This window comes from Podarcis cretensis (genome assembly GCF_951804945.1).
Source record: "Podarcis cretensis genome assembly, chromosome: 12".
In the NCBI taxonomy this organism is placed as follows: Eukaryota; Metazoa; Chordata; class Lepidosauria; order Squamata; family Lacertidae; genus Podarcis; species Podarcis cretensis.
This window is the reverse complement of record NC_137181.1, coordinates 6,030,733-6,102,821: the sequence shown is the minus strand read 5'-3', so window position 1 is coordinate 6,102,821 and position 72,089 is coordinate 6,030,733.

Sequence of the window (72,089 nt, the reverse complement as noted above, 5' to 3'; positions counted from 1 at the left end):
TTGTCACGCTGGCCACGTGACCCGGAAGTGTCTCCGGACAGCGCTGGCCCCCGGCCTCTTGAGTGAGATGGGCGCACAACCCCAGAGTCTGTCAAGACTGGCCCGTACGGGCAGGGGTACCTTTACCTTTATATTAGGGTTAATTATAATTATTATTTTTATTATTATTCTTAAAATGTATTGGTTGCTTCTTCTTTTTTTTTACCAAGATTACACAAAGCTACTTACAATATGGAACGCGGGTGGTGCTGTGGTCTAAACATTCTACTCATGTAAAAACACTCTGATTCCCGGACCGTCCGCGGGCTGGATTGAGAAGACGATTGGGCCGCATCCAGCCCCCAGGCCTTAGTTTGCCTACCCATAAGCTAGAGTTTGAAGCGTGAGCCCACCTTTCCACATGCCCCCTTGGTTGCCGTAGGAACAGGTCTCACCGTAGCACAGCTATGGGGGGGGGAGACATCTGGAGTGCCTACAGATTGCTCCCCCCTCCCTTTATGGCGACACAAAACACTTTCCCCCCCCCCCCAATTCGTTTTGGGCCCACTTACAGGCTAGCAAAATGGGACCCTCACAAACGGGTGGTCTTTGGCCATCTCCCCACCCCTCCACCCCCATCCCAGGTGCATTTTTGATTAAAAATAAACATAGAGAACCATAAGGAATAACTATAAAGGTGAAGAGGGAGATCAGCGAAGAAACTTGCCTTTATGGCCAGGGCTTACAGAATCAGGACAACGGGGAATTTGGGGCAGGAGGTGTTTGCAGTCGGCGAGGGAATCGCTGTGAGCATTTGCCACGGGGGATATAGAGACTCCCTCGGGCGAAAAGGAAAAGGAAAAGGAAAAGATTGCATTGTTTTGGTTTCTGCAAAACGCCCCCCCCCTTTTTTATTAAACTGAAGTTCATGTGGGGGGCATTTTGCAGAAACAAAAACAATTGTTCTCTCTCTCTCTCTCTCAGGAGCTGAGAAAATGGCAATGATGGTGATAATTGTACCTTTGATATACATCTCTGTGACACGAAGAAATCCCGATAAAGGAGGAATGTCATGTAAAGCTATTTGAATATATTGAGCTGGCTAAAACGACAGAGGCAATTAGGAACAGAAGAAGCCAAAAGGTCAATAAGGAATGGGAGTGTTATAAAAATTACCTAGAAAAACGTTGTTCTCAGTTAAAACTTTTATTATGCCTTGATTAATTTTTGCAAAGGACAAAACAGTTATCATAATTAAATAAAACACTACCAAGAAATGGGAAACATTCAAAGAAGGCAGTTAAGGAAAGAAAAGAATGACTCAAATTGAGGTGGTGGATGGAAGACAATCCAAAAGATTGGAATATTAAGGTTTGACAATTTTAAAGTTATGTTTTATTATCGCATTTTCGTATTGCATTAGATCATTTTAAGATGTACATTTTTTGATTCTTCAGCTTGTAAACTGCCTCAAGTATTGTAAGATAGAAAGACAGTATACAAATTAAAAATGATGATGATGATGATGATGATGATGATGATAACACTCAAACTTGTGGTCAAGTGGGAAGATTCAGGAAATAGAAACAGAGATCCTTCTTCATGCAGCGCAGAGATAAATTATGGAACTTCTTGCAACAAGAGGAAGTGGTCTCCATCAACCTAGATGGCTTCAAAACAGGATTAGACAAATTTGAGGATGAGAAGGCTACCAATGACTACTGGCCAGGGTTGGAGACAGCAATGCTTCTGAAAGTCAGATGATGGAATTCGCAGGAGAGGAGAGTGGCCTTTTGTGCTTGAATCAGTTCAACACGATTCAAAGTGTTGGTGTTGACCTTTAAAGCCTTCAACGGCCTTCAGTATACCTGAAGGAGCGTCTCCACCCCCATCGTTCTGCCCGGACACTGAGATCCAGCACCGAGGGCCTTCTGACGGTTCCCTCACTGCGAGAAGCAAAGTTACAGGGAACCAGGCAGAGGGCCTTCTTGGTAGTGGCACCCGCCCTGTGGAACACCCTCCCATCAGATGTCAAAGAGATAAACAATTACCTGACATTTAGAAGGCATCTGAAGGCAGCCCTGTTCAGGGAAGTTTTTAATGTGGATGTATTTTTAATCCTTGTTGGAAGCTGCCCAGTGTGGCTGGGGAAACCCAGCCAGATGGGCGGGGTACAAATAAAAAAATATTATTATTGTTATTGTTATTGAATCCTGCTTGCCAGATTTGATGTCCCATTGGCCCTGATCCAGCAGACTCTCCTGATGTTCTCATGCACTTGCATTTAAGCCCAAGGCCTGGGCTAGCTGGCCTTGAACCTGTCACCGCTAACAAACAGTTAACGCTCAATCCATTCCCTTTCCAGGGTTTGGATGGTGGGGAGGTGTTTTTTTTTTTGGGTGGGGGGGAGGGAGAGGAACCGAGTGACTGGGACTGCAAGCCAAGATCGGGAGCCACAGCCAGTTCCAAAAAAAATCCACCGGCCGTCTAGGATTTCAGAGTCTTGTCCGCAAGGATCCACAATTAAAATTTCTACTGCTAAAGTTTCACGGGGGAAACAAAAGCTCTGATATTCCCTGCCTTCTCCCCCCCCCCACAACCTCGCTGTGTGACCCCCTCCCTCCCCAGCCACTCAGTTAAATGGAAGCAATGGGAAGCCTCCTGTTTCTTGGCAGACGCATCTGCCCTGTTTTGTATAGCTCAGTTCCATCCTATAGCAACCTCCTCCTTCTCTGTTTCTTTGCGTCCCCACCCTAGAGTTCGGTTAGCAGCGTAATTGCTGCCATCATCTCACTCTGCCTCTCTGGCCTTGGCGGATGCCAATGGGACAATTCGGGGTGGGGATTGCGGCTGCTTCTTCTAGTTAGAGCCGCGCGGATTTATTTAGCTGACCTTCCCCCATCCCCTCAGTTCCTCTGGTTATGGTCTAGCACAACCTGCAGATGTTTGGGACAACAGCTTCCATCAGCTTCTGCCAGCCAGGTTAAGAACAGTCGAAGGGCCTGCAGGATCAGGCCAATGGCCCATCTAGTCCAGCATCCTGTTCTCCCAGGGGCTGGCCAGATGTCTGTGGGAAACTCGCAAGCAGGATTCGAACACCCCTCTTGTGGTTTCCAGCAGTTTAGAAGCATTCAGTTGAACTCGGTGCTGTACTTTGTTTTCTGATGGGGACTGTGACATTAACATATGAGAGTGCTGGAGGTGAAATAGTTAAACATGTTACCCAATCAGAACACAGGGGGTGGAGTCAGAGGGACTATAAAACCAGCTCTGGGAGGGGCGAAGGGGGGAGTTCGTTGGGAGTTGGGTGTTTGGTTGGAGTGGGAGTGGATTGGGACAGAGTCTGTGGGTAGGTTGAGTTAGTGTAGCGAAACAGGCTGAGTCAGGAACAGTTAGGAGATAGGAAGACAAGTAAATATCTGAGAGGTGGTTTAGTGAGTGAGAGCAGGTAGCGGAAGTTATAGGTCTGGATAGGCACCCCATGATTGTAATTGACCGATACTGTTTATGAAACCACACGCTTGTTAAACTGCACTGAATAAACAGAAGTTTATGTTCCAAATTAACCCTGACTGGACTCAGTATTGTACCAGGTAGGGCCTGGGTGGTGGCAGCGAGAAATAAAGTGGTGGCACAGGGATCAATAGACGGTGAAATGTCCGGGGACCCTGTGTGATCGCCACAGGGACTTGCATTTGCTTCTCCTAGTTAGAGTCATGCTGATTTATTTAGCTGCCCTTCCCTGCCCTTCTGTGGTGTATGCTCCAACTCAGCACCCTGCAGAGATTTTATATATATACAGTGGTGCCTCGCAAGACGAAATTAATCCGTTCCGCGAGTCTCTTCGTCTAGCGGTTTTTTCGTCTTGCGAAGCAAGCCCATTGATGGTTTAGCGGATTAGCGCTATTAGCAGCTTAGCGGCTTTTAGTGGCTTAGCGGCTTAGCGGATCAGCTGATAAGCGGCTTAGCGGCTTAGAAAAAGGGGGGGGAGGAAAAAAACCCCGCAGGAACTCGCAAGACATTTTCGTCTTGCGAAGCAAGCCCATAGGGAAATTCGTTTTGCGAAGCGCCTCCAAAACGGAAAACCCTTTCGTCTAGCGGGTTTTCCGTCTTGTCCGTCTTGCGAGGCGTTCGTCTTGCGGGGCACCACTGTATATGCAAAGCACAAACAGAAAAAGAAGAAAGAAAGAAAGAAAGAAAGAAAGAAAGAAAGAAAGAAAGAAAGAAAATTGGTTGATGTCTCACCCATCCTTCCATGGTTTCCTTAAGTTAATGGCTAGTGCTGCCTATTCTATTCTAACCAAATCAATCTTACATCTATATTTCCCTCCACAGAATTATAAACAGCTGCGCTTACTCCAAACTGACTAGTGTCTTAACATTTTTACAATCATTTTTCAGATCACCCACAAATGGTTTCCAGTCTTCTTTAAACCTCGTCTCTTCTTGGTGTCTAATTTTGCTTGTTAGATTTGCTAATTCTGCACACTCCATTTGCCATTCCTCCTTTGCGGGGACATTTTCTTGCCATCTTTGGGCGTCTAATATTCTCGCAGTGGTAGCTGCATGAAGAATGAGTTCTGGTGATGGCTGAGCCAGCTGTTCTTACTCAGCATATGATAAAAGTGGACACCAGACCAAGAAAGCTTCTGCCATCATAAATCTCTTGGGATGCTCCCAGGCCTGTTTTCGTTTTCAAACTGAGAATTTGTCCTGATTTGTTTGCAGGGAGGTTAGACTGTGTCGCATCAAGGATCTTTCCAGTGCATCATTCTTTTTGTTGCAAAATGTCTGATCTTTTGCAGAAGTTGGTTTGTTGTGTGACAGCTCCCAATCAATTGTAATAGTGCAACGTATTTATTTATTTCATGAAATTTATATACCGCTTGATTAAAAAAAAAAAAACCCAAAATGTCAAAGTGGTTTACAAAAAAGAAGAAAAAATAAAATTTGTTAGTAAAATAAAATAATTTAGCAAAATCAAAAAATTAAAACCAGCAATAAACTAGAAACACACCAACATTCTAGATATCTGGGTAGGTTTATTTGAACAAAAATGCTTTTAGCGGATACAGTGAAGGCACATGCCTGATATCAATAGCCAAAGTGGCGCACTAAAAGATTGAGTTCTTACCACTGTGGAATGGGAATTACACGTAATAGTGCCAATTTCGGGATAAATTTTCTGGTATGTGATTGACTCTCACTTGAAAACAGCAGCATTCTGGAAGCAAGCAGAGTGCGTCTCCTCATATGAACCAACCCGGACCCGGCAATCATCATCTAAGGCCCTTCTTCATGTACCCCCTCCACGAGAAAATCAGAGAGTGGCAGCACAGGGGCAGGGCCTTTTCTGTAGTGGCTCCCTGCTTGTGGAATGCTCTTTCCCAGGTGAGAACAAATCTATGGGACCGCCTCTCCTGGTATGCCCTACAGAGGACCTTAAGGTCCACAAATGACAACATTTTGGAGGTCCCAAGTCGCAAGGTGGTTAGATTGGTCTCAGCTAGGGCCAGGGCCTTTTCAGTATTGGCCCCGACTTGGTGGAACACTTTGTCACAAGAGACCAGGACCCTGCAGGACTTGAAATCTTTCCGCAGGGCCTGCAAGACAGAGCTGTTCTGCCTGGCCTTTGGTTTGGACTCAGTCTGACCCTTACGTTTCCCTCCACTTACGGTCTTGATCTATGGGCTACTTTTAAAATGAGGCTGCATTTTAAATTGCATTTTAACCTGCATTTTAAATTGGTTCCCCCCCATTATGTTTTTACTGTAATTTTACTGGTGTTAGCTGTCCTGAGCCCAGCTCTAGCCGGGGAGGGTGGGGTATAAATAAAACTATTATTATTATTATTATTATTATTATTATTATTATTATTATCCCAATCCCTTCAGCGAAATAAACAATCTATGGCACTTTAAACTCTTGAGGGTGGGCACTGCTTTTGTTTATTATGGCATGTTCTTTGTGTTTTTATACTGCAAACCACCCCGTGGTCCTTGAATGAAGGGTGGTATAAAGGTAAAGGTAAAGGGATCCCTGACCATTAGGTCCAGTCGTGGCCAACTCTGGGGTTGCAGCGCTCATCTCGCTTTATTGGCCAAGGGAGCTGGCGTACAGCTTCTGGGTCATGTGGCCAGCATGACTAAGCCACTTCTGGCAAACCACAGCAGCACACGGAAATGCCGTTTACCTTCCCGCCGGAGCAGTACCTATTTATCTACTTGCCCTTTGACGTGCTTTCGAACTGCTAGGTTGGCAGGAGCTGGGACCGAGCAACGGGAGCTCACCCCGTCGAGGGGATTCGAACTGCCAACCTTCTGTTTGGCAAGTCCTAGGCTCTGTGGTTTAACCCACAGCGCCACCCGCGTCCCAGAAGGGTGGTATATAAATTTAATAAATAAAATAATAATAATTTGGTAACATTGATGCATCAAAAGTGGTACAAAAAGTAAAGCAGAACATTTGTGGGATATAAAGCTACAGGATTCCATCGGGAGGTTTCAGGGCCACACTCTGACTGGAAACGAAGCAGGATATTCTCCCCGAAACCTTCGCAGGCTTAAATGGTATTGAAAGCAGGACTGTGCATCGCTGTCCCAATACCATTGCAGGACATCTGGAGGGCGAAAGCTAGCGAGATTGCAAAGGAAAATATGAAAGTGAGTGGTAAACCAGCGGAGGGCGAAGGTCTAACCCACGGGGAGATGGGGAGGGAAGTAGTCATAGAGCGGATATTAATTTTTAGTGTGGCGGAGGCGATGAAGTAATATATTCTCAGCTCTCTGGGACGTGCCAATGCCCTACTGTGGAAAAAAAAAAAGCATGAGGCAGCTTTCTCTGCACAGGGCAGTTATCCGAAGTGTTGGCGGTAAAGGAATCGGCTGCTTAGATCCCTCAGGTAAAGCCAGAGCGAACATTGAAGGTTCAATGGAGTATGCCATGAGTGCATGAATTGGAGACCGTATAACCAAGACCACATAACACCGGTCCTGAAAGACCTAGATTGGCTCCCAGTACATTTCCAAGCACAATTCAAAGTGTTGGTGCTGACCTTTAAAGCCCTAAAGTGTTGGTGCTGACCTTTAAAACCTCGGCCCTGTATACCTGAAGGAGCGTCTCCACCCCCATTGCTCAGCCCAGACACTGAGGTCCAGCTCTCGGAGCCTTCTGGGAGTTCCCTGACTGTGAGATGTGAAGCTACAGGGAACCAGACAGAGGGCCTTCTCGGTGGTGGCGCCTGCCCTGTGGAACACCCTCCCACCAGATGTCAAAGAGAACAACAACTACCTGACTTTTAGAAGACATCTGAAGGCAGCCCTGTTTAGGGAAGTTTTTAATGTTTGATGTTTTATCATGGTTTTATTATTTTGTTGGGAGATACCCAGAGTGGCTGGGGAAACCCAGCCAGATGGGTGGGATATAAATAATGAATTATTATTATTATTATTATTATTATTATTATTATTATTATTATTAATCCCAAGAGAGAATCTGGTCCCCTCTCACCCTACAATGACCACCCAAGCAGAGCACCTCTTTCTCAGATGCTGTTGTCATTGCGTGATCTTGGATTCTCAGGGCTTTCCAACATGGTGCCCACCACGCAGAGGACAATTTGGGGAGCAACCTGAAAACTCCTGCTTTTGTGAACGAGTTTCTAAGAAACACTACAACAGAGGCTCTTCTCTCTAAGAAAGAAGGCTCTGCTTGAAGCTTGCAAGGGTACATGTCCAACTGCAGGTTGTTGTTGTTTAGTCGTTTAGTCGTGTCTGACTCTTCGTGACCCCATGGACCAAAGCACACCAGGCACTCCTTTTTTAAAAAAAAAAAAAAATTATTATACATTTTATAAATTTCCATCCAATTATTCATTTAATCCCACATATAACAAATTATAACTGTTTTTGACTTCCTTCAGCGTCTCTGACAATCATCCATATTTATACCTTTAATACACATTCCCTTCTTTCGTATTGCCATTGTTCCTCCTTACTCCCATTGTTTGTAATAAACAATACTTATTTTTTTTTTACAGTGCCTCTTTAAATCCCACTAGCGTTGTATTTACGCCACATATATTTTTCAGATAATCCACAAATTTTCCCCAGTCCTTGATGAACTTTTGGTCTTTAGTGTATCTGATTTTCCCAGTTAGTTTATCCAGTTCTGCATAGTCTATCAATTTTGATCTGCATTCTTCTATCGTCGGTATCTCCTCTTGTTTCCACTTCTGGGCCAACAGGATTCTGGCTGCCGTTACTGCATATTGGAAAAGCTTACAGTCCTTTCTTCCTATGTCCTTTCCTACAATGCCTAAAAGAAAAGCTTCGGGTTTTTTCACAAAAGTATATCTTAACATTTTTTTCAACTCATTATATATCATTTCCCAAAAACTTTTCACTTTCTTACATTCCCACCACTGATGAAAGAATGTCCCTTCCTTATCTTTGCATTTCCAACATTTGTTATCAACCTTATACATCTTTGCTAATTTTACAGGTGTCATATACCATCTGTAAAACATTTTCATCACATTCTCTTTCAGTGATGTACATGCCGTAAATTTTATATGCTCTTTCCACAATTTTTCCCAATCTTCAAATTGAATATTGTACCCAAAATCCTTTGCTCACTGTATCATTACCGACTTAACCTCTTCATCTTTCGTATACCATTCCAGCAATATCTTATACATTTTTGACGGGGTTTTATACTCATTATTTATTATGTCTTTTTGGAAACTTGATTCTTTTTCTACATAACCTTTTCCCTTCAAATCTTTTTTAAATATTTCGTTTACTTGGAAGTAGTGCAACCAATCATAAACTTGCTCTTTAACTTGTTCATATGGCTTCAGTTTCCATTTCCCTCCCTCGTTGATTACCAATTCACCATAAGTAGCCCATTTATCTCTCATATTAGTCTTCTTCACACTTATTACCTCTAACGGAGACAGCCAGTGTGGGACTTTTGGTTCCAATATATTTTTATATCTTTCCCAGACCTCTATTAAAGAACCCCTGAAGATGTGGTTTCCAAATCCTTTATGAACCCTCTTTTTATCACACCAAAGGTACGCGTGCCACCCAAATCTGTTATCAAATCCCTCAAGGTCTAGTAATTCATTGTTTTCCAACTTTATCCATTCTTTTAACCAGCATAGACAAGCTGCTTCATAATACAGTCTCATATCTGGCAGGGCGAAGCCTCCTCTTTCTTTTACATCCGTCAATAGCTTAAATTTTATTCTAGGCTTCTTCCCCTGCCAGATATACCTTGAAATCACTTTTTGCCATTCTTTAAATATTCCTATACCCTTTAGTATGGGTATGGTCTGAAATAAAAATAACATATTTGGTAGCACCGTCATTTTTATCGTGGAAATTCTTCCCCATAATGATAATTTCATTCTGGCCCACACCTCCAGATTTTGAAGCTTGCAAGGGTACATGTCCAACTGCAGGTTGTTGTTGTTTAGTCGTTTAGTTGTGTCTGACTCTTCGTGACCCTATGGACCAGAGCACGCCAGGCACTCCTGTCTTCCACTGCCTCCCACAGTTTGGTCAAACTCATGCTGGTAGCTTCGAGAACACTGTCCAACCATCTCGTCCTCTGTCGTCTCCTTCTCTTTGTGTCCTCCATCTTTCTCAACATCAGGGTCTTTTCCAGAGAGTCTTCTCTTCTCCTGAGGTGGCCAAAGTCTTGGAGCCTCAGCTTCAGGATATGCCCTTCCAGTGAGCACTCAGGGCTGATTTCCTTCAGAATGGAGAGGTTTGATCGTCTTGCAGTCCATGGGACTCTCAAGAGTCTCCTCCAGCACCAGAATTCGAAAGCATCAATTCTTCAGTGATCAGCCTTCTTTATGGTCCAGCTCTCACTTCCATACATCACTACTGGGAAAAACATAGCTTTAACTATACAGTGGTACCTCGGGTTAAGAACTTAATTCGTTCCAGAGGTCTGTTCTTAACCTGAAACTGTTCTTAACCTGAAGCACCACTTTAGCCAATGGGGCCTCCCGCTGCCACCGTGCCTCCGCCGCGTGATTTCTGTTCTCATCCTGAAGCAAAGTTCTTAACCTGAAGCACTATTTCTGGGTTAGCGGAGTCTGTAACCTGAAGCGTATGTAACCTGAAGCGTATGTAACCTGAGGTACCACTGTACAGACCTTTGTTGGCAAGGTGATGTCTCTGCTTTTTAAGATGCTGTCTAGACCGCAGGTAGAATTCACCAAAGGCACAACTATAGCGTTCAAGAATGACATTGGGGTCCAAGAATGCACAAAAGCTATGAACAAGTGATCATGCATCTCCTGCCAGCTCCTGAAGACGAGGTGCATTGGAAAAGCCAGATACAAATATTAAATCAAATCAGTATCATCCAGTTCCTCACATAATTGCTCGGCTGGTGCCTGGAGTTGTGGGCTGGAGTGATCGTTCCCAGGTTGCTAATGCTAGGAGAAGCGAGAATGTGTTTGCATGCTGCAGGCAGGAGTTCAAGGCATCAGGCAACTGGTTCTATCAAATGCACTCACCTAACAACCTTCAGGCTCCAGCCAATGCCACCCAGGCCACCCAGCCGGGAACTGGCATGGGCAGTCAATAGCGCTGTGGAGCAGAATAGCGTAGCCGGCACCCGTGGGGGCTGCTGGGGTCATTTGCTGCACAGTGGTGTCTCTTCACGCCTGCAGAAGTCTTTTGAAAAGGAGGTTGAGAAAGGGGAGGGGAAATTGGCCTTCTGCTCACCTCCTGCGAGGAGAACACACACATGCACAGGGCCTCACTGGCAAGGCCGTTCAGACTGTGGTGCCTCCACACACACACACACACACACACACACACACAGAGAGAGAGAGAGAGAGAGAGAGACTTGCATTCATTCAGCATTGCCCCAAACCGCTTGGTGTTGCCTTTGCAACGCTGAGGAACGAAGACCAAACCCAGCAAGAGACTTAAGAGAATGTTGCCTTTCATGGAAGCCACCTTAGAAACGGCTGGGTGTTGCTTTACGCTGGACAATCCTGCTTACCTTATACTTTCTTCCCATCTTTCACTGCTCTGCTGGTCTAGCTGCAGACCCATAAATAGAGGTGGATTGAGGACAGCCTGACTGGTTGTCCTGCACAGGGCACTGAGCAGAGAGGGTGCCTTCCCATCTCCTTCCCAAAGCCTAGTAAGGTGGCATGAGGTTTCTGACAGGGCCCTAGAGTCCTCCTTCCTCCTTCCCAAAGCCTAGTGTCTGCCCAGGGTTTGGAAGGAGACAGGAGGGCTCTAAGACAGGCATAGACAAACTTGGCCCTCCAGATGTTTTGGGACTACAACTCCCATCATCCCTAGCTAACAGGCCCAGTGATGAAGAGTCTCACGCTGTACTGAAAAGCAAGTGATGGTCATGCTTTCTTCCAAGAAAAGCCACATTTAAGCTCTATAAATTGGACATGGATATTGTTGAACTTCAGCTGGAACATCAGATAAGGGAAGAAGAGGCGAGGAACTTTCAAGGTCCACACAAGGACCATTGGAAGTCAGTAGAAGACCAATGCAGGTTTCATGAAGCTTTGCCTGCCTGTTTTAGTAGAGTCACAGAATTATCCTTGGAAGGAACCCCAAGGAGCAATTCTTGCCTTTCATACTCTCTTGCCTTAAATACTTGTCTCCACAACCATAACTCATACACTCTCCATGTGCTGCCTTTGTGGAGTCCTCAGAAACCTTAATTGGTCTAAAAAACGCTATATCCAGACTTCTATCTGGACGTGTTACATGGAACACATCAGTCCAATTTTCTACCCAACGCAACATGCTTCTGAAGCTAGTGGACTACAACTCCCATCATTCCCAGCCTCTCCTGCCTTCTCCTTACAGCTGAAGATATTTGTGCAACAGTGAGCGACAGGAAGGGAGCAGGTCCAAGAGGAACCTCCCCAAACCTAGCAGAGGCTTGGCACACCCACTCTTGCATGTGCCAAGGTCTTCCTCTTAGACCAATATGCTGAAGAACCAGCCTCAAACATTGACCAAGGTCTATGAGCAGTGCTTGGAATGTGAAGGGTCATTAGGTCGCTGAATCTACTGGACTGTCCGGTAACCACAGCTGTGTGGCTCAGATCCTGATCTTGCCAACGAAGCTGAGGAGCTGTCCAGTAGGTCAGGAGCCAGGGTTTTCAAGGCAGCAGGGGAGCTGTCCAGCTAAGAAATGACAGAGGGATGAGCAGGGTGAGGTCTTGCATCAGCAACTGCTAGGTACCACCTAGCAACCAGCTAAGCATTCACTTCGGTGATTAGAGTGTCAGACTGGGACCTGGAAGACCAGTGTTCGAATCCCTACTTGCCCATGAAGCTCACTGGGCAAACTTTTTTTTAAAAAAAAAAATAATTTCCAGTTTTCAGTTTTATATGAATCATCCATTAGGATGAATAAAATAAACATTGAACAAAACAAAGTTATATTGACTTCCCTTCCCCCCCAGTTTGTGGTTTCTCTTGCATTCATTTTCAAAACTGCATCTCCCCCGCAATTTCTTTCCATTAGTTACTCTCTAATTCTTCTATAAGTTATCTCCTTAACTGCTTGATTTTAAGTTAATCCTGCTAATGCGGTTAAATGTTTACATTATTTTTTCATACAGTCCATGTATTTCCCCCACTCTTTATTAAAAGTTCTGTCTTCTTGATTTCTTCCTGTATGTTTTGCCATTTCTGCAATAATCCATTTGTTTTAACTGCCACTCCTTTTAGGTTGGGGCTAAGTTTTCTTTCCATCCCTGTACAAAAAGCATTCTGGCAGTCATGGTTGCATACATAAACAATCCCCCCCTCAGTCTTTAGGTATCTCCTGTCCTATTATCACTAAAAGAAAGGCTTCTGGGTTTTGTTTTGTTTTTTTGGTAAAAGTTACCTTCAACATTTTTTCCAATTCATTATACATCATCTCCCAGAAGTCTTTTGCTATCTTACAAGACCACCTTGCTGGGCAATCTTGAGCCACCCAGTGCCTCCCAGCCTAACCTGTGGGATGTGATCCATGAGAGGCAGTCAAGTACAAAGTTCGTTGAAATGCTAGAGAAGACATGCGAGGGAATGTTTGGTCCAGCCAGTTGAAACTTTCTGTTCCTCCTGGCTGGAGCATCCTTCCTTTTGCATGTGATAGAAGGTGGGCGTGACCTAACCTGTCCAGGTAACAAAAGGATGAATCACGCAGCACCCTCCCTTTCTTTTTGACTTCCTTCTTCATTTGACCAGCTTTTAACTAGGACTGCTCTGCTAGCTCTCAGCTAGCAGAAGCACTGGGATTATTGCCCATATGGGGTAGATCCACACGTACATACTTGTAACTAAGTCTGCCTTCAGGAATCCAACTGTGAACTGATGTGAGTAAACTTCTTTTACTGACTTTGAATAAGATTGTGGCGTCTTTATTCTTTTAAGAGGGATTCAAGGGAACTTACCAGGAACGTACAATTCAGTCTGAGACAGACTGAATTGTATAATAGTGAGAGGCTGACACGAGCCTGCAACCAGCTAGCTGCTGTGCATGTAAGAAAAGGGGAACGTAACTCTGCTAAGTAAATGAATTTCCTAACACAAGTTAGGAAGGATATTAATAAACAATATATCCTCTCCTGCCACCCTGAACATTCCCACATAACCTACCTTTCAGGGTTGTTGTGGGGATTGAATGAGGAGAGGCATGGGAGGTCTCCTTCATTAGAGGTCAGATGGCCATTTGTCGGGGATTCTCGGGCTGGTATTCCTGCATTGCAAGGGATTGGACTAGATGACCATTGGGTCAACTCTGCAATTCTATGACTCTCCATTCTACCTTCCCAGCTTGCGCTCACATACTGGAGGGAAATGGATATCTGAGGAGCAGGATGCAGACCTCATTCAAATGGACAGCCACCCCCTCAAATTCATCTCAGGAACCCATTTTCTGATCCTCAGCCCAATCAACTGGGCTGAGGACAGGCTATGGAGAATTCCGCAGGCTCGTCGCAGTCCATGCCAAGCTCTGAAAACAATTCACGCTTATGAATGCTGAAGCGAGACCCAGGCAACACAAGGAAGAATGTCGATGCAGAACAGCCACCCTCCTCCCCCTCCAGCCATGGAAACAGCCAACTTCCATCCAGATCGAATTAATTGCAGAGCCCAACTTTGGTCTTCCACCTCCTGGACCTATCCGTAAGTTCTTCCTTTGGTAGCCGCTGAAAGTCAGATCCTTTTGCTGATGTGATACGACTGATCCCTCTCTAATGAGGAAGTAGGGTAGCTGAGATGAAAGGCCAGACCCCCGCCGGGTAAAGATACGAACTAATAAACCGAGCTCAAGGAATATGGAGAGCCTCATATTTTTCTTTTCTTTTCCCAGAGAGGATTTGGGCTTTGGGTGTTTTTGATCAAGCTCCTTGCCAGGAACTTGTTATTAAAGGTTTCAGGAAATAAAGCAGTACCTCCAGCCTGTCGCCTCCCGGCTTCGAGAATTACCCCCTACCACTCCACTTGCCTGCTAGTTTAGTTCATTCATAATTGTATTAACAATTTTGGCCAGAGTAAAACAACCAGCATGGCAGTGGAGAGAAAAAAAAGTGGGCTACGAAAAGGCGGACAGTATGCCAGACATTATTAAGGTCTAAGGCAGTGATGGCCAAACTTGGCCCTCCAAATACATTTTTTAAAAAAGTTATTAGTCCTCATAGTGGCTTTGTGTGTGTGTGTGTGTTTTGGGATTCAATTCCCATCATCCCTGACCACTGGTCCTGTTAGCTAGGGAGGATGGGAGTTGTAGTCCCAAAACAGCTGGAGGGCCAAGTTTGGCCATCACTGCTCTAAGGGGTTTAAGGGGTTACTTTCCCCACTCACACATGAAAACAAAGATCACCACAGCCAATCACAAATGAACAGCCACACCCTAGGCCAACCCCAACCTTTCTCATCACCAGAGGAACACAAGTGAATAGCAGAGAACCTGCACATGTGATGCTGACACAAAACCCCACATAAATAAATAGAAACATCGCCACCCGATCCCACCCCCACTCACCTTTCCCCCCTCCACCTCTTTCCCCCTTTTCTTCCTAATGCCTTGACAAATGAAACTGATCTGTAAAAAATGTTACTTGAAAAAAAGAGACATTGCACATACTTTTGTAAACCAAGAAAAATACATTTTAAAAAACTGAGTGGCTTAGAATGTGTGTGTGTGTTTGTGTGTGTATTCTGTGTGTATTCGCAGGGAAACCAAAATGCTTGTTTACAAAGCTATTGTACCACCAACCTTACTATATGCTTGTGAAACATGGACCACTTATAAACGCCATCTCCAACTCCTCGAAAAGATTCCATCAACAGTGTCTCCGAAAAAATTTACACATCACTTTGGAAGACAGGCGAACTAATATCAGTGTACTGGAAGAAGCAAAGATCACCAGTGTGGAAGCAATGATTCTTCAACATCAGCTTTGTTGGACTGGTCATGTTGTGCGGATGCCTAATGATTGTCTTCCAAAGCAAACACTCTATTATGAAATTAAAAATGGAAAGCGTAATGCTGGTGGTCAACAAAAGAGGTTTAAAGACTCTCTCAAGGCAAATCTTAAAAAATGTAGTATAAACACCGACAATTGGGAAACATTGGCCAGCGAGTGCTCCAGTTGGAGAACAGCCTTTACCAAAGGTGTCATGGACTTTGAAGACACTCAAACTCAGGACGCAAGGGAGAAACGTGCTAAGAGGAAGGCACGCTTGGCAAACCCTCACCATGATGAACTCCTGCCCGGAAACCAATGTCCCCACTGTGGAAGGACGTGTGGAACCAGAATTGGCCTCCACAATCATTTATGGACTCACTGTTAAAACTGTGTTTATGGAAGACAATCTTATTCGGCTACGAGGAATTGCCAAAGAAGAAGAAGAAGTATTCTGTGCACTCCTGTCTTTACATCATCTACATTTGTTTGGTCATGTCCAAAGAATAGAAGATGTTAGGATCACCAAAGATGTGCTCCACAGGGAACTGGCTTCAGGCACCAGAAGACCAACTCAAGTGTTACAAAGGTATCTGCAAATGCTACATGAAGGCTGGCAACATCAACCCGCCCCTGTGGGAATCCCTTGCAGACAACCGCAGTGCCTTGAGACAGGCAGACAGGTCATGCATCCAGAGCGGTGACCAGAAGAGGAATGACCACTGGGAGGAGCATAGAGAGAAGAAACGCCATGGTGCATCTGCAGCAGAACAACTGGACACCTTCATCTGCCCAAGCTGCAACGAAACATGTCTCTCTTGCATTGGTCTCTACAACCACAGCAGGCGCTGTGCAATCTGCCAACAGTTTGACTTCCTGGCAGACCACCTAATGATTTTTCTTCCTGTTGTTTAATGTAAATATGCTGGGCTAGATGCAGACCACCTGAATGAAGCTCATGGACCCCTGGTGGCCAAGGGACCACACCAGGGTACTAGAGATCATGATATCTAGGGCTTGGTTTCCACCACAGAATGTTGCTGAGGATATTCATGACCAAGGGAAGATTTCACTGGCAACTTCTAGGAACGTAAGAATGGATTAGAGCAGGACCCATCTAGTCCATCATCCTGTTGTCACAATGGCCAATCAAATGCCCCAATGGGAAACCTGCAAGCAAGACCTCAGTAGAAGAGAAGAAGTAGAGTTTGGATTTGTTATCCCACTTTATCACTACCCAAAGGAGTCTCAAAGCGACTAACATTCTGGGATTGGCAGAAATGACCGGCAGAATCCGCGACCAAGAGAAAGAGACTGTGGAAGAAGATTGGAAGAAGTTTAAAATATATCTTAAGAGTTACTATAAAATTGAGGAGTGCTAAAATGCTGAGGGAGAGGAAGACGTAGAATTGCAGCGGTAAATTGTGTTTAATTTAGGGTGAAATTGAAAAGGAGAATGAATTTATATTTAATTGGCTAAGAAGGGTTGCTGAACAATTGTTAAAATAAAGGATGCAAAAAGGGGAAGGCATGGGGAAGTCCGGGAAAAGAGGTTTATGGAAATAAGGTAAAGAAATTATGATTTTTTGTGTTTGTTTTTATGTTGTTTTTGTGTTTGTGAAAAATTGGAAATTAATAAAAATTTTATTTAAAAAAAAAAACAAACAAAGCGGCTAACATTCTCCTTTCCCTTCCTCCCCCACAACAAACACTCTGTGAGTTGCGTGGGGCTGAGAGACTTCAAAGAAGTGTGACTAGCCCAAGGTCACCCAGCAGCTGCATGTGGAGGAGCAAAGACGCAAACTCGGTTCACCAGATTACGAGTCCACTGCTCTTAACCACTACACCACACTGGTTCTCTGTGTACAATGGCACACTCTCCAACTGCAATTCCCCGCCACAGATACCCTGAAACATGCTGTCTCCCTACAGCAGAAGCAGAACATAGCCATTGTGGATAGGGGCCACTGACAGCCTGACCCACTATGAATTTGCCTTCTCCTCTGTCAATGCCATCAGTGCTGGTAGTCATCACTACCTCTTGTTCCACAGTGAACCTCCAACATTCAGCTTCTGTCTACAACTTTGTGACCCATATACTTAGTCTCACCAAATGTTTTCATATGTAGTAGCAGCAATTCCTTTGGGGAAAGCTGTCGTTATTGTGGAATATTTGGTTTGGAAGCAACTTCTACCTTGAACCCGTTCCCCACCCCTTTAAAAAAATTGCATATTACAGGGGAAAGTCGCTTCACAGTGATTTTCCACCTAAGATATGAACCCGTGAGCCGGCCCTGAACACTTCCGCACCTCAGTGTGGTTAAGAAGATTATAAATGGTGACCACTAAAGGCCCATTGGTTCATCTCTTGGCTGTTTCCCAGCATGCCTAGGTGAGGTCTGTGGAGGCTGCAGTACATTGGCTGCCCACTAGAGGTCTCTGGTTGCTCTCTGAACTCTCAGTCAGGACTATGGCTCTGGGTCACCAAGAAAGAGCAAGATGGAAACCTAGATATATAAATCACAGAGCTGGGCACTATCATCAATATATTGTCTTCAGCCACAGTCAAATATAGCCAGTTCTTCACAATGCTGGATATTGGTTCTCTAGATATCCTTTTAAAAAAATTGCATCCATGGTGATTTCCCTTCCTTCATTTGGGAACTTTCCTGCTTGGACTATGTTGATTTGGTTAATTGGCTCAATCTGGTTATTTGGCTTCTGTAACAACAACAACAACAACAACAACAACAACAACAACAACAACAACAACAACAACAACAACAACTTATTTCTTGCACCCTGCCCATCTGACTGGGTTGTCCCAGCCACTCTGGGCAGCTTCCAACATAATATAAAAGAATACAATGGAACATCAAACATTAAAAACTTCCAGTTACAGGGCAGAAGCAATTTTAGTCCAATGTTTGGGTCTATTAGGTCCAACCTGAGTCACACAACTTGCTGTTTAATCAACCACCACTTCCCCCCTTGCTACTAGGGAGGGTCTCTGCCATCAGGCCCATACAATTTCTTTCCTGGGGGGCTCCTGCAGGCATTTGGGTGTGGGGGAAGTTCCGTAGCACCAAGAGACCCCCCCCTTGGCTTCTGCACATTGTTTCCAAAACAAGCCCTGACTTTAATATTCTGTTTATTAACTTGTGATTAAATGTGGGGATTTTGTTCTGATCCGGGGCTTAGAATGTAAGGCAGGGCTCAAGCCGGGAGCCTGCTCTGAATGCCTCTGCTTGGGCCCTGAATATGTGAAGGATTCATTAAGCAGGAGAAGAAAACCCTCCCTCTGGCTGCATGGACAGCGCAGACACCGCATGCCCCCTCCTGCCCGCAATATTTGGAATTGGGGGAGATGCTTCTGTGTGTGGGTGATCTTCAAGCAAGGTTGCTTCCAAACTGACCTGTTGTGGGACAGCCTTGTTGTTGTTTAGTCATTTAGTCGTGTCCGACTCTTCATGACTGAAGAATTTTTTAACAGAAAAATTTTAACAGGGAGAAATGTAAAGTATTGCACTTGGGCAAAAAAAATGAGAGGCACAAATACAAGATGGGTGACACCTGGCTTGAGAGCAGTACATGTGAAAAGGATCTAGGAGTCTTGGTTGACCACAAACTTGACATGAGCCAACAGTGTGACGCGGCAGCTAAAAAAGCCAATGCAATTCTGGGCTGCATCAATAGGAGTATAGCATCTAGATCAAGGGAAGTAATAGTGCCACTGTATTCTGCTCTGGTCAGACCTCACCTGGAGTACTGTGTCCAGTTCTGGTCACCACAGTTCAAGAAGGACACTGACAAACTGGAATGTGTCCAGAGGAGGGCAGCCAAAATGGTCAAAGGCCTGGAAACGATGCCTTATGAGGAACGGCTAAGGGAGCTGGGCATGTTTAGCCTGGAGAAGAGGAGGTTAAGGGGTGATATGATAGCCATGTTCAAATATATAAAAGGATGTCACATAGAGGAGGGAGAAGGATTGTTTTCTGCTGCTCCAGAGAAGCGGACACGGAGCAATGGATCCAAACTACAAGAAAGAAGGTTCCACCTAAACATTAGGAAGAACTTCCTGACAGTAAGAGCTGTTCGACAGTGGAATTTGCTGCCAAGGAGTGTGGTGGAGTCTCCTTCTTTGGAGGTCTTTAAGCAGAGGCTTGACAACCATATGTCAGGAGTGCTCTGATGGTGTTTCCTGCTTGGCAGGGGGTTGGACTCGATGGCCCTTGTGGTCTCTTCCAACTCTATGATTCTATGATTCTATGATTCTATGACCCCATGGACCAGAGCACACCAGGCACTCCTGTCTTCCACTGCCTCCCGCAGTTTGGTCAAACTCATGCTGGTAGCTTCGAGAACACTGTCCAACCATCTCGTCCTCTGTCGTCCCCTTCTCCTTGTGCCCTCCATCTTTCCCAACATCAGGGTCTTTTCCAAGGAGTCTTCTCTTCTCATGAGGCGGCCAAAGTATTGGAGCCTCAGCTTCAGGATCTGTCCTTCCAGTGAGCACTCAGGGCTGATTTCCTTCGGAATGGATACGTTTGATCTTCTTGCAGTCCATGGGTCTCTCAAGAGTCTCCTCCAGCACCATAATTTAAAAGCATCAATTCTTCGGCGATCAGCTTTCTTTATGGTCCAGCTCTCACTTCCATACATCACTACTGGGAAAACCATAGCTTGAACTATATGGACCTTTGTCAGCAAGGTGATGTCTCTGCTTTTTAAGATGCTGTCTTAGGAACCCCCATTCCAGTCCTGATCCTGCTTGCCAGGTCTCCATGGGTTTGGATGACCACCTTGTAGATCAGCCTTGCAGGAGAAGGTCCTTGCTGCTTGCTAGAGCACCACGATTGCACACAAATTATCCCCCTTCCAGTTCCTTGCATTGCACCTGAAGATGGGAAAGACCCCTGTCTTAAGACTCTGGAGAGCTGCTGCTGCAAGTCAACGTAGACGACACAACTGAGCCAGCAGTAAATCACACTGAGGAAGTGGACTTAACTCTTTATTAGCAAAACCAGGATCTGTGCAGGAGTGTCAGACCTAATGAGCACAGCAAGTCACATCCCAAGCAGCCAGCTGAGTCTGAATGCAGGAGAGAAATGGTGCAGGATTGATTGCAATGCCCTATCTGGTGTGAGGCCTGTCTGATATTCCAGTTGCCTGCTCTTTAATCTGAATATTATTATTTTTTGTCTGTGTTGGTGAGTTTTAAAATTATTTTTGCTGTTATTGTTTTATGGCGTACTACTTTATGGGGAGGGACGCAGGTGGCGCTGTGGCTTGCCGATCGAAAGGTCGGCAGTTCGAATCCCTGTGGCGGGGTGCGCTCCCGCTGCTCGGTCCCAGCGCCTGCCAACCTAGCAGTTCGAAAGCACCTCCGGGTGCAAGTAGATAAATAGGGACCGCTTACCAGCGGGAAGGTAAACGGCGTTTCCGTGTGCGGCTCTGGCTCGCCAGAGCAGCGATGTCACGCTGGCCACGTGACCCGGAAGTGTCTCCGGACAGCGCTGGCCCCTGGCCTCTTAAGTGAGATGGGCGCACAATCCCAGAGTCTGTCAAGACTGGCCCGTACGGGCAGGGGTACCTTTACCTTTACCTTTTACTTTATGGGGAAACAGATTAAGTCAAATGGTATATGATCTCAACTAGGATAAGCCAGATATTAACTCCCTGCCCTTTCATACCTGAGATGTCGCTTGAACTGCAAAGCCTTATCTTTCGTGCCTTTTTTTACAGCCTTGAATGGCAAGGCAGTCATAACAGCTGCAGGAAGATTGACAGGTGCTTGGAAGATTCTGTGTGTGATTGTGCCTGGGAACTCCCTCAATATTCTAGAACCAAAGGACAGCAATGCAGTTCATAGAAACCCACAATGGCAGCAGGCAGAGCTGTCTCTTGGTGGGGTGGGGTGCTGGCTTGATATCCTGGATTCCTAAGTGTAGGGCATTTTGTAGCTGAAAATGCACTGAAACGCTCAGAAAGGAATATGCATGCCTGGATATGCATGCCTGGGCCCGGTTCTGTCTTCTAATTTGCTATTCTTTTGATATTATTTATCTGGCATTGCTATTGCTTTCTGTCTGCCACTTTGATGTTCCTGTACATACTGTACTTTTCTGTGTATAACACCCCCCCTTGTATAAGACAAGTCCCCTATTTTGGGGGACTCAGAATTCAGAAAATGTTCCTCTTTTGGGGGGTGAGGATTGGAGTTTTGGGGGGAGGATGACCCAAAGTTGCTGAGCTTTTTTCGGGGGGGATTGTGTAGAGTTGCCGAACTTTTTTGGGCGGGGATTGACAAAGGTTTTTTGGGGGTTTGGGTTTTTTTGGGGGGGAAATGTAGTAAATCACTGATCTGACCATTACAATCACTCACGTCGCTCACTAACAATCACTCGTGACGGCAAAAAGCACCTGCCCGATTGCCAGCAGTGGAAGGAAAATGAAAGCCCGATTGCCACAGTGGCAGCAAATCAACAACTGCCCTTGACACAGCAACCAATCACACAAACATTGAACGCAGCATCCGCCAATACAAAGCAGCCTTTGCCGCAGCCACCAGACAAACACCAAATCTCAAATTACAATCTGCAGCTCAAGGCTGCAACCAATCACCCGTCACCACTACTCACTACCTGTGTATAAGACACCCCCAGTTTTTTGACACTATTTTCCAGTAAAAACAACAACATTGTCTTATATATGGAAAATATGCTATGTGTGTGTGTACTACTTTTTACTTTTTACCCTAAATCATCTTGAAGCCGTTTGGTGATTGTGGTAGTATACTTATAATTATCTCAAGGCAAATCTAAAAAAATGTAGTATAAACACTGACAACTGGAAAACACTGGCCTGCGAGCGCTCCAGTTGGAGAACAGCCTTTACCAAAAGTGTTGTGGGCTTTGAAGACACTTGAACTCAGGACGCAAGGGAGAAACATGCTAGGAGGAAGGCACGCTTGGCAAATCCACACCGTGATCAACTCCCATCCAGAAACCAGTGTCCCCACTGTGGAAGGACGTGTGGATCCAGAACTGGCCTCCACAGTCACTTACGGACTCATTGTTAAAACCGTGTTTATGGAAGACAATCTTACTTGGCTACGAGGGATGACCGAAAAAGAAGAAGAAGAAGAAGAAGAAGAAGAAGGAGGAGGAGGAGGAGGAGGAGGAGGAGGAGGAGGAGGAGGAGGAGATACTTATAACATTTATCAGAAGGGAAGGGGACTGAAGGGCCACGTAATACAAATGAGGTTCGAATCCTGTGCCTACTTACCAGGAAAAAAGCCCCACCAATCTCAGTGGAACTTTCCTTCTGAGTCAACCTTTGCAGGTTTGTGGTGCTATCCTGCTTTTGCTAAAAATAGGAAGAGGGTTCTCTAAAGGGCCCTGACTTCTAAACACTAGAAATCTTGCTTGTGCACAGTGGCGTAGCGTGGGGGGTGCAGGGGGGGCCGGCCACACCGGGCGCAACATCTGGGGGGGGGGCGCGCTCGCACTCGCAGCTCTCTGCCCCTACCTGGCTCACTCACTCTCTCTCACTACAGTGCTGGCTGTGCGAATCCGATCCGAGCCGCTGGGTCGCCACCCACTGTGGAGGGGGGGGTGTGCCAGGTATGCGGTGCGGGTTAGGGGGCGCAAATCCACGGGTTAGGGGGCGCAAATTACTTGCCTTGCCCCGGGTGCTGACAACCCACGCTACGCCACTGCTTGTGCACACCTTTGGCTTCCACAATTTCCGCTGGAGTGGCCCACACATGTTGAAGCATATCCTTACGTCAATGAGATCTAGAAGCTTGTTTCTTATTCCCCAAAGCAAAGATCCTTGGGGAACAGAACTCTGCATCCAGCTTCACATCCTGTTCTTCCTGTAGAAAAAGCAGCATAAAGGAAATATTGCTTACATCACGTCGCTCCTGTTATTTTCTCTTCATTTCTTCGCACAGCACACGATCGGCTTCCAAGGTGTTCATAAGAGGCCATAAAAATGAAAAATTAGAGTTCTCTTCACGGTCCCAACACAACCGTAATAAATTTGATTGTCTGTGTTCCAGTGGTGGGTCCTTTGGCCTTCTCTCTGAACAGCCTACGTACATTAACAGGCTGGATTTCTGCATCTGAGCTTCGCACAGAAGTTACGCAACGTCCCCGGGCAGTGCTTAAAGCTGGAAGAATGAGGTGATGATAAATGTCGGGAATGACAGGATGGGGAGGGAAATGGTGCTTTGGTGTGGGAGCCATCGGAACGTCCACAGGCTAATTACATTTAGGACACAATCCTCTCCTGAAGAACTGCACGGCCGAAAGGGGCTCTGGGACTCATCAGTAGCCACAGATCTCATGCTACACCGCAGGAGGGGGCCAGTGGACATTGAAATACTTCATTGTCACTTGTACAACTTGCATACAGTGAGATTACATGAGCACCCCCCCACTCAGCTCTCTTAGTCTTAATTCCCCTCGTTTACTGACGCACACCCACCAAACCCGAAAGTCAGTTGCCCTGTTGTTATCTTTTCATTCAGCAGCCTTACAGCCCACGGATAGAAGCTGTTCTTTACCCTGTTGGTGCGACTAATCCTGCTTCTATATCTTCTGCCCAAGGACAGGAGATCAAGAAAGTGCCGGCCAGGGTGTGAATCATCCCTGGGGCACTCTCCTGGGGCAATGTTCTTCCGCGGATTCATGGGACAGCCCATAATATCTTGTGCTGTATTTACCACCCTCTGTAGGCACTCCCTATCAGATGATTTCAAACCAGCATCCCACACTGTGATGCTGTATGACAGGACACTTTCTATTGTGGACCGGTAGAAGGAGATCATCAGATGTTGATTGACATCGTTCTTCCGCAATAATCTGAGGAGAGGGAGTCTCTGTTGGGCTTTGTTAACCACCTGGGTTGTATTGATTTTCCAAGTAAGGTCTTCACTGAGATAAACTCCTAGGAATTTAGAGGAAGAGACTCTCCCCACACAGCCCCCTCCCCGATGTACAACGGGGCTAGTTCTCCTCTCTTCCTCCGAAAGTCCAACACCATCTCCTGTGTCTTGCTGATATTAAGGTGCAAGTTGTTCCCTAGGCACCATGTAGATATTTTTTGGACCTCCCCTCTAGACGCTAATTCGTTTCCACCTTGACATGACACAGATTTCAGCAGAAGTCTTCCGATAAGCCGATACTCCCCTTTGGTGGGGCCATTCGTCAGATAAAAATATGAACCCCGATTTGCGGGGTGTGGAGGTACTTCCAGGGATACTGTGGGAGCACCAGGCATTTGGGCCTGAGTTTCTGTACTTTCTGTGACTTTCCTCATTCACCTCCCAGACTATGATTGCCAGGCCATAAGCATCCCTCACCCTTTCAGGGCCTGAAACTGTGACTTAGGGGTGGCCCCTGTTGAGGTCATGGGAGAGGTGCTGGGGTTGGGCCCTAGAGACGGAGGCTAATGTCAGGAGCAGGCATCAGGCACAGGTCAGCAATAAAACAATAAAGCATTCGACGCCAGTGAAGTTAACTCTTTATTCAAGGAAACAAAACAACGTAGTCCTCGTGGTCGCAGAAACCCTTCCTAGTTCAGTGGTAACTTGGTTCTCAAATGCCTTGGTACTCAAATGCCAAAGACCCGGAAGTAAGTGTTCCGGTTTTCGAATATTTTTTCGGAAGCTGAACGTCCAATGCGGCTGTCAGCTATTGTTTCCAGGGCGCCTGCACCAATCAGAAGCTGCACCTTGGTTTTTGAACATTTTGGAAGTCAAACAGGCTTCTGGAACAGATTAAGTTTGGCGCTTTTGTTTTTGCTATTTATTTTGCGTTTTTGCGTTTCCCCCCAGTTAATTTGTTTCTGTGATTGTGTGGAACCCAGTTCAGCTACTGATCGATTGATTGTGTGACTGCGGAAATGGATAAAAGCCCCCCATCCAAACAAGGACTATCATCAGAGCAGGTAAGAAAAAATAATAATTTTATTTTTTATCATCTACAATACTGTCTTATTTATTTTCTAGTACAGCCCATTGATTATTGCTTTCATTTTATGGATCAATGGTCTCGTTAGATAGTAAAATTCATGTTAACCTGCTGTTTTGGGGGTTGTTTTTAAAAATCTGGAACGGATTAATCTGTTTTGCATTACTTTCTATGGGAAAGCATGCCTTGGTTTTGAAACACTTTGGTTTCGGAACGGACTTCTGGAATGGATTAAGTCTGAGAACTGAGGTACCACTGTAAGTCTTTCCCTAAGGAGGTACTTGCAAGGACTGACGGTTTCCACCTTCCCACCGCTCTCTAAGGCTCCTCCTCGGTTCCTTCCCCAGCAGCCTAAGGTTTCATCATCTTGTCTCTCATTGCTCCACCCTCTTCATACCTCTTCTGGTCCTGGGAGACCATGGTGGAAAGGAGCTGGTTGCAGCAGGAGGGGAGATTCCCTGGACTCTCCATCAGCCTGCCTCCTTTCCTGCCTCTGGTTCTGAATTGCCCTCTGCCACAGCCTCTTCCTGCTCACTAAACCCTGTTGCCTCTTCAGCTTCCAATACCTCCTCCTTCCAGTTTGCTCCCACTTCTCCCTCTGACCACTCACTCTCATCCCACCACCACTCCCCTGGCTCTGAGACTTCTTACACTGGGGGTTCCCTAGGGGTTTCCCCAGCTGGTGCCTCCCACCATTCCTCTGCATCCAGCCTGTCCATGATAGTTAATTGAGAGAGGGCGAGCGGAGGGTTCCCTGCTGTGTCTGGGCTATACTTTGCAACCAGCTCCTGCTGTGATGAAGCTTGCAAGCTGCATGCACAGTCTTCTTAAGAATGTTTTCTATTCGAGGCACTGCTGCCCACCTTCAGCTGCCACCTGGAGGGGGGCAGGCAAACCAGGAGACTTCTGGCCAGACCTGGAAGGCTGGCAACCCTATCCCAGACCACTCACAATTTGGATATGGCAGCTGTTCTGCCAGGGTAGGAACTAGTGGAGGCTAGTCCATTGCGGCAAATGGAGTCATCATCCCAGCAACCTTGCTCTGCCCTCATCTGTCTGTCTCCGCTGCTGGTTCTCCCCTACTGTGGGTCTCCTTGCACTGAGCATCGCAAGCAGCAACAACATCTCTCAGACACTGGTGGGCTGCAGGTACAGGATTTCTCTGCCCAGGGAGAAGCGAAGTGCGCAAAAAAAAAATAAGGTCCATTGCATAACGAATGATGATTTTGCAGCTTGTCGAAGTACATCCCAGGTCTTTTGGAGGCAAAGGGGGTGGGGAGATGAAGTGAAAAACAAAAATTATTGCTGACATCCACTCGAAATATGTGAGATACCAAACTAATTGTGGCCAGATGTTGCATGGGAGAGAACAAGAATATGGGAGAGAGCAAGAGAGAGAGTGGGGGGGGTATTTTCTCTTCCAAAAGCTTCCAAAAGCTTCCAATGATGGGAGAAGACCATAGCTCAGTGGTAGAGCATCTGTCTTGCATGTAGAATGTCTTGGGTTCAAATAATAATAATAATAATAATAATAATAATAATTTTATTATTTATACCCCACCCATCTGGCTGGGCTTCCCCACCCAGCAACTCTGGGCAGCTTCCAAAAAAATATTAAAATACTGTAATACATCAAACATTAAAAGCTTCCTTAAACAGGGCTGCCTTCAGATGTCTTCTAAAAGTCTGGTAGTTGTTGTTCTCTTTGACATCTGGTGGGAGGGCGTTCCACAGGGCGGGTGCCACTACCGAGAAGGCCCTCTGCCTGGTTCCCTGTAACTTGGCTTCTCGCAGTGAGGGAACCACCAGAAGGCCCTCGGAGCTGGACCTCAGTGTCCGGGCGGAACGATGGGGGTGGAGACGCTCCTTCAGATATACTGGACCGAGGCCGTTTAGGGCTTTAAAGGTCAGCACCAACACTTTGAATTCCGAGCATCTCCAGGTTGGCTGAGGAAAGACTTCTTGTTTGAAACCCTAGGGGTGTCAGTGTAGACCAGGGTCCCCAACCTTTTCGGGCCAATGGGCACATTTGGATTTTTGAACAAGTGTTGTGGCCACACACACCCCAATCATTTCTCTCTCTCCTGGATCAGCCACCTCCTTCCCCGAGACACAGAAAGTGCGCATGCACAGACATCATTTGTCGAAGGAATACGGGTATACTTCAGATCTAGCAGAATTATTCAACATCTTTATCAACAACTTGGATGATGGACTCAAGGGCATCCTGATCAAATTTGCAGATGACACCAAACTGGGAGGGGTGGCTAACACCCCAGAGGACAGGATCACACTTCAAAACGACCTTGACAGATTAGAGAACTGGGCCAAAAGAAACAAGATGAATTTTAACAGGGAGAAATGTAAAGTATTGCACGTGGGCAAAAAAAAAATGAGAGGCACAAATACAAGATGGGTGACACCTGGCTTGAGAGCAGTACATGTGAAAAGGATCTAGGAGTCTTGGTTGACCACAAACTTGACATGAGCCAACAGTGTGACGCGGCAGCTAAAAAAGCCAATGCAATTCTGGGCTGCATCAATAGGAGTATAGCATCTAGATCAAGGGAAGTAATAGTGCCACTGTATTCTGCTCTGGTCAGACCTCACCTGGAGTACTGTGTCCAGTTCTGGGCACCACAGTTCAAGAAGGACACTGACAAACTGGAACGTGTCCAGAGGAGGGCAACCAAAATGGTCAAAGGCCTGGAAACGATGCCTTAGGAGGAACAGCTAAGGGAGCTGGGCATGTTTAGCCTGGAGAAGAGGAGGTTAAGGGGTGATATGATAGCCATGTTTAAATATATAAAAGGATGTCACATAGAGGAGGGAGAAAGGTTGTTTCCTGCTGCTCCAGAGAAGCGGACACGGAGCAATGGTTCCAAACTACAAGAAAGAAGATTCCACCTAAACATTAGGAAGAACTGCCTGACAGTAAGAGCTGTTCAACAGTGGAATTTGCTGCCAAGGAGTGTGGTGGAGTCTCCTTCTTTGGAGGTCTTTAAGCAGAGGCTTGACAACCAGATGTCAGGAGTGCTCTGATGGTGTTTCCTGCTTGGCAGGGGGTTGGACTCGATGGCCCTTGTGGTCTCTTCCAACTCTATGATTCTATGATTCTATGAATTAACCTGAGACTCAAGAAGCACATAGAGATGGAAGAGGAAGTGGAAAGAAAGCGTCCCTTTTCTAACTTCCCCTTTCAGCTCCATGTGCTTTTCAAGGGAGACGTTCTCACCACCTCTTGACGAAGAGGGTAGTCAGTATGTGTTTGTGTGTAGGGAGGAATTCAGAGGTTTTGCAGGAGACCGTGGCAAGATCTCCCGGGCACCACTGAACCCATAGGTGCCAAGCTGGCCAAGCCTGGTACAGACATTACTGAACAGATGGAGGAACGGTCTGACTCAGTATAAGGCAACTGACTAATGGCAAAGTGGGCGAGGTGGTGTGGTTGCTTGCAGAATGCTCTGGAGGTGTTGCCGGGAATCTTTGTTCCCACTTGTGGGCTGCGTCGCCGTAAAAAGCTTCCTCCATCCTCTTTTCTTCTCCCCATTCAGCTTACTCATCTGCAGAGCTGGCACTTATTTTATTTGCTTATTTACTTTGATTTATAGGAGCGCTGAAACCAATTTGGGAACATAATACGCTCGGGCAAATCCTCCCCAAATTGAATTGGCTGGCAATGTTTCAAGCTTAGGTTCCTTCGAAAATCAGCTGAGGCCTGCGTTGGCTCTCTAGGACTCTACCAATTTAGGCAGCTGTCGAGGGGTTGTGGAATTGAATATATATTATCCCCACCTATAGAAACCTAGCACTTCAGGATTCCAGCATAGCCGTCTCTCTGATGCACTAGTGGCTATTTAAAAAAATATACAGAGGAGCTCTGTGATGTGCTATCTGTCACCATAAGTTTGAAATCAGTCCAGAACTGCGTATAAAATTCACAGCTTCAAGGTGTCAGTAGAAAGCCCAATACATTTATCCCTTCCTTCTGCTCGTCCTCTTCGTCCTCCTCCTCTTTAGACCCTTCATTTGCCCCAAGGAGTTCAAGGTGGTGTACCTGGTTTTCCCCACCTTCATTCTATCATCAGAACAACCCAGTGTGATAGGTTAGGCTGAGAGGCAGTGTCTGGTCCAAGGTCACTCAGAGAAGCTGCATGGCCAAGTAGGGATTCGAACCCTGGTCTCCCAACTGTTGCTCCAAAGCCACTTCCGCCCTACAGAGGAGGTGGGGTTTCGGGCTTCACGCCCCCACCATGTGCACGTGGCTGGAGCCCAGCCCCTGTGTGATTGGGGGAATCCCGGTCGCTTCACCCCCAGGGCCAGCCAATCAACTGGCTCTGGAAGCGTGGTCTGCCCTATTTAAGACAGGACGTGGCCGGGGATCTCCCTCTTTTGCCGCCTGCCAGCTGTTCCAGTTTTTCCCACCCTCCCGCCCTGTAAGGCTTTCGTTCCTTGACCTTGCTATGGACCTTGGTTGGTCACCATTGAGGGACCTGGTAGGAATTTTTCCACTTGGCAAATTGGCACCAGCCACTTAGTTTTTGCCTACCTCGTAGCAAATCGCCACAACTTCCTTGGTATTGGCAGTTAGGCATTGCTATTGTTTTGTAGATGGAAGAGGGGAGGTAGCACCATCACCTGCCCCGCATATTGAAGGGTAGTCCGATAAAGGATTCCAGGGGGCGTGGCCCTGTCCAAAGCCTATGGAGGTGAGGGCCTAAGGCACGCCCCCTATCAGTGACCCCGCGGGAGTTCCTAGTTGATGTGCATCAGCAGGACCCCCCCTACTGGTGGTTAACCCTTCCCGGACTTCAAGCAGACGGGCTGAAGCCAAATATAGTCGGTTAGGACCAATGCCTAAGCCAATACCGCTCATTACCTGTAACCGATAAAGTTGTGGCTTTACTTAACCTTAATAATTGTATCATGTGTACATGACACCAGTCAAGCTTGCAAAAATTTATCACTTGCCCGATAATAAATGTTGGAAATGTAAAGAGATTGAAGGTACATTTTTGCACCTTTGGTGGACGTGCCCAAAGATTAAGACCTTTTTGGGAGATGATCTATAATGAAATGAAAAAGGTATTTAAATATACCTTCCAGAAGAAACCAGAGGCCTTTCTCTTGGGCATGGTCGGCCAATTGGTGCTAAAGGAGGATAGAACTTTCTTTATGTACGCCACAACAGCAGCAAGAATACTTATCGCAAAGTATTGGAAAACACAAGACCTACCCACCAGGGAAGAATGGCAAACGAAGGTGATGGACTACATGGAACTGGCGGAGATGACTGGCAGAATCCGAGACCAAGGAGAAGAATCGGTGGAAGAAGATTGGAAAAAAATTAAAGTTTATCTTCAGAAATATTGTAAAATTAAGGAATGTTAAAATGATATTGGATTGAAAATAAGTGGTATTAGCAACAAAGTTAAAAAGAGTGTGCAAAAGTGAACTGATAACGGGTGAAAACATAGAGTTTTAACATGTTAAGTTATAGAGTTAAGGTAAATGAAAGAGGGTAAGGATTTGCTGATTTGATTATATTAATGGGAATACAAAAACGGGAGGTGTGAGGAGGTCAAAGAAATAAGCTTATGAGTTTAAAGTTACAAAAAAATGGATTTGTTTTAACTTCTCTTTTTTGTTCTTTTTTGTGTTGTTTTTTGTATTTTGTATCCTTTCCTTTTTTGTTTTATTATGTATTTATGATATTTGTGATTTTGTAAAATTTTAATAAATATTCTTAAAAAATATATATATAATTGTATCATGTGTCTTTATTTCCACAGGGGGGGGCAGGAACTCGCCATGCAACACTTTAATTGCTGCACCACACTCACTTATTTGGATAAGGTTAAGGCTATAGAGAGAGCCAGTGTGGTATAGTGGTTAAGAGCGGTAGTCTCATAATCTGGTGAACTGGGTTCGCGTCTCTTCTCCTCCACATGCAGCTGCTGGGTGACCTTGGGCTAGTCACACTTCTCTGAAGTCTCTCAGCCTCACTCACCTCACAGAGTGTTTGTTGTGGGGGAGGAAGGGAAAGGAGAATGTTAGCCGCTTTGAGACTCCTTAAAGGGAGTGAAAGGCGGGATATCAAATCCAAACTCCTCCTCCTTAGGGACGCAGGTGGCGCTGTGGGTTAAAGCCTCAGCGCCTAGGACTTGCCGATTGAAAGGTCGGCGGTTCGAATCCCTGCGGCGGGGTGCGCTCCCGCTGCTCGGTCCCAGCGCCTGCCAACCTAGCAGTTCGAAAGTACCTCCGGGTGCAAGTAGATAAATAGGGACCGCTTACCAGCGGGAAGGTAAACGGCGTTTCCGTGTGCGGCTCCGGCTCTGGCTCTGGCTCTGGCCAGAGCAGCGATGTCACGCTGGCCACGTGACCCGGAAGTGTCTCCGGACAGCGCTGGCCCCTGGCCTCTTAAGTGAGATGGGCGCACAACCCCAGAGTCTGTCAAGACTGGCCCGTACGGGCAGGGGTACCTTTACCTTTACCTTTAAGGCTATAGATGGTTACTAGGCATTGTGGCTATGTTCTGCCTCAACCGCTAGAGGCAGGGAATCACATGTGGGGAGAGGGCTGTTCATGTCCCACTTGTGAGCTTCCAATAGGCATCGGGTTCCTTGGAGGTTTTAAAACAGAGGTTGGAGGGCCATGTGCCATGGCTGCTTTAGCTGAGATTCCTGCATTGCAAGGGTTTGGACTAGATGACCCCTGGGGTCCCTTCCAACTTGACAATTCAATAATAATAATAATACTTTTTTATTTATACCCAGCTCTTCTCGGTTCAAAAACCGGGCTCAGGGTGGCTAACAACAAATTTAAAACACTTAATTATAAAAGCAGCATAAAATACAGTATAAAAACATGAATAACAATAAAATTCAAAAATCAGTTAGATAAGGAAAAATGGCTTCCAGGTGGAAAAATCGAAGTTGGAAACAGAATTACTAGAACCCAGGGTTAAGGTATTGTCGAGAATGTATAACTTGCTGCTGAAATGGAATACCGAGGATGAAACGGTCAAATCTGCTATGATAAAATGGGCACAAGATATTGGTCATAATATTATGTTCGCTGACTGGGAACGGTTGTGGACCACCGGTTTGAAATTTACGGCATGTAATGCCTTAAGAGAGAATATTATGAAAATGATGTATAGGTGGTACATGACCCCAGTCAAGCTTGCAAAAATCTATCATTTGCCCGATAATAAATGTTGGAAATGTAAAGAGGTTGAAGGTACATTCTTTCACCTTTGGTGGACGTGCCCAAGGATCAAGGCTTTCTGGGAGATGATTTATAACGAAATGAAAAAGGTATTTAAATACACTTTTCTAAAGAAACCAGAGGCCTTTCTCCTGGGCATGGTCGGCCAATTGGTGTTAAAGAAGGATAGAACCTTTTTTATGTATGCTACTGCAGCAGCAAGAATACTCATCGCAAAACACTGGAAGACACAAGTTCTACCCACCTTGGAAGAATGGCAGACACAAGTAATAGACTATATGGAATTGGCAGAAATGACCGGCAGAATCCGAGATCAAGGAGAAGAGTTGGTGGAAGAAGACTGGAAGAAGTTCAAAGTTTATCTACAAAATCATTGTAAAATCTATGAGTGCTAAGGGCAGTGTAAATGAAATGATGGGGTTCCAGTGACTAGGATAAGGAAGAGTATAAAGGGAAAGATAAAGGATAAAACGAATTTGAACGAGCTTGCTGAAAAAACTTTTAAAGTGGAATACAAGAAGGGAGGCGGGAGGAAGTAAGGAAAATAAGGTTTTGAAGACTATTAGAATGAACCAGAGTTTTCTTTTAATGTTTCTGTTATTATTATGTTGAATCTTTTGTATGTTTTTGTTTTTTATGTTTTTTGATATTGTTTGTATTTCTGATGTTTGTTATTTGTTGTTTCGAAGTTTGTTATATTTTGTGAAACTTAATAAATATCATTAAAAAAAAAAAAAAAAACAAAAATCAGTTAGATAATCCCCAGGGCTAGCTGGCTGAATTGGTTCTACTTGGGCCAGTGAGGAGGCTAGGGGAGAATTAGCTGTGGGATCCCAGAGCGGGTGATCTTCATAAAAGGGGAGGGGGAGGGAAGGGAAGGGAAGGGAAATAAAAGATCAGGCTGAATTCAAATTAAAGGCCAGGCGGAATAGCTCTGTCTTACAGGCCTGATGGAAGGAGGTTAAATCCTGCAGGGCCCTGGTCTCATGGGACAGAGCATTCCACCAGGTCGGAGCCATCACTGAAAAGGCCCTGGCCCTGGTGGAGGATAGTCTGACTTCCTTAGGGCCCGGGACCTCTAAACTATGGTTGTTCATGGACCTTAAGGTCCTCTGCGGGGCAGACCAGGAGAGGCGATCCCGTAAATACGTGGGCCTCTGTGGGAACAGGATGCTGGACTAGACGGCCCCCTTTTCGCCTGATCCAGAACGGATTTTCTTCTGATGAACTAGGACCTGGGAGACCACGGTAGAAATGCCTACTTGGCCATGGAGCTCTCTAGGTGCTCTGGTGCCTTGAAATAAGCTGGAGGAAAAGTTGCAATAAATGCAATGCAATGGATGGATGAAAGCGGAATGGAAAATTCTCCATCAGATTCCTCTCCACATTAATGCAGATGCTTACAGGGTTACAGTTGGAAATAATCAAGGACAAATTAATAACGATCAAGGAAACGTTCCAGGATTTTCCAAGGTTTTCAAGGAAGATTTTATTATTATTATTATTGTCCCCCACCCTCCTTGGCAAAGTCGCACAGATATGCACAGACCCCAAATAAAAACAGAAGTTGTGGGAAAATGTGAATCGCTGACAGGCACGACTCAGCTATCAGTACCCGACCTAATCATGTCCTTGGCCCCAGGAATAATATGTAAAGCAGATGGTCTCTGACATGATCATGTTTGCAGGCCGGCAGCTGGGAAAGTAATATATTGAAGCTCATATCCAAAGTGCTGGCAGCAGTACTGCCAGACTTCATTTGGAGCAGAGGCTGAACAAAAAAGACTCATTGGAGGCAGAAACGAGCCGTGTTGTAAACTGATATTGCAATGAATTTCTGAAAAGAAGCCATCAGAGGAACAGAAGCAAACCATAAGAGCGTCCGAAGAGACAGCAGGATCAGGCCAATGGCCCATTTAAGTCCAGCATCCTCTTCTCAAAGATACCCTCAAGGGAAATTTGTGCACAAGGGGGGGGGGGCATTCTCGCTACCTGTGCTTTCAAGTCAAACTATTGTGGGGCCATCATCATATTCATCTCTATCCCGCGAATTCAGATCTGTCTGTCTGTCTATCTATCTGTCCAGTGCCGAGGGCCTTCTGGCAGTTCTCTTGCTGCGAGAAGCCAAGTTACAGAGAAAGCCACTCCCAACATAAGGGGGGGGGGTTGCGGGCTCACGCCCCACCTACATCCTGGCTGCAGCCCCACGTGACTTGGGGAATCCCGGGATTCATTATTATTATTATTATTATTTAAAAAATATTTATTAGGTTTTTCCAAATTGGTACAAAACACAAACAAAAAAACAAACAAACATGCACAAAAAATGACAAAAATACAACAAACAAACAAACAAAACAAATGTAATTTTCATTACTTATTTTCATTAACTTATTTCCCGGACCTCCCCTCACCTCCCCCTTTTGTATTCCAATTCAAATTCTTAACTCAACAAATCCTTATTATAACTTATTATGACTTATTTTAACTTATTACTCGATCTTCACATTACAGCTGGAAACCAATTAATTTCTGTCCAACACCAATCTAACATTCATTAATTTTGCAATATTTCTGCAAATAGTCCTTAAATTTCTTCCAATCTTCTTCCGCCGACTCTTTTCCCTGGTCCTGGGATTCATTATTATTCATCATTCACCATGCCAGCCAATCGGCTGGTGGCGAGGCGGGATTAAGTGGGTTCATTTAAGGTCGTGGCAGCCCGTGCTCGCCCCTTTTCTCTCTTACAGCAGCTGCGGTTTCCCTCCCACCCTCTAGGTTTTCACTTGGACTTTGCTATGGGTTTCGGCTGGTCGCCGCAAGGGGCCTGGTAGGAGTTTTTCCACTTGGCTAATTGGCATTATTTTGGAAGCCACTTGGTTTTTTCGCCTACCTTGTAGCAAAATGTCACAACACCTTTGGTTTTGGTGGTTAGGCATTGGCAGGGGTATTATTATGCAAATGAGTTGGGGGGAGGAGCGCCATCACCTCCCCCAAATCTTGAAGGGTAGTTCATTAAAGGAATCCGGGGGGCGTCGCCTCGTCCGAAACCTATGGAGGCTAGGGCCTAAAGCGCGCTCCCGAGCGGTAACCCCTCGGGGAGTGCCTAGGTATGTGCATTTCGGGGGCTCTCCCTGTTGGTGCTTAACTCTTCCCGGTTCTATGTCAGATAGTCTGATAGGGCCAATGCCTAAAGCCAATACCTCTCTTACCTGTAATCAATAAAGTTGTGGCCATTTTTCACCCATTAACCTAAATTCTGGTGTCCTGTGTCTTTATTTATTCCAACTGTGGGAGGGGGCGGGAATCGCCACGCAACCAGGCAGAGGGCCTTCTCCGTAGTGGTGCCCACTCTGTGGAACACCGTCCCACCAGATGTTAAAGAGAAAAACAACTACCAGACTTTTAGAAGACATCTGAAGGGAAGCTTTTAATGTTTAATAGGTTATTGTATTTTAATATTCTGTTGGAAGCCGTCCAGATGGGCGGGGTATAAATAATATATTATTATTATTATTATTATTATTATTATTATTATTATTATTATTATCATCATCATCCATCCACCCATCCATCTAAGCAGTGTACAGAATCTCAACTGAGACAGAAACACACACCCCAAGATCATACTGTCCAACTTTTTATTTTCAAAAACTGGGATGCACATCTTCTGCGACATGCTCCTAGTCAAGTCACGTGATCCACAACATTTTTTCAGAGTACAGTCTCACACAGCAGATTGTAAACTGCCTTGAGTCCCTGTCAGGGAAAAAGTAATGTGTGGTACATGATGTTGTTGTTGATGATGATGATAGAAACTGTGAGAATGATTAGGAACATACCAGAGAGTAGCGTATTTTTCCATGTATAACATGCCCCCATGTATAAAACAACCCCTATTTTTGGGACCCCAAATTAAGGAAATGGGGGGAGATTGCCCAGAGTTGTTAAGCTGCTTTGGGGGGGGGGATTTCCAACAATTGCTCACCTGCCCGACCGCCGCTGCCAATCGCACACCTCGCCAAAGCCACCAATCATCTCCCCGCACGCCACCAGCAGCCACCAATTGCCCGCCCAATAGCCGCAGCAGCAGCCAATTGTCAGTAGGCCTTGCCACAGCAACCAATCACCTGCCCAATCGCAGCTGATAATCTCCTCCTCACGGCTGCCACCAATCGCCCGTCCCCCCTCTGCACTATCCATATATAAGACGACCCCCAATTTTTTACATTTTTTATAATAAAAAACAACGTCTTATACACAGAAAAATACGGTAAATCCTATTGGAATTAGTTCTGAGTGAAAATGCTTATGATTTCCGTGTAAGGCTGCACAGTCTTTACCCAGTTACCTGGGAGTAAGCTCCATTGAATACATGGGACTTCCTTCTCGGTAGACTGCGTTAGGCTCCATTTACAATAAAGGAATAAACGCTCCTTGAGTTTCTTAAGAAATGGCTGGCTGCTGAAACATTGCAATTAAAAAAATTAGATTGGTGAGCTTTTCCTTCAAAATCATAGGTTTCACCAGTTCCTTCATTTGGTGCAGGTATTTTATTTTCAACATAAACAGGACTCCATTTTTGCACACACACACACCTCACTTTTCATTGTTCTCCAAGATGTGGAGGGGAAGAAGAAGGAAAAAGAGGGATCAAATTAGAAACCGGGACAGCTTTTGTAATTCCAGGAATATTCCTGGAAAATTGGGGCACTTGCAGGGTATGTCAAGCTAAGATGCCCTAAGACTCTATGAACAGCTTGAGCTGTTGTGTGTGTGAACACGAACGCAGCAAAAATGAATGTCAACCACAAAGCGTAGATGATGCAATTTCCGCAGATGATTAATGAAACAAATGCTATTTAGCAAATGAATAATGAAACAGAAGACATCTTCAACAGCTGAAGCAAACGACGAAAAATGAGGAGAAGGTGGGTCTTTCAAGCTTCTCCTTAGACACACGCCTGACTTATTAGATTTCAGTGTGGATGGTCCTTAAGCGTTGCTTTTATTAAATTAAATTCCGACTTTTAAAATTATCTGTTTGATCTCTCCCCGTCCTTCCACGTATCACTGTGGCCATCTTCCAAAGACCAGGTTGCAAAGTCCAGCTGGTTTTGAGTGATCCGTCTGGTTAAAAATTAAAACGGGGAGCCGTAATCTTTGTTTTACAAATGAGAGTAAACTCGACCCCCCTCCTCTTCCTGCTTCCCCTCCTCTCAGCGGTGCATAAATCAGGAAAAGTGGATTTGTTTCCTGCAAGATTTTCCAGGATGCCTTTCAACTGAGACCGAACTTGGACTGTTTCGGCCCCTAAAGTGGTTGATTGAGAAGGTCAAAGGTGGTAAAACGCTAAGTGATTTATGCCCTCAGTTACAGTCAGATGCTCAAATGATGTAGCTGTTTTAAGAGCCTAATACATGACCCGTTTAAAAGAAAATACTTGGATTTGAGTCAGAGATGGCTTGCCGCAGCCCCAGGTTATTCGCACTTCCAAGCTGTTGATCTCAATGTGACATAGAGTTTCAGTAGCTTTAAGATGTTGTCTTTTACGAATGAGTGCAATCTCACATATTCAGGGCTGGGCTACATCTTACACTTAGCCATGTGACAATCAGTTTGGCCCTGATTGTTTAGCACATAGAAAACCCCTTCCTGCTACAGATACAGGAGCTACACAATACACCATCCCCTTAGGAATCCCAGAATGTTTCCGAGCACAATTCAAAGTGTTGGTAAGGTAAAGGTAAAGGTACCCCTGCCCGTACGGGCCAGTCTTGACAGACTCTGGGGTTGTGCGCCCATCTCACTTAAGAGGCCAGGGGCCAGCGCTGTCCGGAGACACTTCTGGGTCACGTGGCCAGCGTGACATCGCTGCTCTGGCGAGCCAGAGCCGCACACGGAAACGCCGTTTACCTTCCCGCTGGTAAGCGGTCCCTATTTATCTACTTGCACCTGGAGGTGCTTTCGAACTGCTAGGTTGGCGGGCGCTGGGACCGAGCAGCAGGAGCGCACCCCGCCGCAGGGATTCGAACCGCCGACCTTTCGATCGGCAAGCCCTAGGCGCTGAGGCTTTAACCCACAGCGCCACCTGCGTCCCAAGTGTTGGTGCTGACCTTTAAAGCCCTAAACGGCCTCGGTCCTGTATACCTGAAGGAGCATCTCCACCCCCATCATCCAGCCCGGACACTGAGGTCCAACACCGAGGGCCTTCTGGTGGTTCCCTCTCTGCGAGAAGCGAGGTTACAGGGAACCAGGCAAAGGGCCTTCTCGGTGGTGGCACCCGCCCTGTGGAACGCCCTCCCAGCAGATGTCACGGCAATAAACAACTATTTTACTTTTAAAAGACAACTGAAGGCGGCCCTGTTTAGGGAAGTTTTTAATGTCTGATGCTGTGTTGTTTTTAATATTCGGTTGGAAGCCACCCAGAGTGGCTGGGGAAACCCAGCCAGATGGGCGGGGTATAAATAATAAATCATTATTATTATTATGAACAGGAACACAGGAAGCTGTCTTATGCTGAGTCAGATCAGTGTGTGCATCTTACTCAGCGGTTTCTGCAGTGACTGGCAGTGGATCTGCAGGATTTCGGGCAGAAAGACTCTTCCAGCCCTGCTGGGGATCGAACCTATTACCTTCTGCATGCAAAGCAGATGCTCTACCATTGAGCTACAGTCCAGATTCGTATATCTCACACCTCTAATCTTCCTTAACTGTTGAGATAGGAAGGTGCAAGCAGTGCCAGATTTACATATAAACTAAATAATCTATGGCTTACGTCCCCACTCTTTTGGGGGCCGCAAAAAAAATTTAAAGGAAAAATTTAAAGGATGTACATTTCCAAAATATAAATTAGAGCTTAATAATTATTTCACTGTTAATATACTTTTTCTTAATTGTATTTCACTATTAATATGCTTCTTTGTATTTCAATTCAACAATTACTTGGATAAAATACGTATTTTGTTATGTGCAAATGGCTTTAGATATCTAAGGTAAAGGTAAAGGGACCCCTGACCATTAGGTCCAGTTGTGACCGACTCTGGGGTTGCGGCGCTCATCTCGCTTGATTGGCCGAGGGAGCCGGCGTACAGCTTCCGGGTCATGTGGCCAGCATGACTAAGCTGCTTCTGGCGAAACCAGAGCAGGGCACGGAAATGCCATTTACCTTCCCGCCGGAGTGGTACCTATTTATCTACTTGCACTTTGACGTGCTTTCGAATTGCTAGTTGGGCAGGAGCAGGGACCGAGCAACGGGAGCTCACCTTCTGACCTTCTGATCGGCAAGTCCTAGGCTCTGGTGTTTAACCCACAGCACCACCCGTGTACCCTATTAGGTCCATAAATTACCATATAGCATATATTCAACACAAAAAAACAGCGACAATTTGTTGTGGACGAAGGGCAGCTGGACATATAAAGGGCCCCATTACCTTCAGTAGCTTAGGGCCTCATCAAACCTAAATCCGGCCCTGGGTGCAAGGAAGATTAGCTGGGATCGTTTCTGCTTTCCTTGTCTGAAGGGAGGGTGCCTTTGAGGAGAATTCAGGGTCTCCAAAAAGCCAGGCTCCTTTCCACTCGATGGGCTGAATCTGCCACCCATCTCTGAGCATCACGAAAGAATGAGCATCTCTCTCACACAGCAGAGACTTGTATTTGTCTTTTCTCAAGGAGCTATGTAGCAGAGCATTGCATTTTGATTAGGGACAGCCTGGTTCAGTTCCCCAGCCAACTATAAGAACAACAGCAGAGTTCTTCTGGATGAGGGCAAAGGACCATCTATTCTGTTTCTGTGCTGAAAATTTTTGCATTCAAGATTTAGCAAATGGGAGAGAAAAAGTTAGGATGATGCCCGTCTGGAGATGGAAGAATCTGCCAATTTCAGTTTCTTCCAGTTTCTCATTTTTTCATTCTTCAATTCTCCTCATTCACATACTAGTTTCTGATCTTTTTTCTCAAATTCCCATCTGAACTTTTGTGAAAATTTATCCCAATATACCATTTTTTGGGTATGCAGTTTTGTCCAATATACACACTTTTGCAAATCCAATGCATATTTTTTTGGGTATGTTGTTTTCATGATGATTTGCCCCACGTTTTTGCGCATCCTACTTGACTGGAGAACTGCCTTGCAAAGTTCAGAGACGTGTGAATTTCAAAGGACAACTGCTTTTGGGTTTGCTTCCTGTTTCCAGAAGTGCAAACCAGGTCGCTTTGCCTTTAAATGCAAACGGAGTCAAATTCCTCCTCCATCTTTATCCGCATCCCACATCACCACCTACGCTCTACGTGGGGCTGCCCTTGAGACTGACCCAGAAACTCCAGCGGGTGCAAAATGCTGCAGCAAGACTCCTTACGGGGTCTTCGCTGCGAGATCACATTCACCCGGTGCTATACCAGCTGCACTGGCTCCCGGTGGAGTACAGGATCAGGTTTAAGGTGCTGGTTTTAACCTTTAAAGCCCTATACGGTCTAGGACCCTCGTACCTACGGGACCGCCTCTCCTGGTATGCCCCATAGAGAAACTTACGGTCTTCAAATAAAAACATCTTGCAGGTCCCAGGCCACAGAGAAGTTAGGCTGGCCTCAACTAGAGCCAGGGCTTTTTCGGCTGTGGCTCCGACCTGGTGGAACACTCTGTCACAAGAGACTAGGGCCCTGCGGGACTTGACATCTTTCTGCAGGGCCTGCAAGACAGAGCTGTTCCACCAGGCCTTTGGCCAGGGCACAGCCTGACTCCCTCCTTTGGTAGTCTTCATAAGACTCTAGCCCAATGGTTGCCATTAATTTGACTTTGAGTTAATTTTAGAATTGGCAATCTTCGCGGAGCTCTGGCCCAATGGTGGCCAGTGGCTTGAATTTAATTAATTTTATAATGAATGATTTTAGAGTGTTGTTGGGATCACTGCTGGGATATTATTATCACTGCTGGGCTGCTGGGAGGATAAAAGTTCACAAGCTGAGCCTTCTTTGTTCATCGCATCTCTTATTTAGGGGTAGACATCCTCTACCCCTAGACATGGAAGTTCTACTTAGCTCTTAGGGCTAATAGCCCATACATACATACATACATACATACATACATACATACATACATACCATTTCATTTACAATATATCCCACCCTTCCCCAAGAAGCTCAATCTGGTGTACATGGTTCTTTTCCTCCTCATTTAACCTCTTCTTGGTAGTAGCTCCCTCCCTGTGGAGCACCCTCCCTTCAGATGCCAAGGAAAACAAACAACTAAGGCAGCCCTGTTTAGGGAAGTTTTTAAGGACTTATTTTTATTATGTTTTTAGATATTCTGCCAGATGGGCAGGGTATAAATGATAAAATGATTATTGTTGTTGTTTAGTCGTTTAGTTGTGTCTGACTCTTCATGACCCCATGGACCAGATCACGCCAGGCACTCCTGTCTTCCACTGCCTCCCACAGTTTGATCAAACTCATGCTAGTAGCTTCGAGAACACTGTCCAACCATCTCGTCCTCTGTCGTCCCCTTCTCTTTGTGCCCTCCATCTTTCCCAACATCAGGGTCTTTTCCAGGGAGTCTTCTCTTCTCCTGAGGTGGCCAAAGGGTTGGAGCCTCAGCTTCAGGATCTGTCCTTCCAGTGAGCACTCAGGGCTGATTTCCTTCAGAATGGATAGGTTTGATCTTCTTGCAGTCCATGGGACTCTCAAGAGTCTCCTCCAGCACCATAATTCAAAAGCATCAATTATTATTATTAATATTATTATTAACCCTGTGAGGTAGATTATGCTGAGAAGCAATGTCTGGCTCGAGCTCAGCCCACAAACATCATGGCCCACTGGGAATTTGAACCCTGGTCTCCTAGGTCCTAGATCCTGGTTCCGACACTCAAACCACTAAACCACACTTCTCCTCCATGAGTTGGAGAGAACTTCATTTCCTGCTGCATAGGTGTTTGCGAGCGAATCTCATTCATCGCAGATCGGCTTGCGTCCGGCCTGCGTTTAACACCCCTGGTGATTTGTGCCTTCTGCTTTGCCATAGCCTCCCCCCGAAGGTGATTGGAGGAGCACGCAGAGCCGAGAGGAGAGCAAATTGTGTTGAATTTTTCCGGCACGTTGTGTTGGAAAGGTCAGCAAAGGGGCTAATTCATTTCCTTGTTACATAACCCTGTTGACTGATTTAATGACGGCTGGCTAAAATAATAAAAGATTTATGTCCATAAACATTCAAACACGAGCGCCGCTCTTGATTCCGTTCCTGGGGCTTTCCCTGGCGTGCTTTTCCAGCATCTGTCTCATTCATTTCCTCATTGAAGGGAGGAAAAATGCACACACAAACACACACCTCGGTGCCATGAAAACAGAAATGTCAGGTGAAATTAATGCTAGCAGCAAAGTGGATGGGTTCCCCCCCCCTTTTCCTCCAGCAAGTTAGAACCAGAGAGTTGGGATGAAGCAGATGAGGCTGAAAGTCTTCCTGAAAGAAAGGAACTTTTTCGGACTGAATGCTGAAAGATTCAGGGAAGATAAGAGAAAGCACTTCTTCAGGCAGAGCACGGTTAAATTATGAAACTCACTCCTAGAGGAGCCAACGATGGGCACAATCTTGGATGGTTTCTTCTTCTTCTTCTTCTTCTTCTTCTTCTTCTTCTTCTTCTTCTTCTTCTTCTTCTTCTTCTCCTCCTCCTCCTCCTTCTCCTTCTCCTTCTCCTTCTCCTTCTCCATCTCCTCCTCCTCCCCCTCCTCCTCCTCCTCCTCCTCTTCTTCTTCTTCTTCTTCTTCCTCCTCCTCCTCCTCCTCTTCCTTCTTCTTCCTCCTCCTCCATCTCTTCTTCTCCTTCTCCTTCCTCCTCCTCTTCCTCCTCCTCCTCCTCCTTCTTCTCCTTCTTCTTCCTCCTCCTCCCTCTTCCTCCTCCTCCATCTCTTCTTCTTCTTCTTCTTCTTCTTCTTCTTCTTCTTCTTCTTCTTCTCCTTCTCCTTCTCCTCCTCCTCCTCCTCCTCCTCCTCCTCTTCTTCTTCTTCTTCTTCTTCTTCTTCTTCTTCTTCTTCTTCTTCCTCCTCCTCCTCCTCCTCCTCCTCCTCCACAATGCCTCTGCTGTGCTGTCATAGTTGATGCAGCAATGCTTCTGAATACCAGTTGGTGGAAATCACAAGAGGAGAGAAGGTTCTTGTGCTCAGTTCCTGCCTGAAGGTTTTCCATAGGCTTCTGGTTGACCAGTGTGAGAAGAAGACTTCTTCTTTGGCGATCATTCGTAGCCAAGTAAGATTGTCTTCCATAAACACGGTTTTAACAGTGAATCCATAAGTGACTGTGGAGGCCAATTCTAGATCCACACATCCTTCCTCAGTGGGGACATTGGTTTCCGGGCGGGAGATGATCACGGTGATGGTTTGCCAAGCGTGCCTTCCTCTTAGCACCTTTCTCCCTTGCATCCTGAGTTCAAGTGTCTTCAAAACCCATGACACCTTTGGTAAAGCCTGTTCTCCAACTGGAGCACTCACAGGCCAGTGTTTCCCAGTTGTCAGTGTTTATAATACATTTTTAAAGATTTGCCTTGAAAGAGTCTTTAAACCTCTTTTGTTGACCACCAGCATTACGCTTTCCATTTTTAAGTTCGGAATAGTTGCTTTGGAAGACGATAATCAGGCATCTGAACAACATGACCAGTCCAATGAAGTTGATGTTGAAAAATCATTGCTTCGACACTGGTAGTCTTTGCTTCTTCTAGTAGACTGGCATTAGTCCGCATGTCTTCCCAAGTGATGTGTAAAAAATTTCCAGAGACACCGTTGATGGAATCTTTCGAGTAGTTGGAGAAGAAGACAAGGATGAGATGGGCCACAGGTCTGATCCACCAGACTCGCCTTATGTTCTTAGGTTTCTGGAGGGCCACATTTGGCCCTGGGCCTGATATTCCCCGTCCCCATGTTAAACAAATAAAGCAACAAATGGGTGGCAAACTATCTTAAAAGAGCAGGAACTCAGGTTGCAGAGGCATAGCTAGATCCGTTGGCTAAGAGCAGGAACAGGGCATGGGGCAGGGCCTGGGGTGCCTTGGCAGAAGCAGGTCAAGGTGCAAATGGAGCTACCACCTGCACGGCTCCCCTCTCCCAGCCTCCTTCCTCCTGGCACCATTTCATGGAGGAGAGCTGCCTCTCTCGGAGGGGAGAGTCACCAAATGTAAATCAAGGCAGAGCTCGGAACGCAGGATGCCAACATATACAGCCCTTAATTCCCATCACTTTCTCAGATTATAAGCCTGCTGTAGGTTTGGCAAGAGCTTGAATGGAGAAAAAAGAAGAAGGAGAAGAAGGAGCATGCTCACTCAACATACTCGTTCACCTCCAACTCTCATACTGTGCTTCCACGAAAGGGCTCTATTTTATTTTATTTTTAAGAATGATCTAGTGGTCCCTCTTGGGCACATTTTTCAAAGCCGTATGCAGTGGATTAGCACCGTATTAGGATACATTTGGTCGAGGAAAAAGTGGGACGGGAACCTTCAAAGAGACGGGGCAGCCATATTTACAGTAGCATTATGCGCCTCCTGCCAGGCATTGGGAGTTCCAGGCTTTTGAAGTTGCAAGGACCGGGGGTCGTCCCCCCCGCTGCCTCTTGCTGAAATTGGCTGGGACAGTTGTGAAAACCAGGGGGGGGGGAGCCAGTCTGGGCCTGGAGCTGGTAGCACTGCGGGAGGCTAGGCCAAATAGGGGAGACCCATTCCTGGATGGAAAGAATCACACAAACCTGTCTTAGACTTTCCAGAGGACGAGCTGAGTTATAGCGGCAGAAACAAGGGCGGGGGGAAAGGTCTCATGGCGCCTTAAAAGCAAACCATTTGTTCTTATGGCATCAGTTTCCATGGACCAGCTGCCATTGCTATACTCTTTCTTCAGCGTTGGAGGTCTCTGGAAGACAGTTGCTGGGAATCACAAACGAGGAGAGTGGCTGTTGTTCTCAGGTCCTGCTTCTGGGCTTCCCATTGAGGAGGCATCTGGGTGAGCATTGTGAAAGCAGGATGTTGATGTGGGATGTGATACATATCTAGCAGTCAAGTACAACACTCCTAGAGTGGACATGCGGGGGGGGGGGGGTGTTTGGTCCAGCCAGTCGGAACTTCCTGTTTCTTCCTGGGCTGGGACAAACTTCCTTTGCATGTGACTAGATATGGGTGTGACCTTACATGCCCAGGTAACAAAAGGGCAAGGCACGCAGCACACTCCTCTTCTTCTCCATCTTTCTTTCGTCGTGTGAGCTGCAGTTACTGCTAGATTGCAGTCACTGGGATTATTCCCCCATATGGGGTAGATACATATCTAGATACAGTGGTACCTCTGGTTAAGAACTTAATTCGTTCTGGAGGTCCGTTCTTAACCCGAAACTGTTCTTAACCTGAGGTACCACTTCAGCTAATGGGGCCTCCCACTGCTGCCTCTGCGCCGCCGGAGCACGATTTCTGTTATCATCCTGAAGCAAAGTTCTTAACCCGAGGTACTATTTCTGGGTTAGCGGAATCTGTAACATGAAGTGTCTGTAACCTGAAGCACCTGTAACCCAAGGTACCACTGTATCTGTAACTAAGTCTGCCTTCAGGGATTCATCTGTGAACTGAATGTGTGAGTAAACTTCTTTTATATACTTTATGGAAGATTGTGCCGTGTCTATTCTTTTAAAGAGGGATATAAGGGAATTACCAGGAATCTTATATTGTGGTACCTCTGGCTGCGAACAGGATCTGTTCTGGAGGCCCGTTCGCAACATGAAAAAGAGTGCAACCTGAAACGCTGTATCTGCGCAGGGGTGTGGCGTGATTTGGCGCTTGTGCGTATGCGCGAGTGGCAAAACCTGGAAGTAACCCTTTCCGGTACTTCTGGGTTGCCGCGGGACGTAACCTGAAAGAATGTAACCTGAAGCAAACGTAACATGAGGCATGACTGTATTGAGAAGCTTAAACAAGCTTGCAACAAGCTAACCGCCGTGCGTTTAAAAGGGGAATGTAAAACTCTGCTAGGTTATAGAACTTGCTAGAGCAAGTTAGGAGGGATATTATTAAACAATATATCCTCTCCTGCCTCCCTGAACATTCCCACAGTTGAGAGAGATGAGCTTGATTTAGGAGGCTCATCTCATGCTCTTATGTAGCCTAATAATAATAATAATAATAATAATAATAATAATAATAATATCCCACCCGTGTCCAACATATGTATGGACACAACATACTTATGAGTGAATGGGAAAGGCTGTGGAAAGAGGATATTAGATTCACTGCATGTTATAAACTTAGAGAAAACGAAATGAAGATGCTATAGAGATGGTACTGAACCCTGGCCAAGTTGGCCAAGATGTATAAGAATAGCACGGATGTTTGTTGGAGGTGTAATAATGGGGCAGGTACCTTTATACACATGTGGTGGGAGTGAAAAAGTTAAGAGAATTCTGGGACATTATTTATAATGAACTAAAAAAAAAATGTTTAAATTCTCTTTTACAAAAAATACCTGAAAATTTTTAGATCTTTATTTATGTATGCAACCACAGTGGTGAGGATTTTAATAGCCAAAAACTGGAAAGTAACAATATTCCCACAAAAACAGACTGGTTAGCTACACACCTGCTTGCATCTCATCCAAACTAGCCCTTTCTGAGTTTCAAGCAACATATGAGTCCAGTAAAAAGGTAAAGATAAGGGACCCCTGACCATTAGGTCCAGTTGTGACCACCAGCTGTGACCGACTCTGGGGTTGCGGTGCTCATCTCGCTTGACTGGCCGAGGGAGCCGGCGTACAGCTTCCGGGTCATGTGGCCAGCAATTCTTCAGCAAACAGCCTTCTTTATGGTCCAGATCTCACTTCCATACATCACTACTGGGAAAACCATAGCTTTTACTATACGAACCTTTGTCGGCAAGGTGATGTCTCACCTTGTAAATAACTACCAAACTTTTAGAAGACATCTGAAGGCAGCCCTGTTTAGGGAAGCTTTTGATGTTTGATGTATTACTGTATTTTAATATTTGGTTGGAAGCCGCTCAGAGTGGCTGGGGAGGCCTGGACAGATGGGTGGGGTATAAATAATAAATTATTATTATTATTATTTTAAGATGCTGTCTAGGTTTGTCATTGCTTTTCTCCCAAGAAGCAGGTGTTTTTTAATTTCGTGGCTGCTGTCACCATCTGCAGTGATCATGGACCCCAAGAAAGTAAAATATCTCACTGCTTCCATTTCTTCCCCTTCTATTTGCCAGGAGGTGATGGGACCAGTGGCCACAATTTTTTGATGTTGAGCTTCAGATCATATTTTACGCTCTCCTATTTCACGCTCATTAAGAGGTTCTTTAATTCCTCCTCACTGTCTGCCATCAAAGTTGTGTCATTTGCATATCTGAGGTTGTTGATATTTTTTCCGGCAATTTGTTGTGGACGAAGGGCAGCTGGATTTGTGGGCAGTAGTTGGAGCATTCTTTGGCACTGCCCTTTTTGGGACTGGGATGTAAACTGATCTTCTCCAATCCTCTGGCCACTGCTGAGTTTTCCAAACTTGCTGGCATATTGAGTGTAGCACCGTAACAACATCATTTTAAAAAAAAAATTAATAGTTCAGCTGAAATGTCATCACTTCCACTGGCCTTGTTATTTGAAGGTTGTTTTCACTGATATATGCTGTTTTGTGCACACTTTATTTGCAGTTTTAATTTGGTTGGGGAACTACGTCACGAAATTTGGAGGAGTGTGAATTTTGAAGTATACCTGTGTTCTGGTTCGCATTGGTTCAAGAAGGGCAAATTAAGGAGTCAGTTGTTAAAATGCAAACAATGTTTTGTTCTTCCTCCATCTCTTGCTGGAGGTGGAAGAAGCTCAGTCAGAAAGATGAAAATTGTAAGAGTTGCTCTCTGAAATTAATAAGCCACCCCCTTCCAAATCTGCCTTAATAATAATAATAATAAATTTTATTTATATCCCGCCCTCCCCAGCCGAAGCCGGGCTCAGGGCGGCTAACAATAATCAAATAATCAAACAATCAAATAATCACACATTCAAAATATTTCATTATAAAGATTAATTAAAATCAAATTAATGGCAACCCATAAGCAAGATTCTGTGCAGGTTGCCAGAGGAGGGAGTCAGGCTGCGCCCTGACCAAAGGCCTGGTGGAACAACTCTGTCTTGCAGGCCCTGCGGAAACATGTCAGGTCCCGCAGGGCCCTAGTCTCTTGTGACAGAGCGTTCCACCAGATTGGAGCCGCAGCTGAGAAGGCCCTGGCTCTAGTTGAGGCCAGCCTAACCTCTCTGAGGCCTGGGACCTTGAGGATGTTATTATTTGCAGACCGTAGGTTTCTCTGTGGGGCATACCAGGAGAGGCGGTCCCGTAGGTACGAGGGTCCTAGGCCGTATAGGGCTTTAAAGGTTAAAACCAGCACCTTAAACCTGATCCTGTACTCCACCGGGAGCCAGTGCAGCTGGTATAGTACTGGATGAATGTGATCTCGCAGCGAAGACCCCATAAGGAGTCTCTCCGCGGCATTCTGCACCCGCTGGAGTTTCTGGGTCAGTCTCAAGGGCAGCCCCACGTAGAGCGAGTTACAATAATCCAGTCTGGAGGTGACCGTCGCGTGGATCACAGTGGCTAGGTCAGGGCGAGAGAGATAAGGGGCCAACTGCTTAGCTTGGCGGAGATGAAAAAATGCCGCCTTTGTTATAGCTGTAATCTGCGCCTCCATAGAGAGGGAGGTATCGAAGATTACACCCAAATTCTTAATGGACGGTGCTGGCACTAATTGCACCCCCGCAAGAGATGGGAGTTGCCTTCTCAATCCCTTACACCACCACCCACAAATTTCACCCCAAAGTTCCTACAAATAACTCACGGAGGCACAGGGTATGAGGATCAAAGCTTTCTCTCCCCTCCTTGCTTCTCTTGGAAATGTCATTCTCTCTGCCAAATTCAATCATTCATATATATGTGTGTGCGTACACGCAAACACACACACACACACACACACACACACTCATCGGCAATCTACAAAGGGCTTGTGTGAGAGACAGGAACTGAAAGCTGTTCTGCTCCTGACCTTGATACATTTGTATAGAATTATTATTGACAATGTTGCTTGAATCACCATCTCACTGGGATATCCTAGGTGTTAGGAGCCTTCCCCCTGACCTAGAACAGAGATTTAAGTCATGTGTAACCTTGTTGTTGGATCACAACTCCCATCATCCCTCTCATTGGCCATGCTGATTTGTGTTGGTGGAGTTCACAGGTGAACCCCGAAGAATTAGGAGATTGGGTGTACAATTGGTCTCAGATACCTGGATTCCTAGTAGAGCCTGGAAATGGGAGGTCTCTAAATATCTCTCCCAGATGGGGTGGGGATGAAGTGTATGCCCAAATAGTCAATGTACTTCCATACTGGCAAGTCTAAGGCATCAGGGTTATGAAATACTTTTGTCCCTCCAACAGAGACTCCAGTCTTGGGTGGTTTTAAAAGACAACTGCAGAAATTCATTGAGGACAATGACTACTAGACTTGACAGCTGTGCTGTGCCTCCATGGTTGAAGGCTGGAAGCCACGAGAGGAGAGAGAGCTCTTGCTTGTGGGTTTCGTCCGTGGGCATCTGGCCACTGTGAAACACTGTTATGTGTCATACCCTCCAATGGGCGGTGCTTCAACATTCTCAGAAAAGCTGGAATTTATTGCACATATAGCCAAAGACACCCGGATTATGCACAGACAGCCCAAGAAATGTTGTTGATTTCTGTGCATATTAAGTGTACACCATTCCACGTACAGAAGGAAAAACTGGATTAGAGGCTGAATCTTATTACAATACTGTGGTACCTCAGGTTAATATGCTTCAGGTTACATACGCTTCAGGTTACAGACTCCACTAACCCAGAAATATGACCTCGGGTTAAGAACTTTACTTCAGGATGAGAACAGAAATCGTGCTCCAGCGGTGTGGTGGCAGCGGGAGGCCCCATTAGCTAAAGTGGTGCTTCAGGTTAAGAACAGTTTCAGGTTAAGAACGGACCTTCAGAATGAATTAAGTACTTAACCCGAGGTACCACTGTACTGGCAATGGAATAGTGTCTCCCATCATTACGGGGGGAGGGGGAGAGAAAGCTAGTTATGGTAATCCATACGACTCATGGCGCACACAGCTCTCCCATTCAGAAGGGCAAAGCCAGGAGGCTTTAGAGCAGTGTTTCTCAACCTGTGGGTCCCCAGATGTTGTCGGACTACAACTCCCATCATTCCTAGCCAGCATGACCAGTGGTCAGGGATGATGGGAGTTGTAGTCCGACAACATCTGGGGACCCACAGGTTGAGAAACACTGCTTTAGAGGAACAGCCAGGAGCTATCTGCTGCCATGTCCCTCCAACATCTGCCACCTGAGGCAGTCGTCTAATGCTAGGGCTGGCCCTGTTTCCAAAGACTTCTCAATAATAATAATAATAATAATAATAATAATAATAATAATAATTTATTTATACCCCGCCCATCTGGCTGGGCCTCCCCAGCCACTCTGGGCGGCTTCCATAGAAACCCAAAATACAGTAAAATATCACACGTTAAAAACTTCGCTGAACAGGGCTGCCTTAAGATGTCTTCTGAATGTCAGGTAGTTGTTTATCGCTTTGACATCTGCTGGAAGGGCGTTCCACAGGGCGGGCACCACTACCGAGAAGGCCCTCTGCCTGGTTCCCTGTAGCTTTCCTTCTTGCAATGAGGGAACCACCAGAAGGCCCTCGGCGCTGGACCTCAGCGTCCAGGCAGAATGATGGGGGTAGAGACGCTCCTTCAGGTATACTGGACCGAGGCCGTTTAGGGCTTTAAAGGTCAGCACCAACACTTTGAATTGTGCTCAGAAACGTACTGGGAGCCAATGTAGGTCTTTCAAGACCGGTGTTATATGGTCTCGGCGGCCGCCCCCAGTCACCAGTCTAGCTGCCGCATTCTGGATTAGTTGTAGTTTCCGAGTCACCTTCAAAGGTAGCCCCACGTAGAGCGCATTGCAGTAGTCCAAGCGGGAGATAACCAGAGCATGCACCACTCTGGCGAGACAGTCCACGGGCAGGTAGGGTCTCAGCCTACGTACCAGATGGAGCTGGTAAACAGCTGCCCTGGACGCAGATTTGACCTGTGCCTCCATGGACAGCTGTGAGTCCAAAATGACTCCCAGGCTGCGCACCTGGTCCTTCAGGGGCACAGTTACCCCATTCAGGACCAGGGAATCCTCCACACCTGCCCGCCTCCTGTCCCCCCAAAACAGTACTTCTGTCTTGTCAGGATTCAACCTCCATCTGTTAGCCGCCATCCATCCTCCAACCGCCTCCAGACACTCACACAGGACCTTCACCGCCTTCACTGGTTCTGATTTAAAAGAGAGGTAGAGCTGGGTATCATCCGCATACTGATGAACACCCAGCCCAAACCTCCTGATGATCTCTCCCAGCGGCTGCATGTAAACGTTGAAAAGCATGGGGGAGAGGACGGAGCCCTGAGGCACCCCACAAGTGAGAGCCCAGGGGTCTGAACACTCATCCCCCACCACCACTTTCTGAACACGGCCCAGGAGGAAGGAGCGGAACCACTGTAGGACAGTGCCCCCAGCTCCCAGCCCCTCAAGACGGTCCAGAAGGATGTTATGGTTGATGGTATCAAACGCCGCTGAGAGATCCAGCAGAACTAGGAAACAGCTCTCACCTTTGTCCCTAGCCCGCCGGAGATCATCAACCAGTGCGACCAAGGCAGTTTCAGTCCCATGATGAGGCCTGAATCCCGACTGGAAGGGATCCAAATGGTCCGCTTCTTCCAGGCGTGCATCTAGGTGCCCAGCCTTGATTAGATGAATCGGTGGCATGATCCAGAAGGGTTATTATTGAGGTCCGCACCCACCCACCCCCATTTCCATGAAAAGGAGTTCCTCCCCTCTTCCATGCCCCTGCCTCCTTGTTCATGAGGTGGTGAGGGTGGCTATCTTCTTCTCCCGTGAAAAGTGCACAGAGCTGAAGGAGGAAGTTGGAAGGGTGCTGCTCTTCCCCACTTCCTCTTACAACTCTATGTGCATTTCAAGTTTTCCAGATCTGCCACACTGGATGTGGCTTTCCCCCCAGCTCCCTTGGAAAAAGTGAATTGCGTGTGCACAAACACAAGCTTTCCGTCTGTTGCGGGGCTGATCTGGGAGAGTGGCGGTCATTGAAAACCCAATAGCGCCTCCATGGCCTAAAAAGGTTCGCAAACCTTATATTACTGTATTTTTCGCTCTATAAAAAGCACCAGAACATAAGACGCACCTAGTTTTTGGAGGAGGAAAACAATAAAAAATATATTCTGAATCTCAGAAGCCAGAACAACAAGAGGGTTCACTGCGCAGCGAAAGCAGCGATCCCTCTTGCTGTTCTGGCTTCTGGGATAGTTGCGCAGCCTGCATTTGCTCCATAAGACGCACACACATTTCCCCTTACTTTTTAGGAGGGAAAAAGTGAGTCTTATAGAGCAAAAAATACGGTATATTCCCGTGGAAGGCAAATTGTTGGCTCTTTGGGGGGTTGGCAAATGGGCCTTCAAATGCACACATTTTCCTGTGATTTGGGACCCTCTGCCCTACGCCAGATCTCCTTCCTTTGATCAATCACTTTCAGGTACAGCCCCCTTTGCAGCGGAGATTTTTTCCTTTATAGGTGGCTGCTAATGCATTCCAGTCGGGGAAGGAAGTTTGCATGCCAGAAATGTTTTTGCTCTGACTCCCCCCCCCCCTCATTCTCTCTCCCCTCGAAATACCACAAGGGCAGGGCTTCTCAAAGCATGTCAGAGTCTGTTCCATGAGGTTTTTATTTGGAAATGCCACAAGATGCATTTTTAATGTGTGTGTGTGTGTGTGTGCACCAGCGATGCTGCCAAATGAAAAACACATGGCTCTAGGAAGCGCCCAGAATGGTATTCTCCTTTGTAAACATTCTCATGAAAAGCCCTGTGCATTTTTAGTTGAAAGGAACAAATTAGTGGCAGGAGGGAATGGGTAAAGGGAAATGGGATGCTGGAGAAGGAAGCGGGGACACTGCATGAGACTGGAGACAACAGGTGCTGGACCTCCTTCGACGGCCCGAAGATGATGGTCATGAAGACATGACAATTGCTCAGCCAAATCCACCCCCCCCAACCAGAAGTACAGCTACGTCTGGCATTTCAAATATGGGTACTATTGGGTCCTCAGATACCCCTTCCTTTGGTGCCCACCAATGCCTACCCTTCCTCACTCAACCTTTAGAAAAATGAGTTGTATTTTTCTGTCTTTCTATTGACTTGGTTGCCTGGTTGGGGGTTGCTTTCTTCTGCTCTGGAGAGCAAGACTCGAACCATCAGGAAGAACTTTCTGACAGTAGGAGCTGTTCAACAGTGGCAAGGAGTCCCTCTGGATGTTGTGGACTCTCCCTCCTTGGAGGTTTTGAAGCAGAAGTTGGATGGAGCGTCTCCACCCCCATCGTTCTACCCGGACACTGAGGTCCAGCGCCAAGGGCCTTCTGGTGGTTCCCTTCCTGTGAGAAGGGAGGTTACAGGGAACCAGGCAGAGGGCCTTCTCGGTGGTGGCGCCCGCCCTGTGGAACACCCTCCCACCAGATGTCAAAGAGAACAACAACTACCAGACTTTTAGAAGACATCTGAAGGCAGCCCTGTTTAGGGAAGCTTTTAATGTTTGATGTATTAGGGTATTTTAATAGAGTGGTACCTCTGGATGCGAACGGGATCTGTTCCAGAGCCTCGTTCGCATCCTGAAGCTGCGTGTCTGCACGTGCACGGGTTGCAATTCGCCGCTTCTGTGCATGCGCATGACATCATTTTGAGCGTCTGTGCATGCACGAGCGGCGACACCCAGAAGTAACCTGAAAATGCTCAACCTGAAGCACATTTATCCCGAGGTATGACTGTATTTTGTTGGATGCCACCCAGAGTGGCTTGGGAAGCCCAGCCAGATGGGCAGGTTATAAAAAAATATTATTATTATTATTATTATTATTATTATTATTATTATTATTATTCCTGCATTACAAGGGGCAGGACTGGATGATCCTTGGGGGGGGGGGGTTTCCTCTCCAATTCCATGATCCTATGATTGAAATCACAGATGCAAAAGTGGACCAAGACTCCTACAAAGTGTCCCGAACTCAGTTACTGGTGGAGGAGGAAATGTCTGGTCCTTTCTGCACAACGAAAGCAAAAGCCATGTTTGTTGATGGGGGGGAACGCGACTCATACTCATTGATGGGGGGGAATGCGACTCTGTGTGCGCTGCTGGTAGTGGGGAGATAGAATCTGAAACAAATGTGATTTTTGGCAGAGGCCACGGCTGCGAGGCCACGGCAAGGCTGTCAATGACCTTGGAGGAAGGTTGGACAGAGCACACAGTGGGGGGCAGGGAGAATGGTGCATCCTGGGAGAGATGGGAAAGGTCTTTGGACCACAGGAAAATCACAGGCTTGGAGCAGGGAGGCGGACGGCCACTGGAGAGTAGGATCACCCACTAAATTTGGCACTGGGGATTTCGTTACCAGGGGAGGTACCAGTGGAGGGGAGGAGGTTTTGGGGAAATAAATTGGATGGTGGCTGGATGGGGAGGAAGGGGGCGCATGGAAGAGAGACAGATGGAGGAATGAGAAAGGGAAGGTTAAAACATTTAAAGACATACTTGGCTATAGGATAGCGAGTTTGGAGAAGGAGGGGGGGGTGAGACAGAAATGTAGCCAAAACAGCTGAGAAGACTCCAAACTGTAAAGTCAAATTGAGGGGGTGGGTTGAATAATTTGCCGCGGTTCAAAGGGGCACGGTGAAGAGGGGCGGGAGGAAATCCAAATGGGAAGGGAGCCAGGCCAAAGGTAGAAGGCGAAAGCTCCCTTCGGTTGTGAAATCAGCTCATACAGAAAACAGGGGAGGAACCCGAGTGAACGAGTTTGGGAACGAGGGGAAGGAAAAGGGGGGAGGACAGCCTCCATCTCCCACCCACCCATTTGAAATTCACGCTTTTGGGAAATGGGGAAAAAGTGTTTCTGAAATGGGGAAGACCAAGTCTGTTTCGTAGACATTTCATAATAGAACCGTTGAGTTGGAAGGGACCCAAAGCGTCATCTAGCCCCATGGGGCCTTCTGAGGAAGCTGAACATTGGAAGATTCAGGATGGACAATAGGAAATATTTCTTAACACAGCACCTAGTTAAGCTGTAGAATCTGCTCTCGCAAAACATGTGCCAATGCCCTTCGGGTTGGGTAGAATTAAAAGGGGATGAGACAAATTCAAGTGGGGTAAGGCTACCAGTGACCAGTGATGGGTTTACGTTTAAGCTAAACATGCTGTAGCTTAGGGCCCCAGTCTCTTGGGGGCCCTCAAAAAATTTAAAGGAAAGAAACCTGGATGTACATTTCCAAAATACAGTAGTACCTCTGGTTGCGAACGGGAGCCGTTCCGGAGCCCCGTTTGCAACATGAGCAGAACGCAACCTGCGTCTGTGTGTCTGCGGGTCGTGATTTGCTGCTTCTGCGCTTGCGTGTGACGTCATTTTGAATGTTTGCGCATACGCAAGCAGCAAAACCTGGAAGTAACCCTTTCCAGTACTTCCAGGTTGCCACGGGATGCAACCTGAAAAGATTTAACCTGAAGCAAACATAACAAGAGGTATAAGTGTATAAGATAAAAAACAAATACTTTGATAAAATACATATTTTATTATGTGCAAATGGCTTCAGATACCTATGAGGTCCATAAATTACCATATAGCATATATTCAACACAAAAAACAGGGGCAATTTGTTGTGGACAAAGGACAGCTGGACATATAAAGGGCCCCATTACCTTCAGTAGCTTAGGGCCTCATCAAACCTAAATCTGGCCCTACCAGTGACTACCAGTCATAATGGCTATGTTCTGCCTTCACTGGTGGAGACAGTAAGCCTCTCAATAACAGGTGCTGTGAGTTATGAGTCCTGCTTGCTTTCTGGTCCTCCTTGCAGACGTCCCAGAGGCACCTGGTTGGCCACCGCAAGAACCTGGTCCTCATAGAATCATAGAATCACAGAGTTGGAAGAGACCACAAGGGCCATCGAGTCCAACCCCCTGCCAAGCAGGAAACACCATCAGAGCACTCCTGACATATGGTTGTCAAGCCTCTGCTTAAAGACCTCCAAAGAAGGAGACTCCACCACACTCCTTGGCAGCAAATTCCACTGTCGAACAGCTCTTACTGTCAGGAAGTTCTTCCTAATGTTTAGGTGGAATCTTCTTTCTTGTAGTTTGGAGCCATTGCTCCGTGTCCGCTTCCCTGGAGCAGCAGAAAACAACCTTTCTCCCTCCTTTATGTGACATCCTTTTATATATTTGAACATGGCTATCATATCACCCCTTAACCTCCTCTTCTCCAGGCTAAACATGCCCAGCTCCCTTAGCCGTTCCTCATAAGGCATCGTTTCCAGGCCTTTGACCATTTTGGTTGCCCTCCTCTGGACACGTTCCAGTTTGTCAGTGTCCTTCTTGAACTGTGGTGCCCAGAACTGGACACAGTACTCCAGGTGAGGTCTGACCAGAGCAGAATACAGTGGCACTATTACTTCCCTTGATCTAGATGCTATACTTCTATTGATGCAGCCCAGAATTGCATTGGCTTTTTTAGCTGCCGCGTCACACTGTTGGCTCTTCCTTTGGTCTGATTCATCAGGACTTGTCTTTGTTGGGATACTGCCAGGAAGACAGGGGCATCAGGCAGGCTCCCAGTTGGCTCCAGCCACCGGCCGGCAGCCGGTCTCCCTTGGAACAGCATCAATTAGCGACACGAGCCTCAGATACGTTTAGAGACCCGAGCACGCTCTATCAGCAGAGTGTGTAAATCTTCTCACAGCAGAAGAGGCAGACAGAGAAATGTGTAAGCATAGTGTACAGCATTTATTCAGCACAGTTCAGGAACAGAGGAAAACATGTCTGCTTCCCTTCGTCTCCAGCAAAAACAGCAGTAGCACAAAAGCTATATACAAACGGAAGTTCCCAGCAAGTGCTGGAAGTAAACAGGCATGTGACACAACAGTCATGCCTGCTCTTTTTAAGGTGGAACAGAACTATATCCTAACAGTCTTATGTCCTTATTTAGATTTTCCTCCTCCCTTCCATTCTGAGCAGGTTGCCCACAAAGAACCATGAAGGATTAAAGAATAAAGACTTAAAGAACAAGGAAGAAAATACACAAGGGAAGGGACCAGGGATCTATGCACCAGGGATCTATGCACAAAGGATGGCTAGATTAGGATTTACTGGTTGATTTAGGGATGATCTACAGTAGATCTCCAAGGGTATCTGACTCCTGACTGTTTTTGTTACTATCTAAACTCTAATCCCATCATTTAATGCTCTTTCCCACCTTCTGTATGCACAGTTGTCCTAGTTTCTGCACTTGCATGCTTCACTCATAGTTGCACTGCATTCTGGATTTTGTAGTCTTAAAGATGGAGGGCAACCAAACTGGTCAAAGGACTGGAAACAATGCCTTATGAGGAACGGCTAAGGGAGCTGGGCATGTTTAGCCTGGAGAAGAGGAGGTTAAGGGGTGATATGATAGCCATGTTCAAATATATAAAAGGATGTCACATAGAGGAGGAAGAAAGGTTGTTTTCTGCTGCTCCAGAGAAGCGGACACGGAGCAATGGCTCCAAACTACAAGAAAGAAGGTTCCACCTAAACATTAGGAAGAACTTCCTGACAGTAAGAGCTGTTTGACAGTGGAATTTGCTGCCAAGGAGTGTGGTGGAGTCTCCTTCTTTGGAGGTCTTTAAGCAGAGGCTTGACAACCATATGTCAGGAGTGCTCTGATGGTGTTTCCTGCTTGGCAGGGGGTTGGACTCAATGGCCCTTGTGGTCTCTTCCAACTCTATGATTCTATGATTCTATGCCTTTGCTGTCAGTACACCCCCTGCATAATGTCACGAAAACACAGGACATGACCTTCCCTTCCTCTGGTGCTGAAAATAATGCAGCCCTTACTGGACAAACATGTAACAGATGAGAAAAATACAATCCCACTCCCCGTCACCCAGAAAGTCTGACCACCATTTTTTTAAAAAACACAATCTTGTGCATTTGCAACACCTCTCGTTCTTATGAGAGATGAGAGGATTTCCCCTTGCTCCCAACGCCTTCATTGTTCCTTTGCTTCATTCTGCCCATTACTCCTCGTGAATTCTGGTTTTGCTAGGAGCACGTCTAAAATTACTTCCAGAAGTCGAGTAGTAGATGCCGTTTCCTACAGCTTTCAATTTCTTCAGCTCATTTGTAATTTTTTCACCTCTTTCCAAAGCACACAAAGGCATTGATAAAACATGGCAAAGAAGCGATCTTGACGTGGTCTTGTGAACGACGGCATCAAGAGTATTTTTATGTGGTGTTCTACCGATGCATAAGAATATAAAAGACTAAGAAAGAGCCTCGCTGCTGCATCAGACCAGAGAACCGTCTGGTCCAGAGTCCTCTTCTAACAGGAGCCAACAAGATGCCTACGGGAAGCCCGCAACAGCACTCTGTCTGCTGGTGTTCCTCAGCAACTAGTATTTGGAGGCATATGGCATTGGAGAAGCAACACAGTCATCTAAAGGTAAGGTAAGGTAAGGTAAGGTAAAAGACCCCTGGAAGGTTAAGTCCAGTCAAAGGCGCCTATGGGTTTGTGGCACTCATCTCGCTTTCAGGCCGAGGGAGCCAGCATTTGTCCACAGTTTTCCAGGTCATGTGGGCACCATGACTAAACTGCTTCTGGCGCACAGAGGACCGTGACGGAAACCAGAGCACACGGAAACACTATTTACCTTCCCACTGCAGCGCTACCTTGTTATCTACTTGCCCTGGCATGCTTTCAAACTGCTAGGTTGGCAGGAGCTGGGATGGAGCAACGGGAGCTCACCCCGTTGTGGGGATTCGAACTGCCGACCTTCCGATCATCAATCCCAAGAGGCTCAGTGGTTTAGACCACAGGGCCACCCATGTTCCTAGAGTCATCAAGGCAAATAGCTATTGATACAGTAGCTTGATTTTCCATGAATTTGCCTAACCCCCTTTTAAAGCCATCCAACTTGGTGGTCACCATTCCTTCTTGTGGCAGTGAGTTCCACAGATCAACGAGGCACTGTGCCAGGAAGAAGTCCTTCCCTTTTTCCTGTTCCGAATCTCCCACCATTCGCCTTCAGTGGATAACCCTGTTGGGTTCCGTTATTATGAGGGAAGGATAAAAACTTCTCAGCTTCTCCATGCTATGCTCCCCTCACCTTCCCTCTAAAACTAATAGTGCCAAACAAAGGAAAAAAACCTTTTCATGAAATGGTTGTTGCTTCAGCTGCTTCATTTTGGCCGTCCTTTTTGACATTTTTCTTCATTAGCCATTTTGAGATGCAGTGTCCAGAGTTGGACACAATATTTCAAGTGTGGTCTCAACATAGAGGCTTGACAAGGTGGTAGTTTTTTTAAACGTATATATTTTCAATCCTTTTCCAGATTCATCTATAACAGGGAATTTGCCTTACTTCAGATTCGTTGCACACTGGGTCAAAGCTTTTGAGCTGTACCCATCATAACCCCAAGATGTCCTTCCTGAGCAGTCACTCAGGCCACATCACTTAGGGGTGCTGGGTTTTTTTGCTTGAGTGTAAACCACCTGACACTTATTTACCGTATTTTTCGCTCTATAAGACGCACCAGACCACAAGACGCACCTAGTTTTTGGAGGAGGAAAACAAGAAAAAAAAAATTCTGAATCTCAGAAGCCAGAACAGCAAGAGGGATCGCTGCGCAGCGAAAGCAGCAATCCCTCTTGCTGTTCTGGCTTCTGGGATAGCTGCACAGCCTGCATTCGCTCCATAAGACGCTCACACATTTCCCCTTATTTTTTAGGATGGAAAAAGTGAGTCTTATAGAGCAAAAAATATGGTACATCAAACCACATCCGTCATTTTAATATCTACTCACCTTGTCTTTGAGAGATCCTTTTGGGTCTCCTCTCAATCCCTTATTTTTTTACCTTCCCTGCCCCCCCCCCAATGTTGCACCACTAGCAGACTTGGCCATCTCACTGCTCAGCCCCTAATTACAGTTCATTTATTTACCAAAAGTCCTTTGGGAGATACACTGAGGACCATGGGATGCAGGAGATGCTGTGGTCTAAACCACTGATCCTCTTGAGCTTGCTGATTGGAAGGTTGGAGGTTCAAATCCCCACAATGGAGTGAGTTCCTGTTGCTCTGTCCCAGCTTCTGCCAACTAGCAGTTCGAAAGCACACCAGTGCAAGTAGATAAATAGGTACTGCTCTGGTGGGAAGGTAAATGGTGTTTCCATGCACTCCGGTTTCCGTCACGGTGTCCCGTTGCACCAGAAGCAGTTTAGTCCTGCTGGTCACACGACCCAGAAAGCTGTCTGTGGACAAACACCGACTCCCTTGGCCTGAAAGTGAGATGAGCGCCACAACCCCATAGCCGCCTTTGACTTGACGTAAACTGTCCCCCTGGCTATTGACCATGGATGTTGTAGTCCAACAAGATCTGAAGGGCAATAGGTTCCCAACCCCTGGCTTATATGGGGTAGGAAACGGCAGGTGCCCAGTTCTCTGCACAATGAAAAATGGAACTATGTGTGGCTGTCGGTCAGAAGGTGGTGCTGATAATGCCGAGGTTGCAGGTTCGATTCCCGTATGGAACAGCTGCATTGCAGGGGGTTGGTGTAGATGATCCTCAGGGTCCCTTTCCAACTGTACGATTCTATGGTTCTATGGTTCTTAGTGCATCAGTTCCACTGGAAACAAATGGATAAACTCAGAGGAGCATTCGCATCCCCATTGTGAGTGGCTTTCAGCACTGACCCTACCGAAGGTAACGTGGCCGTTGCTAGGATTGGACACACAACCCCTTGGACGTCATGTGAATTAACCAGCCCCAGCCTTCCCCAACCTGGTGCCCTCCAAGTGTTGTTAGACTTGGACTCCCACCCACCCCCGCCAGCCTGACAAATGGCCCAGGATTATGGGAGTTATAGTCCACTGACACTGGGAAGGCAGCCTGTTTGAGGAAGGCTGCTCGGAACTACCTGTTGGCTGGTGCAAGCCATACAGTTTTTCCGCTCTTCTTATAGACCTGCTGTCTCCCCTCCATCATTTTCTGGAATAGTGGCTTCCAGGCAGAGCTGGAGATATGACACTTCTCCCTTTACTGAGTAATCACCATGTTCCAGACTATGAAAATAATTCAAAGCAGGAGGTATTTTGACTCCCCTCCCTCCCTCCCCTCCCTCCACCCCCACCCCTCTTTTCATGTAATAAATGGGAAACATGTTATCCAGCACAATGGAAAAATGCTCAAGCCACGCTCAGCTCCCTAAGCACTGGACCTCCTCCTTTCCTCCTTTCTCTCCCCCCCCTTCTTTGTTGAATAATAATAATAATTTAACCATAACCATCAAACTGGAAAATGAATAAATGTCAGGTTCATTTCAATAAATCTGCACACGAGTGAGAATAGCGATCGTAATGAAAGCTTTTCACGACATATGTTTGGACAGAAGACAGCAGGGATTTTTCTTTCCCCCCTTTTAAAACCCTGAGCATGTGTTTTCATGAGACAGGCCTGCCTGGATGTATTTAAGAAGGGGGGGGGAACGGTAAGGATGAGACGCAGCCAGAGCTTGCTCCATTTTCCTCTCCAGCGCTTCAAACTGTCAAGCATAATGACCTCACACATGGATATATATATGTCTCTCTAAATCTCAGTGCTCTGCTCAGTTGAATTGCTGGGCCGCCCTGACACACTTCCATTTGGACCGGTGGTTCTTGCCTAGTCTGTGTTAGAAGATTCTGCTGGATCAGGACATTGGTCTCTCCATCCCACCATCCTCTTCTCACATAGGCCAACCAGATACCCATGGGGAGCCCACAAGTAGGAACTGAAGAAAACAGTGCTCTCCCATCTTGTGGATAGTCTTTAGCATCCTACCTTTGTTGTTTCCCAGGGGATGGTCACTGTCACATGTTGACAGCTTCTAGGAGCCCCAGGTGAGAGCTGAGTGCAGGGTGGGGACCAAAGATACGATACGTAATCTTTATTGTCCTTGTCCCATACAGAACAACAAAATTGAAAAATCTACACCAGACATTCAAAAACCAACAAGCCTGCTATCCCAGCTATCCCAACCTGGTTAGCCTCCTAAAAACTCTGATACAGTGGTACCTCGGGTTAAGTACTTAATTCGTTCCGGAGGCCCATTCTTAACCTGAAACTGTTCTTAATCTGAAACACCACTTTAGCTAATGGGGCCTCCTGCTGCCGCCACACCGCTGGAGCACGATTTCTGTTCTCATTCTGAAGCAAAGTTCTTAACCCGAGGTAATATTTCTGGGTTAGCGGAGTCTGTAACCTGAAGCGTATGTAACCTGAAGCGTATGTAACCCAAGGTACCACTGTACTCCATTTTAAAATATAATATACTCCCATACGGACTCCTTAGGTAAGGTAAAGGGACCCCTGACCATTAGGTTCAGTCGTGACCAACTCTGGGATTGCGGCTCTCATCTTGCTTTATTGGCCCAGGGAGGCGGCATACAGCTTCCGGGTCATGTGGCCAGCATGACAAAGCCGCTTCTGACGAACCAGAGCAGTGGAAGGAAACGCTGTTTACCTTCCTGCTGGAGCAGTACCTATTTATCCACTTGTACTTTGACGTGCTTTTGAACTACTAGGTTGGCAGGAGCAGGGACCGAGCAATGGGAGCTGTCTCCCATTTGCCAACCAACAAATGGCAAACTGATGTGGCAATGTTGAGAAGAGGAAAAGCTGGGAAAATGAGAAGCTGAAACCTGCAGATTTGCTCATCCCTATCTGCAGGCAGAGACATCACATTGCCGACAAAGGTCCGTATAGTTCAAGCTATGGTTTTCCCGGTAGTGATGTATGGAAGTGAGAGCTGGACCATAAAGAAGGCTGATCGCCAAAGAATTGATGCTTTTGAATTATGGTGCTGGAGGAGATTCTTGAGAGTTCCATGGACTGCAAGAAGATCAAACCTGTCCATTCTTAAAGAAATCAGCCATGAGTGCTCATTGGAAGGACAGATCCTGAAGCTGAGGTTCCAATACTTTGGCCCCCTCATGAGAAGGGAAGACTCCCTGGAAAAGACCCTGATGTTGGGAAAGATGGAGGGCACAAGGAGAAGGGGACGACAGAGGACGAGATGGTGGGACAGTGTTCTCTAAGCTACCAGCATGAGTTTGACCAAACTGCGGGAGGCAATGGAAGACAGGAGTGCCTGGCGTGCTCTGGTCCAGGGGGTCACGAAGAGTCGGACACGACTAAACAACAAGTACAATCTGCAAGCAGGGCCTGAACACAACAGCAAGAACATCTTCCCTGGCTGGATGTGAGTTGGGACAATGGCTGAGCTTCCTGGACCTAATAACAGCCAAAGAGGGCAACAGACATGGAAAGGCATGGGTTTTCCAGAACATGGCTAAGGAGGCTCATGAAATGCTTCACGCTTTCCCACCTACCACGTAAAAATATGTCAGGGCCACTTAGAGCCGAAATGCGACATTTGCACGCACGCCTCTCATCTGCACGCCGCTCTGCCTCTCCATCATCGCCTCGCTCGGTCCTGGAGGCTGACGGCGCGTCTCCTGAAACTCATTTCTGCACTGCGTTTCAACAAGCAAGAGGCCCGTAATGCCTTCCAGATGTTTTATCACCCGACGTGTGATGTACACTTTGCTCAAATTCCTCCTCCGTGCCTGGATCCCTTCTCTCCCCCCCCCCTTCCCAGATCTCTCATTTGCAGGATTACATGTGCCCCTAATCTTTAGGTTCACAGCAAATGGAAAGTATTTTGCTCAGCTGCTCCTCCGCCCTAGCTATTTCCCATCACTGATGTAACACCGGGCCAAGTTAAGGATAGGACAGGCTTGGCCACTAAAGCCCCACCCCTTGAGCACATTATGTTTTGCCCCAGATAAATTGGTTCCCCCCTCCCCAGAAAAAAGGAAAAGAAAAACCTTTAGGGACCATCTTGGTCCAGGAAACATATGTTTCCACATCATCAGTGATGGCAGGACATGATCCAGACACTTGCCAGCCTGCACAGTGGTACCTAGGGTGGTGTGAGCTCCTGCAACCCACAGAACAGCACAAGAGTGGGGGACCTTTGGCCCTCCAGATGTTGTTGAATGACAACTCCCAGCAGCCCTTGCAAGCATGGCCAATGGCCAGGGAGGATGGGAGGTGTGGCTCAGAAACATCTGGAGGGGAAAGGGTTTGGGACTAGCCAATTTCCCAGTGTCCCTCACCTGGTCCACAACTAGGCCTTTAGCCTTTATGCGGGTGGCGCTGTGGGTTAAACCACAGAGCCTAGGACTTGCTTATCAGAAGGTCGGCAGTTCGAATCCCCGTGATGGGGTGAGCTCCCGTTGCTCGGTCCCAGCTCCTGTCAACCTAGCAGTTCAAAAGCACGTCAAAGTGCAAGTAGATAAATACTTCCAGCGGGAAGGTAAAGAGCGTTTCCGTGCGCTGCTCTGGTTCGCCAGAAGCAGCCTAGTCATGCTGGCCACATGACCCGGAAGCTGCACGCCGGCTCCCTCGGCCAATAAAGCGAGATGAGCGCCGCAACCCCAGAGTCGGTCACGACTTGACCAAATGGTCAGGGGTCCCTTTACCTTTATCTGTGGCCTTTTAGAAATGGGTGGGATGTTTTCAATGTGTTTCTCTCTCCTGTTGGTTTTAATGGGGTTTACTGTCTCTTTGTTTGTGTGGTTGGAAGCAGTGCCTTTTTTTCTAGGGGGAGGCGGGGGTACACATACCCCGAAACATGTTGTGAATCTAAGTTTGGCCTCATTGAGGGGCAGTATTTCAATATGAGTAGGAAAATGAGAGTACCCCTAAACATTTTTTTATATATATAGAAAAAAAGCACTGGTTGGAAGTACCTTTGGGTTGCCCTGGGTAAGATAAAGTGATAATGACAATAATGATGATGATGATAATAGTGTCTTTAAGAATAGCCCATTCTTCTGATAGTAAATTGTCTTTTTAAAATTTACCGTATTTTTTGCTCTGTAAGACTCACCTTTTCCCTCCTAAAAAGTAAGGGGAAATGTGTGTGCATCTTATGGAGTGATTGCAGGCTGCACAGCTATCCCAGAAGCCAGAACAGCAAGAAGCATTGCTGCTTTCACTGCGCAGCGATCCCTCTTGCTGTTCTGGCTTCTGAGCTTCAGAATATTTTTTTTCTTGTTTTCCTCCTCCAAAAGCTAGGTGCGTCTTGTGGTCTGGTGCGTCTTATAGAGCAAAAATTAAAATTAAAGTTTTCAAATACAGTGGTACCTTGATTTAAGAACAGCTTAGTTTATGAACAACTTGGATTAAGAATGCTGCAAACCCAGAAGCAGGTGTTTTGGTTTGTGAACTTTACCTTGGAAGCAGAACATGTTGAGTGTGTTCCATTTGTAAATTGAGTCCCCCCGCTGCTATAGGAAAGCACGCCTTGGTTTAAGAACACTTTGGTTTAAGAACAGACTTCCGGAACGGATTAATTTCGTAAACCAAGATACCAATGTATACATTTCCACCATTAAATACCCACCACTGTAGCAATACATTTGTCGACTTCCCTTCTGGCCCTTCCATGGTTCTTTTAATTTCCCCATAATTTCTATGTATTCTAATAGCACCATTTAGTTTAATTTTCCCCCCAATCCTGTTTCCTTATCTGTCATGGATGCTTTAAGTTGAGATTCCTGCATTGCCTGGGGTTAAACTAGATGACCCTCCCTACTCTACAATTCTATGATTCTATGGTCACTGTGGTGACTAGCCATAATGGCTCTGCAATGCTTCTGAATATCAGTTGCTGGAAACCTCAGGAGGGGCGAGAGCTCCTGCGCTTGGATCCTGGGGGGGATGACCATAGAGCTCAGCGGTAGAGCGTCTCCTTTGCGCTCAGTGCCTTCCTGTCAGTCAGGCTTGACTATGTGATGTCATCACTGAGGGCAAGGGGTAGCTGGGTGTCATCAGCATGAACTGAGTGAAACAGGGTTGCTTGATGTCCTGGAATAAACGGATCTGTTTTTCCACACAGCCCCAAACGGTTGCAAACTAAAAACCCCAATGGACTGACTCAGGAATTCTCTGGTCAATGCCCTTCTTGCAGTCTCCCTTGGCCAGTTCAATCTGTGCAAGTCAAGATTTTGGTTTTCCCTCTCTACGAAACTGTTATACTAATTCATCAGATGCTTCTCCCTTCACTCCCCCGCCATCGACTGGTCCAAACTTCTCAGCTCATCATTTTTCTCTTCTCTTGACCTCCCAGAAAGTAAAACTGTTTAGAATTTCACTTCAGTAAATCAAATTATGGTTTAGGCTGGTCCCACTATTCCGCTTCAGGTTTTAACACCGCTGTTGGACACACTCAATGCCCACAACCTATATATCCGCAGAGTTATTCATAGTAAGAAACAGAAGCATGAATTGTATTGGGTGGCGAGTCGAGCCAAAATTGCTCAGCTTTTTATGGATATTTTCTTCAGCGGTGCTGGAAAATGAATTCTCCTCCTGCACTATTGGGGGTGACATTTCAGCCCCTGTTGCAAAAACAGCAAGGGTAGGGGGTAACCTTTGGCCCCAGCAAGTATGGCCAATGGTCAAGGATGATGGGAGCTGTAGTCCAGTAGCATCTGGAGAGCCATATCTGACTGAGCACATAAATGTTTTGAATCACTCCATTGATGCTGTGATTGAGTGGGATCATCCACGTGACTCATTCAGGGTAGAGGAAGAGGGGTTAACCTGAAAATATATGATATATATTCATGTCTCAGTTGAAGAAACAATTTGTTGTTGTTGTTTAGTCATTTAGTCGTGTCTGACTCTTCGTGACCCCCTGGACCAGAGCACACCAGGCACTTCTGTCTTCCACTGCCTCCCGCAGTTTGGTCAAACTCATGCTGGTAGCTTCGGGAACACTATCCAACCATCTTGTCCTCTGTCGTCCCCTTCTCCTTGTGCCCTCCATCTTTCCCAACATCAGGGTCTGTTCCAGGGACTCTTCTCTTCTCATGAGGTGGCCCAAGTATTGGAACCTCAGCTTCAGGATCTGTCCTTCCAGTGAGCACTCAGGGCTGATTTCCTTAAGAATGGATAGGTTTGATCTTCTTGCAGTCCATGGGACTTTCAAGAGTCTCCTCCAGCACCATAATTCAAAAGTATCAATTCTTTGGCGATCAGCCTTCTTTATGGGAAGAAACAATAGGTCTGAGCAACCTTGGTGGGTAGCTGATGGGTTTCAAACCCTCCATGAGTTAGGGACTTCCCCTGTATGCGAAGACAGACTCTGGAGGATTGAGAGAATGAGACCAATAGTGCGTCCAATGGTCAAGAAGGCAGTTTCTGCACGTGCCGTAGAGGGAAGTGAGGGGCAGATAGGATTCATCCACCTGGGAAAGGAGCCCGTCTAGGAGAAGGAAAACTGTGATCCTAAACCTCCACTGTCTTTGGAGATATCTTTGTGAGAAGAAAAGGCTATGGAGTAAACCCTACACAAATTTGGAATGGAGTCTGTAAGGCGGTTGAATAACGCCTTGTGTGCCTCATTCTGGCAACTCCTACAGCCAAGCTGGTGTCAAATGAATTGCTCTTGTTGTCGTTGTCTGGGCAGCCCAATACTTCCATACACACAGCCCAGACTTGTGCCCCACAAGGTCATTTTGGTGCTACTAACGCAACAGTTTGACCTCACCCCTGGAGGCGCACTCCATTGTCACTCGGGACAGATGGGTGCCAACAACAACCATGGTGGATGGTGGGGTTTCTGCCATAGCCAAACTGCTGTTTTCTCTCTCCCAAAATTGAAAATGAAAATTAAAAAAAGCGACGCAAGATAAAGCCTACATAAATGGGCAGTTATGGAAATCAAATTAGCCCAGTTTCCCTAGGAATTTGCCAACCAATTTTCCAAACTAGTCAATGGCATCTTAATTTGCAATGCTAACATATCGCAGTTCATAACTTGGAATCTGCTGTTAATTTTTGTACCTTTTTTAGCTTAGGCACATAGAAAGTCAGACCTTGATTTCAAGCCTTTAAAGGCTAAAATAAAATAAAATAAAGCAGCAGTTTGAGTCAAGCATGGAAGGAAATGGGCAATTAATGGAACTCGGGTTGAATACATCCCTTCTTCCTAACTCCTGTTAGAAGAGATGCGGCAATATTCTGCACCAGTTGAAGCATCTGAGACGTCTTCAAGGGCAGCCCCATGTAGAGCATATGCCGTAGTTAAGCCTGGAAGCTACAAAAGTATGGATTTGTGCAGCAAAGCGTGACCGCTCCAAGAGGAGACATGTTAGGCAACACAAATTAGTTCTGAAAAGGAGTCAGTGACAAGCTCTGGAAATAACAGGTTTCGGAGAGACAGATTGAACTAAAACGTGATCTCCCTCCTGCATTCCTTACATCAGACCTTGTCTGTGAGGACAGGAAGACTCCAAAGCAATATAGATCATGATTGCAACATAAAAAAACACACATAGTTGGCACATTAAATTGTTGCAGGAACTTGCCTGTCCTGTTGTTGACTGGGCGTGTTTGAGCGCCCCGTGTAACACTTCATCAATTCAAGGGGTGATGAAGGACTTTCTGTAAGGCGGGGGGGGAAAACCCAAAATAAGACAAAGTCCACGAATCCTTTGGGCAGGAATGCACAGTGTAAGAAATGTAGGGTTGATGCTGAAAACAGCTGTCAAGTCAGATGTTAGGCAACCTGGTGCCCTCAAAATGTTTTGGACTGATCAGCCAGCAAGGCTAAACTGTGGTCCAGAACTCCTAGAGGTGCCAGACTGGTAAAGTCTGGGTTAAGTCCTGTGTTCCCTTCCAAAAGGCATAGTACAGTGGTAGCTCGGGTTAAGAACTTAATTCGTTCTGGAGGTCCGTTCTTAACCTGAAACTGTTCTTAATCTGAGATACCACTTTAGCTAATGGGGCCTCCTGCTGCCTCCGCGCTGCCACGCCCAATTTCTGTTCTCATCCTGAAGCAAAGTTCTTAACCTGAGGTACTATTTCTGGGTTAGTGGAGTCTGTAACCTGAAGCATCTGTAACCTGAAGCATCTGTAACCCGAGGTACCACTGTACAACTTAACCAAGACAGAAAATAAGCAGGAAATAAAGGTAAAGGTACCCCTGACCATTAGGTCCAGTCGTGGCCGACTCTGGGGTTGCAGCACTCATCTCGCTTTACTGGTCGAGGGAGCTGGCATACAGCTTCTGGGTCATGTGGCCAGCATGACTAAGCCACTACCGGCGAACCAGAGCAGCGCACGGAAACGCCGTTTACCTTCCTGCCTATTTATCTACTTGCACTTAGACGTGCTTTCGAACTGCAGGAGCAGGGACTGAGCAATGGGAGCTCACTCTGTTGCAGGGATTCGAACCAATGACCTTCTGATTGGCAAGTCCTAGGCTCTGTGGTTTAGACCACAGCACCACTTGCATCCTAATAACTATCCACAAATATCGGGTGAATAGTTGACAAAGGTGAATATTCAGTGAGCATTCAATATAAAATGTATAGGATGCTACTGAATGCTCAGGCGTCAACATTTTTGACAGAAAAGGAGTTTATTTAGCTCGTCAATGTTCTCCAACCCTCTACCCCTTCTTTTCTCTTGCCCAACAGTTGACTTCCTGGTGTTTCCTGTCCCGAATAGTGAATCTTTGCACTCACTCTGAATTAGATTTGTTTGTCGTCTGAGGATTGACTGCACGACTGCTTCGCCGGAAGAGCATTCTGAACAACAACAGGGCCAAAAGTAGCAGGTAATTTAAGGCTGCAAAGAGACTCACTCTGGGGCATGATTGCTTCCTGAACTCTAGGTGCACAGAGTCATGAAGATCATGTATGCATTATTTGGCTGGAGAATAACATTGCAGAATCTGGAGAAGCATGGATTTCAAAAGAAGTTGTGGTTTGCTTGTCCTTTGGAAAAATGTGAATTAAGGCAGGTTCAGAATCGAATTTCTTCCCACCCCCAATGGCATGCCTGCTATACTCAAGATGCGCCATGAAATATCACACCCACCAGCATTTTGCAGCAGGAAATCGTCCTGAGATTTCTGCATTGCAGGGCATTGGACTAGATGACCCTTGGGGTCCCTTCCAACAGGAGACTCTTAATCTCAAGGTTGGGCAAAAGATACCAGCAGTGCAGGGGGCTGAATTGGATATCCCTCAAGATCCCTTCCAACTCTACAGTTGGAACTCTACAACCCTACCTGCCCACAGACTGTCTTGCCAGAGTGGTGCATGCTCTGGTTATCTCCCGCTTGGACTACTGCAATGCGCTCTACATGGGGCTACCTTTGAAGGTGACCCGGAAACTACAACTAATCCAGAATGCGGCAGCTAGACTGGTGACTGGGAGCGCCCGCTGAGACCACATAACACTGGTCTTGAAAGACCTACACTGGCTCCCAGTACGTTTCCGAGCACAATTCAAAGTGTTGGTGCTGACCTTGAAAGCCCTAAATGGCCTCATCCCAGAATACTTGAAGGAGTGTCCCCATCATTCTGCCTCGCTCCTTCTGGCGGTTCCCTCCCTCCCTGTGTGAAGTGAGGTTACTGGGAACCAGGCAGAGGGTCTTCTTTGTAGTGGCACCCGCCCTGTGGAATGCCCTCCCATCAGATGTCAAGGAAATAAACAACTACAGTGGTAGCTTGGGTTAAAAATGCTTCAGGTTACAAACGCTTCAGGTTACAGACTCCACTAACCCGGAAGTAGTACCTTGGATTAAGAATTTTACCTCAGGATGAGAATAGAAATCGTGTGGTGGCGCTGCAGCGGTCCCCATTAGCTAAAGTGGTACCTCAGGTTAAGAACAGTTTCAGGTTAAGAATGGACCTCCAGAACGAATTACGTTCTTAACTTGTGGTACCACTGTATTTGACTTTTAGAAAACATTTGAAGGCAGTGCTGTTTAGGGAAGTTTTTAATGTTTGATGTTTTACTCTATTTTTAATATTCTGTTGGGAGCCACCCAGAGTGGCTGGGGAAACCCAGCCAGATGGGCGGAGTATAAATAAATAAATAAATTATTATTATTATTATTATTATTATTATTACAATTCTATGAGTCTACAGTGCTATGATGCTCACCCACTTTTCCTTCTGGCCACACCCACACCAGGGCTGGCCCCTCAGCTAAGCAGGCATCACCTACATTTTAGAGAATCCCATAACATGTGATCCCCATCTGTAGAGTTGGAGTCGTCTTTCAGTCTGTTTCCTTGTTGTCATAAGACTACCTGGTCCTGCACTTTGCCAGCAATACTGTCCCTCTTTAGAGTCTGTGCTACACATCCATTTATAGGTTGGCCACATTGTTTTTCTGATGGTCTGTGGCTTGTGGGCTTTGCTAA